The sequence below is a fragment of the Schistocerca nitens genome, chromosome 4, assembly GCF_023898315.1.
Source record: "Schistocerca nitens isolate TAMUIC-IGC-003100 chromosome 4, iqSchNite1.1, whole genome shotgun sequence".
Lineage (NCBI taxonomy): Eukaryota > Metazoa > Arthropoda > Insecta > Orthoptera > Acrididae > Schistocerca > Schistocerca nitens.
The window spans coordinates 512023254-512095342 of record NC_064617.1 but is presented as its reverse complement, the minus strand read 5'-3'; positions in this window follow the sequence as shown (position 1 = coordinate 512095342).

Below are 72089 nucleotides of genomic sequence, written 5' to 3'. Positions count from 1 at the left end.
CATGCACGCGCACCCCGACCTGCGTCAAATGTTACCTTGTGCTGCTGGTAGATCCCATAGTGCCGAGGAAAAACAAATTGCGCGTGTGGGTGGACATGATCCCCTTCTATATAGCCAAACATGAGTTGATCTGTTGTGCCTTCCAGAATGACGAGGTCACCCAGGAAATGCCCCGGAAACATACTCCAGACCATAACGCTCCCTCTTCAGCCTGGTCCTTTCTGACGTTTGTTGCAGTGTATTACTTTTACATGTTTCAAGCCGTACGGGCCAACGGCCGTCTGTCCGACGGAGCATAAAACGTAATTCATCTGAAAGGCCACCTATTGCCACTCAGTGGACGTCCAGCTGCGCTATTGGCGTACAAATTCCAGCCTTCGCCGGACAGCAGTGAGCATGGGTAACGAGCCAAGCTCCTGCTGTGGAGGCCCATATGTAACGACATTCGCTGAGCAGTCGTTGAGGAGACAGTGTTGGTAGATCCTTGGTTCATTTGGGTGGTTAGTTACTGACCATTTGCACATCTGTTCGCCCCGTAAACATCGCCACAGAAGTCCTTCCCCAGTGTCATCCATGGTCTGTGGTGCAATGCAGTTGCCTCGTTGCCGATTCTGGATAGTGCCAGTTTCCCATTGAGATGAACAGTTTACAAACTTAGCCATTTCGAAAATGCTTCCACCTTTGGCCCGAAAGCCTTCGATCACGTCCTTCTGCACGTCACACAGTTCGCGCTATTTCGGCTTTAGGACAACGACTGCACTTTTGTCTGCGTTCCTCAACACGCTTTATATACACTCCACTGCTAGTGTTGCCACCTGCATCAGCGAGTGGTTACTGCAAGTTGACGTCGAACATAGGTGGTGGTGGTCACATCAATGTGAATGGACCGTGCAGAATGTGGTCTGTTTAAGTAATTTCCTCATTGCAACCGGTGACTGACATTTCCGCGAGCTTTGCCTTGATACAATTGCAAATCAGCAAATTATCCAAATGTATAACTAATTAGTAACGTAAATACAGTAACTCTAGGGTACCATAAGCAGACAACTGCACACTGGCTCACGTTGACTGGTTTCGTCAGCTCGGCGTCAGTGGATGGAAGAAGCGAAAGACGCAAACTACTGTAGTTGTATGTTTACAGTTTTCCATCCGCAACAATAACAATAACATAACATCAGTGGATGGAAGGTTAATTATCCAAGTAATAGGTCAAACACTTCCTATTGTGTAGAAACTTTATGTCACACTTCCGGGCCGGCCGCTATGGACGAGTGGTTCTAGGCCCTTCAGTCCCGAATCGCACTGCTGCTACGGTCGCAGGTTCGACTCCTGCCTCGGACATGGATGCGTGCTATGTCAAATGGCTCCAAGGACTATGGGACTTAACATCGGAAGTCATCAGTCCCCTTGATTTACAATTACTTAAACCCAACTAACCTAAGGACATCACACACATCCATGCCCGAGGAAGGATTCGAACCTGCGACCGTAGCAGCAGCGCGCCGCGGCTGGCCGTGTGATGTCCTTAGGTTAGTCAGGTTTAAGTAGTTCTAAGTCTAGGGGACTGATGACCTCAGATGCGAAGTCCCATAGTGCTTAGTGCCATTTGAACCATTTTCACACTTCCAGCTATAGGTAACTTGTCTAGCCACAGTTTAGCCCGAAATCACTGCGACGTGATACTTTTCCTTTGCTCTCGAAGGTCCCTTCATTTATAGACGTAAGCTGATGTCAGCATTTGGCATTATAACTGATGCAATGGGTAGCTCCTGGGATCCTCACTGAACGTTGTGACTACTGTTTCAGTTGTGACTACGCTGTGGTCTGCGTGTTTACAGATAAGCGCTCTGGGGCAAACGCGCTGTACTGCGGACGGGGGACAGGTGTGGGCGACCGCCTGCACAAACGAACCTGCGAGGCACCGCCCACGGGCCAGCGATCACACACAACGTGCTGGCCGCCGCTATAGCTGTCAGCAGAATGGCGGCAGCGCTTACAAAGCCCGCTATGCGAACAGACTCATTCCTTTTGCTTTGTGGGAGATTCCACGTGCGACACATAAACTGGCACTGTTTGAACAATTTGAAAGTGTTTTCCAGGAAGGATGTTCGTATACAACAGTGGTATATTTGTGATTCACTGATTGCATACACTCTGCGTGGTTACAGGAACGTAACCGAATACGAATTTTTGCGGAAAGCTAGAAGATTTTTTTTTTCAGAGCATTCCCGGTGTAAAACGTAGTTAATGGTGCTGAAGCTTGTGTAGGAACATTAAATATATAGCTACAGGCTCCATTACAAGCATCAGAGTTTTTATATCTAATTTTGTTGTCATTCGACAACTTTTAAATCATCATGTCATTCCATAAGTGCTGATACGCTTAATAAAGTATACACGAGGCTGTACACGCCCCCTGCCTGATTAAATTTAGGATGTTATGTATTAAATTAGTATAGGAACAGCAACCAGTGTCAAAATCAAGCCGTTTAAGTTAGTTTTAAATCAATCAGGAATACATTCTTTCAGGTAATCCTTTGGTTCATGAGTTTGCTGTCGTATGTGTAAGCACAGGCGAAGACTACCGGCAAAGTGAAACGGATTTTGTGTGCTTTGACGAGGATTACATTGTGCTGGTGTTTATTCTGCCACTCGATTGTATTTTACAGCTCGTGATCATATTCTATCTTTCTGTGGAAGAGTGTGAAAGTAATTTATTTGCATTCCATCACAGATAAAACTTTAAAAAATTGCTTCTGTTACGACTTACTTCTCTAGAAATGTAGATGTGCATGATAAGTTTAGCGTTCTATCAATATTTCGTAGGTAATTTATGTAAGAAGATTTACGGAAAGATTGGTATTCATCTACTAAAGAGTTGTGTTCTATTAAGTAGAACCAAATTTAATATCATCATTAATCGTTACTATCAAACATAAAAAACTGGAAATGAATGATTTTCCAATTTTTCGATTCTGGAATATTGAATATCTGCACAAATTCGGAGAATGTCATACAACTTCCACTCGTTGTTGCATACTTAGTTCAAGATTCAAGTGTTTGTTCATTTCAAAAATATCCTCTGTTCGCAGACTGGATATTATAATAATTATGTGTGGCCAAGAAGTATGAGGGAATATGTGTGAGAGTAAAAAGGACCAAAACAAGACTGTTTCCTTAGCTAAAGACTCTTTGGTCTGTGTATTGGTATTTCAGATCGGATCTTCGGCGATCAGTGCTGTAGGCCTTTGGCGAACAGTGTTGTTAACATTTGATACTGGACGAAAGACAACACTAACTGCCTTCAAAGAAACTATCTATTGTTTTCTCATTATAGGACGCTGATTTCTTACGAAAACGACTAAAGAACAGCTATTATTACTTTAAATGTGCGCTATTCGGATTTCCTCTTCATACTTATTGACACAGATACTTTATCGAATCGCTAAACATAAAATGATTGTCGAGGGTGGTCTTAAAGCGAAAATCGGTTCCGTACGGTTTTCTGAGATTTTAGGTCAGAGTATGTTGTCATACCAGAAGTTACCCAGTGAATTTTCCTGCAAGTTATTGGTGGGAGTGATATGCCGATACATTCCGTCGACACGCCAGTGAAGTTCGAAAAGTATCACACGTATGTCGTGCGGAGAATTGTGATGAGTGCATATATAGCATAGTGTTGAGTTTGTACTGTTATGGGAGGCTATGATCTGAAGAAACTGACAACAGTTTCATGTGCACTCACTCCCTGAAAGCACTCGGAGACGTTCATTGCCCTACCAAGTGCGGACGGTCAAATCCCGTTAATCGAAAACTACACGTCAAATCTACTCGTTTACATATTGACCAAACTCTCCAACTGATTGTCCCTTCCATCGTCGACCATTAATGGATCGAGCTTAGCGAAGAGATGTTTGCTATGTATACTAAGACCTGTTGATTTTTCTCTTCATTGCCTGGTGCTTGAGACCCACCTACGTTTATTTATGGCAGGTAATTGAACCCCTCATGAATTTCCGTTAGTAGATGCCTAAATCCACGAATCTTGTTGATTCCAACTCGAGTGACACTCAGCAAGAGTCACCCACTGCCGTAGCTATCAGACGAATGACTCCCGGCCTTCAGCTGAGGAAGTCCCTGCTCCACATATAAGAATTACGACATGTTTATTAGCTCAAAAAATTCTGTTTATAATTTTAAATTGAGCTGAAACCCAGTTTTGTGGAATGTTCGGTGTATCTTAAGGAAAATGGGAGTCCTTCACAGATTCTACATTTTGTTTGGATATAAACCACGTTTATAATATATCGACTGAACCAGACTGACGTGCAGCTTGAAAAGCTGTAAACATAAAAAGCAAGTATCACTATAAAATTGAACTGAATGTTGTTAAGTATAGCAAAGAACGGTATTTGATTTGTGGAGTACGAATCTGTAATGGATTTTGTCAGTTAATTAATTGATATTAATACGGAAAACAGGATCACATTACGATTGGTGATAGAATAAGTACAAGTAAAATGAACGATATTAAAAAATATCGATAATTTCAAGAAAGTGTATTACGTATCGAAAGAATCTTCTCTATTACCTCGTTACGAATTTTTGTTTCGTGAAGTTTTTTGTTTCGATGTACAAAGAACTTTCCGTCTGAAGAGGATAACATGTAGATCGACTGCTTTCAAACAATCTTCGATAGGTAAGAACAATGCAGAAGTCAATATAATAATATCAGAAGTTCGGCGTTCAATAACGTACTAGTTTACATTCCTGTATTATCGAAAAAACGTGAAGTTTTCTGCATTTCGACTTAAGTTGCTACTGGTTAGGTAATAGCGTGTTACATTTTGTATTTAATTTTCCTTTACCATCCTTCGTAATCGTGGTGCATAGTGTTAGGTACTTGAGCTTGAGCTGTCCATCTGTAAATGATGAAAGAAGTTTTTGGCCGATAAGACAAACGTTGAACAAAATTCTGGGTTAAGACACACCACTCTTCTCAGTCCCTCGTGCGGAGAAGGCGTGCAACACTTGTTGGTGATCCGTCTGTTGGAACGAGGAAATATATCCGGACGGTCCCTCCACTGCAATTTAACAGTGAGTATCCTGTATGCCAGCGCAAAGCCTCAACCTCAACGTTCCTTTCATGATAGTGACTATAAGCTAAATTAAGCATTTAACAAAAACTCGTAAGAAACTTCTAGACGCTCTGTAGTACAATGGTGTGAACAAACTAAAGGACGAAAGTAACTTTAGCATGATGTAACATCGCCAAGTAACATAGTTCGATGAAATTTGGACAAACATAGAAAGAACTACTGAAGTAAAGTACAAAAGGTAGCAGAAATAAATACGGAATAAGGCGAATAGAGATGATACTTTTATTCAAAGATTCCTGCACATTACAGAAACCTGGACTTGGTTCTTAAAACCGTGTTTGATCACCAGGGACAGCAAATAATGTTCTGCAACGTGCCTCCATGCTGACCACAAGGTTGGTAAGGGATTCTTTTGGTAGGGCGTTCCAATTTTCCACCAGCAACATTGGCAGCTGATGGATGGTCGTTTGTGCAAATGGTGAGAGGCAGAGACACGTAATGCACCCAGGAAGTTGAACATGATCGGTTTCGTGGTCCAGGTGTTACTGGGGGAGACAGCGCAGTGGATTCGCATTCGGGAGGACGACGGTTCAAACCCGCGTCCGGCCATCCTGATAAGTTTTCTGTGATTTCCCTAAATCACTTAAGGCAAATGCCGGAATGGTTGCTTCGAAAGGGCACGGCCGATTTTCTTCCCTCTCCTTCCCCAATCCGAGGTTGTGCGCCTTCTCTACTGACCTCGTTGTCGATGGGAGGTTAAAAACTAATCTCCTACTCCACCTCCTGGTCCAGGAGTTGAGAGAGGCATAATGCTGCATGGACGAAGTGACCTCCAACAGTTTGAACAAGGTACACTCACCGGTCAATCATATTGTGACTCTATAATACTTCCCCATCTTCGTCTTTTCAGGGCTGGTTTCATTTTTGTGGATGACAATGTGCGACCGCAAAGAATAGCCCAAGTGGAGGAGCTCCTAGAACGAGGGGTTATACAGCTAATGGACTGGCCTAACTTTTCCCCCGGCTTACATCCTATCGAGCAAGTCTACGATGTGTTGGGAAGCGGCACTGCAGCACGCCCATGTGCGCCATCGACCACCCAGCAGCTGTCAACATCGCTGGTGGAGGATTGGAACGCCCTGCCACAAGAACTCCTCACCACCCCTGGGGACAGCGTGGGAGCACGTAACAGAGCGTGTACTGCTGTCCGCGGTGATCACACAGCCTATTACGAACCGTCACGCAACAGTAGCCGGCCGAGACACAAGCAGCAACAGGGAACTAACCGGTTTTGTGTCTTTCACGAGTTACTGACCAGGAGCGAATTTTATAATATCATCCATGTGCTTTAATAGTTTTGTTTCTTGAGTTCCTGCATGTTTATTTAATATCTAATAGCCACAGTTTCTGCGTTTTCGTTTGCGTCGAAAAGCAAACCGATTTTGTGACATATTACTACACTACTGGCCATTAAAATTTCTACACCAACAACAAATGCAGATGATAAACGGGTATTCATTGGACAAATATATTATACTAGAACTGAACATGTGATTACATTTTCACGCAATTTGGGTGCATAGATCCTGAGAAATCAGTACCCAGAACAACCACCTCTGGCCGTAATAACGGCCTTGATACGCCTGGGCATTGAGTCGAACAGAGCTTGGATAGCATGTACAGGTACAGCTGCCCATTAAGCTTCAACACGATACCACAGTTCATCAAGAGTAGTGACTGGCGTATTGTGACGAGCCAGTTGCCCGGCCACCATTGACCAGAAGTTTTCAGTTGGTGAGATATCTGGAGAATGTGCTGGCCAGGGCAGCAGTCGAACATTTTCTTTATCCAGAAAGGCCCGTACAGGACCTGCAACATGCGGTCGTGCATTATCCTGCTGAAATGTAGGGTTTCGCAGGGATCGAATGAAGGGTAGAGCCACGGGTCGTAACACATCTGAAATGTAACGTCCACTGTTCATAGTGCCGTCAATGCGAACTAGAGGTGACGGAGACGTGTAACCAATGGCACCCCATACCATCACGCCGGGTGATAGGCCAGTATGGCAATGACGAATACACGCTTCCAATGTGCGTTCACCGCGATGTCGCCAAACACGGATGCGACCATCGTGGTGCTGTAAACAGAACCTGGATTCATCCGAAAAAATGACGTTTTGCCATTCGTGCACCCAGGTTCGTGGTTGAGTACACCATCGCAGGCGCTCCTGTCTGTGATCCAGCAACCGCAGCCATGGTCTCCGAGCTGATAGTCCATGCTGCTGCAAACGTCGTCGACTGTTTGTGCAGATGGTTGTTGTCTTGCAAACGTCCCCACCTGTTGACTCAGGGATCGAGACGTGGCTGCACGATCCGTTACAACCACGCGGATAAGATGCCTGTCATCTCGACTGCTAGTGATTCAGGGCCGTTGAGATCCAGTACGGCGTTCCGTATTACCGTCCTGAAGCCACAGATTCCATATTATGGTAACAGTCATTGGATCTCGACCAACGCGAGCAGCAATGCCGCGATACGATAAACCGCAATCGCGATGGGCTACAATCCGACCTTTATCAAAGTCGGAAAGGTGATGGTACGCATTTCTCCTCATTACACGAGGTATCACAACAACGTTTCGCCAGGGAACGCCGGTCAACTGCTGTTTGTGTATGAGAAATCGGTTGGAAACTTTCCTCATGTCAGCACGTTGTAGGTGTCGCCACCGGCCCCAACCCTGTGTGAATGCTCTGAAAAGCTAATCGTTTGCATATCACAGCATCTTCTTCCTGTTGGTTAAATTTCGTGTCTGTAGCACGTTATCTTCGTCGTGTAGGAATTTTAATGGCCAGTAGTGTAGTTCCTAATAAGGGGCGAATTTTTTAGTTTCACCTGTGTGCTTTTGAATCTCTGCGTATTAATCTAATTTATTAGACACAGCTACTGCGTTTTTGTCAGGGCTTACAGTAGAATAGTGCAAAACGTGCCGATCGTCAGTTTATCTGCGTAGTTTAGTTTTTCACAGTCTTTAGTATGGACGCGGACTGCAATTGTTGTGTACAGATGCGAGCCGAGTTGGGGACTGCTCTCAACTTCAGGCTGTGATGCCTTCAGTTTCACAGCTTGCGGCTGCAGTGGATGGGCAGCACTGTTGTGGGCCGGCCGTGGGGATCCAACGGACGTCCAGCGCTTCAGAGTCCTCCGATCGGTCCTCACCGCTGGCCAGCCCAGTTACTGCTTGCACTGAGATTGACCTCTCACCTGAGGTCGAGTGGTCGGGGCGTAGCAGGCGGCGAAAGACTTCCCAGGCGGCCGCACGTAAGGCCTCCCCTGTTTGTCTGACAAACAGGTTCCAGGTGCTGTCTGTGGCTGCCACTGTCGCTGAGCCAGATGCCTGCCCTGTTTCAGAGGAAACCCCTCAGGCTGCAAGATCCGGACAATCACAGAGGGTTGGATTATTGATATTTGGGAGCTCCAACGTTAGGCCCGTTATGGGGCCCCTTAGGGACATGGCTGCCAAAAAGGGAAAGAAAACCAATGTGGACTCCTTGTGCATACCGGGTGGAGTCATTCCAGATGTGGAACGGGTCCTCCCAGGTGCCATGAAGAACACAGGGTGCAGCCAACTGCAGGTGGTTGCTCACGTCGGTACCAATAATGTGTATCACTTTGGATCAGAAGAGATTTTTTCTGATTTCGAGAGGCTAACAGAAGAGGTAAAGACTGCCAGTCTCGCATGCAAGATGAAAGCAGAGCAGACTATTTGCAACATAGTCGACAAGACCGATTGCGGACCTCTGGTACAGAGCCGAGTGGAGGGTCTGAATCAGAGGCTCAGACTGTTCTGCGACCGTGTAGGCTGCAGATTCATCGACTTGCGCCAAAGGGTGGTTGGTTTCAGGTTCCGCTGAATAAGTCAGGTGTCCACTATATGCAGGAGGCGGCTACACGGGTAGCAGGGGCTGTGTGGCGTGGACTGGGCGGCTTTTAAGGTTAGAGGGTCTCTGGGAAACACAACAAGGGCTTCAGTCACAAAGGGAGCAGCCTGAACACAGGAAGAACGTAGATAAAGGAACCATTGGTATAACTGTTGTAAATTGTCGTAGCTGTGTTGGAAAGTACCAGAGCTTCAAGCGCTTATAGAAAGCGCTGATGCTCAAATCGTTATAGGAAGTGAAAGCTTGCTAAAGCCGGATATAGCTGAGCCGAAATTTTTGCGAAGAACCTAACGGTGTACCGAAAGGATAGGCTAAACACGGTTGCCGGTGGCGTGTTTGTTGCTATTAGAAGTAGTTTATCTTGTTGCGAAATTGAAGTGATAGTTCCAGTGAGTTAGTATGGGCAGAGGTCATTGTTGGCAACCGGAATAAAATAATAATTGGATCCTTTTACCGACCTCCCAATTCAGATGATACAGTTGCTGAAAGGCTCAAAGAAAGCTTCAGTTTGATTTCAAGCAGGAAGCCGACTCATACGATTACAGTTGGTGGTGACTTTGATTTATCCTCGATATGTTGGCGAAAATACGTGTTTAATTCCGGAGGTACGCATAAAACATCATCCGAACTTGTCCTAACCCATTCTCTGAAACTTATTTCGCGCAGTTAGTTCATGAGACCATGCGAATAGTAAACGGTTGTGAAAACACACTTAACCTCTTATCAACAAATAATACTGAGTTAATAACGAGCATCAAAACGGATACAAGGATTAGTGAACACAGGGTTGTCTTAGCGAGCTTGAATATTGTAACCCCCAAATCCTCCAAAAATAAACGAAAAATACACCCATTCTAAAAAGCAGATAAAAATTCGTTTGACGCCTTCCTGAGTGACAATCTCCACTCCTTCCAAATTAATAATATAAGTGTAGACCAGATGTGGCTTGAAATCAAAGAAATAGTATCGGTAGCAATTGAGAGATTTGTACCAAATAAATTAGCAAACGACGGAGCTAATCCTCGTTGGTACAAAAAACATGTCAGAATACTGTTGCAGGAACAATAAAACAAACATGCCAAATGTAAACAAGCGCAAAATCCCGAAGGTGCGGATCTTTTACAGAAGCTCGAAATTTAGCGCGGACTTCAATGCGAGATATAACAGTTTTCTCGAAATGTGGCAGAAAATCCAAAGAGATTCTGGTCGTATGTGAAGTATGTTAGCCGCAAGAAACAATCAATGCCTTCTCTGCGCAATAGCAATGGAGATACTATCGAAGACAGTGCATCCAAAGCAGAGTTACTAAGCACAGCCTTCCGAAATGCCTTCACGAAAGAAGACGAAATAAATATTCCAGAATTGTAATCAAGAACAGCTGCCACCATGAGTAACGTAGAAGTAAATATACTTGGAGTATGGAAGCAACATAAATCACTTAATAAAAGCAAGTTTTCTGGTCCAGCCTGTATACTAATTAGGTTCGTTTCAGAGTATGCTGATGCTTTAGCTCCTTACTAAACAATCACATACAAGCCTTCGCTCGACGAAAGATCCGTACCCAAACACAGGGAAGTGACACAGGTCACACCAGTATTCAAGATAGGTAGTAGGAGTAATCCACTTAATTACAGGCCCACATCATTAATGTAGATATGCAGCAGGATTTTGGAACATATATTGTATTCGATCATTATGAATTACCTCGAAGAAAACGGTCTATTGACACAGTCAACATGGGTTTATATAAAACATCGTTGTTGTGAAACACAACTAGCTCTTCATTTGCATGAAGTGTTGAGTGCTATTGACAAGGGATTTCAGATCGATTCCGTATTTCCGGAAAGCTTTCGACAGTGTACCACACAAGCGGCTTACAGTGAAATTGAGTGCCTTTAGAATATCGACTCAGTTATGTGACTACAGTCATGATTTCCTGTTAGAGAGGTTACAGTTCGTAGTAACTGACGGAAAGTGATCGAGTAAAACAAGAGCGATTTCTGGCGTTCCCAAAGGTAGTGTTATAGACCTTTGTTGTTCCTTATCTATATAAACGATTTGAAAGACAATCTGAGCAGCGTTTGCAGATGACGCTGTCGTTTATCGACTAATAAAGTCACCAGAAGATGAAAACAAATTGCAAAACGATTTAGAAAAAGATATCTGAATGGTACGAAAATTGGCAGTTGACCCTTAATAACGAAAAGCGTGAGGTCATCCACATGAGTGCCTAAAGGAATTTGTTAAACTTCGGTTACAAAATAAATCAGTCAAATCTAAAGGCTGTAAATTCAATTAAATACCTTGGAATTACAATTACGAACAACTTAAATTGGAAGGAACACATAGAAAATGTTGTGGGGAGACTATCCAAAGACTGCGTTTTATTAGCAGAACACTTAGAAAATGTAACAGATCTACTAAGGAGACCGCCTACACTACGCTTGTCCGTCCTCTTTTAGAATACTGCTGCGCGGTGTGGGATCCGTACCAGATAGGACTGACGGAGTACATCGAAAAAGTTCTAAGAAGGGCAGCACGTTTTATATTATTGCGAAATATGTCGGAGAGTGTCACTGAAATGATACAGGATTTGGGCTGAACATCATTAAAAGAAGGGCGTTCTTCGTTGCGACGGAATCTTCTAACGAAATTCTAATCACCAACTTTCTCCTCCGAATGCGAAAATATTTTGTTGACACCGAGATACATAGGGAGAAACGACCACCACGATAAAAATAAGGGATATCAGAGCTCGTACGGAAAGATATAGGTGTTCGTTCTTTCCGCGCGCTATACGAGATTGGAATAATAGAGAATTGTGAAGGTGGTTCGATGAACTCTCTGCTAGACACTTAAATGTGATTTGCAGAGTATTCATGTAGATGTAGATGTAGATGTAGCCTACCTTTTGTAATGCCCAGGGGGCCATCATAAATCACAATAACTGCAGTGTAATTATTTTCTTTGATTATAAGTGGCATTTCTGTTCATCTCATTACTTATTTATTTCTGTTACCTTCTGCATTGTACTGTACAATAGTGTAGCATTTCTTTCTGTGTATGCTCCAAGTTTTATCGAACTAGGTTTCTTGGTAGTGACATATCATGCTAAAGTTGCATACAAACTTACACAGTTGCACTTGCATATGTACTTAATTTTGCAGAACCGTTTATTTTATTAAGTGAGGCCTTGCGTTGTCATGGAGAAGCAGAGGTTGGTTTGCATTTTTATGTCGACGAACACGTTGAAGTCGTTTCTTCAGTTTGCTGAGGATTCAAATGGTTCAAATGGCTCTGAGCACTATGGGATTTAACAGCTATGGTCATCAGTCCCCTAGAACTTAGAACTAAGTAAACCTAACTAACCTAAGGCCATCACACAACACCCAGTCATCACGAGAGAGAAAAAATCCCTGACCCCGCCGGGAATCGAACCCGGGAACTTTGTTGAGGGAAGCACGATACATATCAGAATTGATCGTTGCACCAATAAGGAAGACATCAAACAGAATAACTCCATTGGATTCCCAGAAGACTGTCGCCACGACATTTTGAGAGCGCGGCTTTGAACTTTTACTCTGGAGGAGAGTTGATGAGGCGTCACTACGAGGATTGCCATTTTGTTTCCAGTTTGCCGTGTTGAGCCTATGCTTCATCACCTGGGACGATTCTCTACAAAAATTGTCACGATCAGCCTCGTAGCTCCGCACAGATGGTCTTCTGTCAGGCGGATAGGAACCCAGCGACCACACACCTTTGACTGCCGCAAATGGTGGACGAATGTGTCAGCGCTACCAACAGTGATGTGCGGTTGTGCAACGAGGTGTTCGATTGTGATCCGTCGATCACCTCGAATGAGAGTGTCCGCACGTTCCAACATTGCAGGTGGTACAGCTGCGTGCGGTGCGCGGGAGACAGGGTACGTTTACTTGTGGCGATGGTGGCAGACGCCTCGCCCATCACCTCGCCATGCTGTTGTTCACTTCCAGGTCTCCGTAGACATTGTACAAGTACCTATGAATGTTTGTGAAGTCACGGTTTTCCGCCAAAAGAAACTGAGTGACAATTCTCTGTGTGGAAAGCACCAACGTTACAGACGCTATTTTGAAGGCTACGTATAGCGCCGCCACCTGTCGAAGCTTCATGTCACTGTAGGGACTGAAGCAGGAGTAGTCCATGACATCCCACAGAAAAATTCCGTTTCTCTCAGCAGAAAGTGGCCGAGGAAAAATGCGTTGCTTTACTGAGTGAACGCCCCTTGTATTTAGACGCAACAGAGACAAAAGGGTAATGATTGCAGCGACAACGCAGATTACAAACAGGAACTACACCGGTGTAAGCAGCTTTCACAAAATATAGGCCTTTATTGCCCTGCATCTGGGAACGAGTATTTCGGAAACAGCGAATGTGATTGACTTTTCGGGTGATACTAAAAGGTGGTAAGATCCTATGGGACCAAGCTGCTGAGGTCATCGGTCCCTAAGCTTACACACTATTTAATCGAATTTACGCTAAGGACAACACACACACCCATGCCCGAGGGAGGACTCGAACCTTCGACGGGGTGAGCCGCGCTGACCGTGACAAGACGCCCGAGACCGCGCGGCTACCCCGCGCGGCTCGGGTAATACTGTCGTCACCAGTTACGGAAATAGGCTGACAGACAGTGAGACAACGACTAGGCGACAAGATGCTGGAAGTCGACGCCTCATTACAGAAGTTAGAGGTCGGAAGCTTGCCCGTCAGCTTTCAGCGCACAATATTGAACTTGGGACTCCGCTGCAGACAACCCCTACGTGTTTCCATCGTCAGTTGCGACTGTAGTGGGGTGAGATTATCGAGACTGGACCGTGGATCAATTTGAACGGCCATCGTGGTCCTGGGAAGCAGAGTTGTTGTTACACGAGGTCGGTAATCATTTCCAGGCGGACAGCTGCTCGAAACATGCACCGCGGCACAGACGCAGGTCGGTGGTGGCAGTGGGAGACATTCATTTGGTGTTTCACGGGATCTGTAGTCGTAATAAAAGACTTCACGACGGATGTTGGCTAAGTGAATATTACGAGGGGGAGTTGGAAAATAAGTTTCCCCTGTCGACTGTGGGCAGAGTTGTGTGATATGGGCAAAAGACGACACGGCAGGTGAACGCGCACGTGCAAGACACCGATAGACCATTGGGTAGAGGTCGACCGCGATCAACGAGATGGCGCTGTCGCAGTGCCTGCGCAAAGAGGCCGGCCCGGAGCTGTGGAGAGAAGTTGCGTTTTGGAGTCGTGGTCACTGGCGGAAGTGAGAGCCGTTATCCGCTATGAATGGGCACGTGGAGTATCAGGCACAGAAATTCATGACCGCCTTGTTGAGGTGTATGGGTCATGTGTGATGTCGAGACAAATGGTGCGTAGATGGTGCCAGCAATTTAGTGATGGACGTCAGCAAGTAAAGGACATACCGAGACCTGGACTGACGCGCACGGCCACTACAGATGCAAATGTCAGGAAGGTAGATGACACGATTAAAGCGAACCGGTGTATCACCATCAATGGAGTAGCAGCACAACTTGGAATCGGACATGAGCGAGCTCACAAGATCATCCACGACATTCTTCGATACATGAAGGTGTCAGCACGGTGGGTGCCCCGCCAAATGATCCCGACACACATGGAACAACGCATGGCGTTCAGCCTGGAACAGCTCCTGCGTTACCATGAATCTGGCAATGGCCTTCTGTTCTGGATTGTGACGGGAGATGAAACGTGGGTCCACCATTACACGCCCGAATCGAAGGCCGCATCCATGGAGTCGAAACATCCGCCGTCACCTGTCCGAAAGAGGTTCCAAAGCACTCCGTCTGCAGGTAAAGTGCTAGTCACCGTTTTCTGGGACGCCAAATGAGTTTTGCTGCTGGACTTTCTGGAGGATGCAACCATCAATGCCGCGCGGTACTGTGCCACTGTGTCTAAACTGAAAGAGGTGATTCGGAAAAAGCGGCCTGGCCTTCTCAGATCTGGCGTTCTGCTGCTGGATGACAATGCGAGACCACACACGGCGACGGCAACGCAAAACCATACTGCAACTCTTAGTTGGGAGCGACTATACCATCCGCCTTACAGTCCGGATCTCGCACCATGTGACTTCCATCTGTTTCCTGCTTTGAAGAAAACTCGGCGGAAGGCGCTTTGGCAGCAATGCTGACGTCAAACAAGCCGTTCAGCGCTTCTTCCGTATGCAACGCCCTCATTTTTTCTGGAACGCTTTTTGAAGCCTATAAAGCGGTATGACAAATGTTTTAATGTACTTGGAAATTATGTAGAAAAATAAATACATGCCTTATTTTTAATGTCTCATTCTCTTTTTCTTCCTTTCACACACAGCTCTGACCACAGTTGACAGGAGAAACTTATATTGCAACTCCCCCTCGTATTTCGGGTACTTGCTTCCCTTCGTGCTTGACGTCTTCCCCGAGGATGAGCCGCGCGGGATAGTCGGGCGGTCTGGGGCGCCTTGTCACGGTCCGCGCAGCTCTCCCCGTCGGAGGTTCGAGTCCTCCCTCGGTCATGGGTGTACGTGTTGTCCTTAGCTTAAGTTAGTTTAAATTAGATTATATAGTGCTTAAGCTTAGGGCCTATGACCTCAGCCGTTTGGTCCCATTAGACTTTAGCACAAATTTCCAGATTTCCTGACAGTGATGGCATCTTCCGCCACATGGCCAGAACCGGGCTACGATAGTATGAGGGGCATGATGGTGAACTCGTAGTGATGTCTTGATCATCAAATTCGCCTCATTTGAATCCAACGGAACACATTAGGAATAATGTCGGGTCAGAACTCCACGTCCACGTACCAGCAGTCTGTAATTTACGGTAATTACATGAAACGTGCGCAGAAATTTGGTTCGACATATCTCTGGGAACCGGATAAGGACTTCTCGAACCCATACCACACACAAGAACTATTGTATTACATTCCAAATCTGGACCAGCATCTTATTAAGTAATGGTTACAATTCCTTGGATCAACGGCGTGTGTTTGTGTTTAGTTCTCCCTTATCGAATGACGTCGTGGCCTCCTCAGAGAACTAGATTCCCTAGCTACTACTAAGTTCGACTGTTAATCTTGTCTGAGATGCAGGGCGCTTTAGGACTCAAGCTGGCGTTGAAGGGGTCCGGTACAACGTGGCCCTAATCACTGTGACTGTTCGGCCACTGCCAGCTGACGTATCGGTTTTAACGGCGTAAACTAGGCGAGTTAAATGCAGCCTTGGGAAGTCGTTACGCCGTTTCGCACTTCAGAGTTGTTTGTCGGTGGCACCTGCTTCCTGTGCTTGTGGTGGCTCCCTACCTGAAAATTAAGTTTGCTTTTATTTGCCTGTGTCACTTAATATTATCTCCAGTCCTGAGCGTTAAAGTTCGTTAATAACGTAGTCCTTTACTCGCACGTCTGAAAGAACAGACATTATTGGCGAGCCACAGCTGTACGAGATAATTCGAAATTTGTCTCTAAAAAAAAAAAAAAATGTCTCTGAGCACTATGGCACTTCTGAGGTCATCAGTCCCCTAGAACTTAGACTACTTAAACCTAACTAACCAAAGGACATCACACACACCCATGCCCGAGGCAGGATTCGAACCTGCGACCGTAGCGGTCGCGCGGTTCCAGACTGTAGCGCCTAGAACCGCTCGGCCACTCATGCCGGCAAATTTGTCTCTGGCTGCGAATGCTTTCACGCAAGCTGTATTAGGTATAGATGTATTTCCTATTAGTGACAACTTAGGCTATCCGTGCACACACCCCGGACCGATATAAACCTCCATATGTCACAATGATCGAGTCCTGGTCCGACACAAATTTCCATATATCACTAACATGTTCGTAACACAGCTGATGCCAAAGAATTCGCTGTCAGTAAATAAACTTCGACTAATTTCGTACAGCTGTGGTGCGTCAATAACGTTCCATTCTTTCAGATATGCATATGAAGTATTTACAAGCCTAGACAAGCATATAAAGATAAATCCCTCATAGTCTTAGTAAGTAAGTGCGGGAATCCAGTTAATAGTGTTCGCGAGTATTTAGGTGATGAATATAGTAGAATATGGCATAAGGATGTAGACAATGTAACATAAGGAGACCTGGATCGGTTGGGGAAACGTGCACGGATAGCCGAAGTCTTTAAGTCTTTAAGTCGACCGCTCGCGATATGTGGGATATCCGGGCTCGAGTACTGTGTCACTAATAGGCAGTACATCTACACCTAATACAGATGAGGTCAAAGAATTCGCGGTCAATGAATAAATTTCGAGCAGTGTAGCACTTATAATTTGTCTCGGATGAACCACCACAATAAGACGTCGAAATAAAAATCCCCTGGAAAATTTAAGTTGCCAGTATAAGAATAGCAAGTGGAACCCTAGATTTAGCATCTGACTGCATTAAAAATATACCGCCACTAGAGGCACAGATAATAAACAAAGTTAATACAAGATGTTAAAACAAAGAATTAATGTTTGTCTTCATTTTACGCAACGGTTTAAAAACTGCACAGTGCGCAAAACAACTGAAAATAAGTAACTACTTCTACGTCAGTTAATTTGCAAACTAGCTATCGCTCACTATAACACAAGAGAGTCATCAATGGATTTACAGGCACTACACCTCGCAGATATAACTTCCCAGAATCCATTAATTAAAGTTAATGGAAGTGGAATACCCATCGCGCAATTGTAAAGAATCAGTTCAATGCAACGACTGACTATTGCGTTACGGAAAGCTGAGGGCGAGCAGCTGGGAGTGGAAGTTGACAGACGAAGAAAATATTTAGCCTAAGAAACAAATTATTTTCGAACATAATACTGCGCCAAAAACCATAAAAACTGCGCACGTTTATGGCCATCAGGCTCAAAAATAAAGATAAAGAATTAATAATGTGCGAAAGCGACAATTAGGGAAGTTATAACAACGGGTGCAAACGCAAACTTGCAGTTCACGTAGTAAACTGGCCGCATATGGTAACTGCAACAATTAAAGAGCAGTTCTCACTAAACATCTCAAGGAACAATAGATGCATAATAACAAAAATATGAAAAAAGACAACTTCAGATTACATGTAGAGCATGTAAACACCAAAATTTTCAGTTCTCTAAATAAATATTTATAAAAATTGATCATCTATACTTACTATAAACATGTATGTATGTATGTATGTTTGTATGTTGCACATCTTTTTCAACACCGGTCGGAAAATTTAAACCAAAATTGATATACGTATCACTTACTGTCTGCAAAGAATAGCTGTGCGGGGTAAGAACCAACTACCTATCAAAGGGATGGGGGTGGTCTGGCGTGAAAATGATGTGTAGCCCACGACGTGTGGATACGCAAACTTGTTTAATCTAGTATTTGAGAATGAGAGCACTTAGTGACTTGAAAACAAGCTTTACACATAAAATTTGAACATAGCTGCTAAGGTTCAGTGACCGTGTCAGAATTATATTGGAACAAATAAGCCCCCGGTCACAAATATTAAGTCAAAATTGACCTGGTTTCGACGCTACTATGAGCGTCGTCTTCAGAATTAGATTAACTGTTCTAAGACATATTAGGTATATAGTACATTAATAAAATTAAAGTTTGTACTGACTCGAAAAGATGCAGTACTTACAAGTCACATATTAAAAAAGATCTAAGCCGGAAAGGAGACGTCATGAACAGTTGTGAGATGGCGAGCCGCTAAGGGCTGCTCGTACTGTGAACAAGGGTTCCAACAAGACTGAGGTGCCCACTTTCGAAAGTGTGGTCAAGTAAACATGGTTTTGCAACGAGCGCCATCTAGTAGCCGCAGAAACAACTAGGCTACTGTACATTCAAAATTAGACACATGAAATTGTGATGCAGCTTATTCAGGCATAGCTTAAGCATTAATAATAACAGGATGAAGTTACATATTTATCTGCTTTAAATAGAGATACATTTTGTAACGTAAAAAACGTTAGTTTTGACATACAAGAAAACAGCAAAGATGTGACAGGAAAACTACATTTCGTTAAACTGCATGAGGAAATCTGAATCGCCCGCATCTCGTGGTCGTGCGGTAGTGTTCTCGCTTCCCACGCTCGGGTTCCCGGGTTCGATTCCCGGCGGGGTCAGGGATTTTCTCTGCCTCGTGATGGCTGGGTGTTGTGTGATGTCCTTAGGTTAGTTAGGTTTAAGTAGTTCTAAGTTCTAGGGGACTGATGACCATTGATGTTAAGTCCCATAGTGCTCAGAGCCATTTCTTTTTAAATCTGAATCAAAGATCAAGCAATGGCTTTATACAGTCAAAAAAGTTTTTATTTCGCAGCTGCAGCTGTTCGTTGAGAATGAGGCCATCATGACGAATGAGACGCTTGAAAATCTCCAATTCCTCTAAGACATCTAACCTACGCCCCTTCTTTTCGGTATGCAGAATATTGTTATCGCCTATGGCTTTAGGCATGTATCCAGTAATTAAGAGATGATCGGCAAAGGATGAATTTAGGGGATACCTAGTGAAGCGGCTGAGACACGGTTAAACAGCTTTTTTTCCAAGGAATTGATAAAGATGTCGGCAAGGGTTGCCCATAGCGAGCCCATCATACTGCTGGTACAGTTGTCCGTGGAATTCAAAGTAGTTGTACTTGACAACGACATTCATGAGATTCATAAAATCGGTAATCTGTTCATCTGATAGATCTTTTTTAAATTGACGTAAGTTTTCTTCCACAATGATGAGCGTCTCATGTACCGGGATATTGGTATAAAGATTTTTAATATCTTTTCTTACACAAGATACGTTGATGATATTCTAGTCATCTATAACGGACCCGCCGATAGAACTGATCATATATTTAAACTCTTTAACGACCTCCATGAAAAAATTTCTTTCACTATTGAACTCGAAAACGATAACCGCCTATTAAATTATTTAGACTTGACGCTTACAAAAGAAGACAATAACATCACTTTCAATATTTTTCGAAAAGAAACGTATACTGACCAAATCGTGCCTGCTTCCTCTTTTCATCCACAGTCTCAAAAAATGGCCTTTTTTCACTCTGCCGTCCACCGAGCCACCTCCATACCACTTTCAACAGAAAAGTTTAATGAGGAGATTAATTTACTTAAAACCATCGCAGTCAATAATGAATATACGCCTAACATAGTGGACGATACCCTAAAAAAGAAAACTGCAAGAACTACCACGCTCAACACATCATGCACTGAAATTAACCCAAAAAAAGTTTTTTTATTCCTTTCATAGGACCCATTTCCTATCAGATTCAGCGCATGCTACGCAACAAATACAACTGCAATGTTGCCTTCTCTACTAATAATAATCTAAAGAGAAACTTCATTCATAATTTCAAATCCATTCGCTCCCCTACAGAAAGTTCTGGCGTTTATAAGATCACCTGCGATACCTGCTCCTCCTATTATATAGGGCAAACTGGACGTGCTTTCACCATCAGGTATAAGGAACATCTTTTGAGAAAGAACGGCACCAGTCCTCTAAATTCATCCTTTGCCGATCATCTCTTAATTACTGGACACGTGCCTAAAGCCATAGGCGATAACAATATTCTGCATACCGAAAAGAAGGGGCGTAGGTTAGATGTCTTAGAGGAATTGGAGATTTTCAAGCGTCTCACTCGTCATGATGGCCTCATTCTCAACGAACAGCTGCAGCTGCGAAATAAAAACTTTTTTGACTGTATAAAGCCATTGCTTGATCTTTGATTCAGATTTCCTCATGCAGTTTACCGAAATGTAGTTTTCCTGTCACATCTTTGCTGTTTTCTTGTACGTCATAACTAACGTTTTTTAAGTTATAAAATGTATCTCTATTTAAAGCAGATAAATATGTAACTTCATCCTGTTATTATTAATGCTTAAGTTATGCCTGAATAAGCTGTATCACAATTTCATGTGTCTAATTTTGAATGTACAGTAGCCTAGTTGTTTCTGCGGCTACTAGATGGCGCTCGTAGCAACACCATGTTTACGTGCCCACACTTTCTAAAGTGGGCACCTCAGTCTTGTTGGAACCCTTGTTCACAGTACGAGCAGCCCTTAGCGGCTCGCCATCTCACAACTGTTCATGACGTCGCCTTTCCGGCTTAGATCTTTTTTAATATGTGACTTGTAAGTACTGCATCTTTTCGAGTCAGTACAAACTTTAATTTTATTAATGTACTATATACCTAATATGTTTTAGAACAGTTAGTCTAATTCTGAAGACGACGCTCATAGTAGCGTCGAAACCAGGTCAATTTTGACTTGATATTTGTGACCGAGGGCTTATTTGTTCCAATATAACTTTACACATAATTTGCGAAGCTTTTCCTCGTTGACAACACCCATAAAATGATTAAATGAAAAAAAAAACATCTTAACACATTTTTGCTGTTCACACAGTAATACTGCTGCATCAGGCATGACATTTTAATTTATTGCTTCTTTAGTACTAGTATTCACGACACATTCTACAGACATTAGATACATATATTACTGAATGAGGCTATAAAGCTGCAAAATTATATTAGTGTACCACATATAGTTCAGGAGATATGACGTCAACAACAGGGAAATAGGTGGAAAACTACCGCATGATGCATGATGTTCAAATTAACAACTTCTTTGCTGCGAACCCAATACGCAGAAGATTTCGTAAGCAGTATCCACATATACCGATGAATGTACGTACAAAATACACTGAAGAGCCAAAGAAACTGGTGTACCTACCTAATATCGTGTAGGGCCCCAGCGAGTACGCAGAAATGCCGCAACACGACGTGGCATGGACACAACCAATGTCTGAATTAGTGCTGGAGGGAATCCTGTACGACTGTTCATAAATCCGCAAGACTAGGAGGGGGTGGAGATCTCTTCTGAACAGCACGTTGCAAGGCATCCCAGATATGCTCAATAATGCTCATGTCTTGGGAGTTTGGTCGACATCGGAAGTGTTTAAACTCAGAAGAGTGATCCTGGAGCTATTCTGGAGCAATTCTGGACGTGTTGAATGTCGCATTGTCCTGCTGAAATTGTCCAAGTCCGTCGAAATGCACAATGGACACGAATGGATGCAGGTGATCTGATAGGATGCTTACCACACGCCCCACACCATTACAGAGCCTCCACCAGCTTGAACAGTCCCCTGATGACGTGCAAGGTCCATGGATTCATGAGGTTTTCTCCATACCCGTACACGTCCATCCGCTCGATACAATTAGAAACGAGACTCTTCCGACCACGCAACATGTTTCCAGTCATTAAGAGTCCAATGTTGGTGTTGGTGAGGCGTAAATATTTGTGTCGTGCAGTCATCAAGGGTACACAAGTGGGTCTTCGGCTCCGCAAGCGCATATCTATGATGTTTCGTTGAATGGTTCTCACGCTGACACTTGTTGATGGCCCAGCACTGAAATCTGCGGAAGGGTTGCACTTCTGTCACGTTGGACGATTCTCTTCAGTCGTCGTTGGTTCCGTTCTTGCAGGATCTTTTTCTGGCCGCAGCGATGTCAGAGATTTGACGTTTTACCGGATTCCTGATATTCACGGTACACTTGTGAAATGGCCGTACGGGAATATCCCCACTTCATCGCTACCTCGGAGATGCTGTGTCCCAACGCTAGTGGGCCGACTATAACACCACGTTCAAACTCACTTAAATCTTGGTAATCTGCCATTGTAGCAGCAGTAACCGATTTAACAACTGCACTAGACACTTGTTGTCTTGTACTGCCTTGCCGACCGCAGCGCCGTATTCTGCCTGTTTACATATCTCTGTATTTGAATACGCATCCCTATACCAATTTTTTAGCGCTTCAGTGTAATATCATTGTACGACACATATTTCAGAACATATGACGTCATAAACACTGAAATACGTGAAAACTGCGCATCATGCAACGTTTCACGTTTTAATATATTACGTCCTTACTACTAACTCTATTTGCAACACATTTCACATACAATGTACCTGAAAAATGATATCATTTTACTACACATTGCTCAGTAGATACGACGTCAGAGATATTGAGCTGCATGGAAGCGAAACTGCAATCAGGAATTAGCAACAGGTAGAGGTGAAAAATGTGTGAAATATGATAAATAAATTGCCGGAAATAGTACACCCCGTTAGAGGTTTCCAACTCGCTCAGGATTTATTGTTACGATAGTGCATGTGGATTGCAGGAAATAATTACATTTACAGATCAATAGCAGAGGCGTTTCCGAGGTACCAGGTATCGATCCATGTTGTAACACCCATATTATTAAGTGGTGTAGCTTCGATAGGCGCAACCGCAGGCGCTGTCTCTGACACCCGGTCGATCGCACAGACAGAAAATGCTGTCCTCGGATCCGTTATGCTACGCCTGTTCAACCTGTTCACATAGTTCTGTAAGGGTTGTTCGTTGACAAATCGCACGAGTCACGTGCCGTCCCATCATATCCCACACGTGCTCGATTGAAGGCACGTGCAGAGATTAGCGTCCCTTCCAGAAACACCAGAGGTGTACGAGAGTTATAGCTTACCGCACCTCAGACCTTATGGACTGAGGTGAGGCCAGTGTGTCTTGGACGAATGCTCTCTACGAGACAGTGCTCACCAGATCCACGTCGTGCACGCAAACGACCATCACTTCGACGCGGGCAGAATATGCTTTCATAGCTGAAGATCACTGCACACAGTACCATCTTCTAAATGTTCGTCTGATGGAGCCAGCCGAACCGTGGAAGTCGATGCTGTGGCATGAGTGGAAAACGGGCTAAAGGCCTTGCCTGTACTCCCACTGTTAATAACCCGTTCGCAACAGTTGGAGTTGGCATGTCTGTGCTCACAAGCCCTCTTCTCTGTGCTGTGGTAGCTGTACGATCCCCCACTACTGCTTTTGCAATACGACGGTTCTGGTGGGCGTCTGTGCTGCGCACCAGCATCGTTGCGCAACTGACACAGCACATCTAACGTGTGTGGCAATTCTCCGAAAGGAGCATCCCGCCACTCGGAAGCCCGAAATTTGGCTCGCTCTGTTTCTCCGTGACACGGTTGCCTGCTTGCTTCACACATTTGCACCACACAGAGCCTTCTGCCTGTGAGCATTCTCTATGAAAGAGTAGACACGGACGGTGCTCTGTTAGTTATGCCACTACTCTATCTGTTGGCGGACGTGCTTTGAAACCATTATCAGTACATCCTCCAGCTGGCATGTGCCGTCATCGAATAAAAATCGACGTCTTCTTTCCAGGTGAACTAATTTTTTTCTGGCGATGCATATGGGTAACATAAGTGATATGTGCATACTCTGACGAAAGTTCGGGTAAAAAGCTCCTCCCAAACCCCTAGATCGATTTGAACCGAACTTTGTATACAGGGTGTTACAAAAAGGTACGGCCAAACTTTCAGGAAACATTCCTCACACACAAAGAAAGAAAATATGCTATGTGGACATGTCTCCAGAAACGCTTACTTTCCATGTTAGAGCTCATTTTAGTACTTCTCTTGAAATCATTTTAATCATGGAATGGAAACAAACAGCAACAGAACGTACCAGCGTGACTTCAAACACTTTGTTACAGGAAATGTTCAAAATGTCCTCCATTAGTGAGGATACATGCATCCACCCTCCGTCGCATGGAATCCCTGATGCACTGATGCAGCCCTGGAGAATGGCGTATTGTATCACAGCCGTCCACAATACGAGCACGAAGAGTCTCTACATTTGGTACCGGGGTTGCGTAGACAAGAGCTTTCAAATGCCCCCATAAATGAAAATCAGGAGGGCTGAGGTCAGGAGAGCGTGGAGGCCATGGAATTGGTCCGCCTCTACCAATCCATCGGTCACCGAATCTGTTGTTGAGAAGCGTACGAACACTTCGACTGAAATGTGCAGGAGCTCCATCGTGCATGAACCACATGTTGTGTCGTACTTGTAAAGGCACATGTTCTAGCAGCACAGGTAGAGTATCCCGTATGAAATCATTATAACGTGCTCCATTGAGCGTAGGTGGATGAACATTGGGGCCCAATCAAGACATCACCAACAATGCCTGCCCAAAAGTTCACAGAAAATCTGTGTTGATGACGTGATTGCACAATTGCGTGCGGATTCTCGTCAGCCCATACATGTTGATTGTGAAAATTTACAATTTGATCACGTTGGAATGAAGCCTCATCCGTAAAGAGAACATTTGCACTGAAATGAGGATTGACACATTGTTGGATGAACCATTCGCAGAAGTGTACCCGTGGAGGCCAATCAAGTGCTGATAGTGCCTGCACACGCTGTACATGGTACGGAAACAACTGGTTCTCCCGTAGCACTCTCCATACAGTGACGTGGTCAACGTTACCTTGTACAGCAGCAACTTCTCTGACGCTGCCATTAGGGTTATCATCAACTGTACGAAGAATTGCCTCGTCCATTGCAGGTGTCCTCGTCGTTCTAGGTCTTCCCCAGTCGCGAGTAATAGGCTGGAATGTTCCGTGCTCCCTAAGACGCCGATCAATTGCTTCGAACGTCTTCCTGTCGGGACACCTTCGTACTGGAAATCTGTCTCGATACAAACGTACCGCGCCACGGCTATTGCCCCGTGCTAATCCATACATCAAGTGGGCATCTGCCAACTCCGCATTTGTAAACATTGCACTGACTGCAAAACCACATTCGTGATGAACACTAACCTGTTGATGCTACGTACTGATGTGCTTGATGCTAGTACTGTAGAGCAATGAGTCGCATGTCAACACAAGCACCGAAGTCAGCATTACCTTCCTTCAATTGGGCCAACTGGCGGTGAATCGAGGAAGTACAGTACATACTGACGAAACTAAAATGAGCTCTAACATGGAAATGAAGCGTTTCCGGACACATGACCACATAACATCTTTTCTTTATTTGTGTGTGAGGAATGTTTCCTGAAAGTTTGGCCGTACCTTTTTGTAACACCCTATATACATTGCTGGGAGGAGGAGAGGGAGATTAGTGTCTAACGTCCCGCCGACAACGAAGTCATTAGAACGAAGCATGAGCTCGGATTAGGGAAGGGTGCAGAAGGTAAACGTCCGTGTTCTTTCGAAGGAACCATCCTGGCATTTGCCTTAAGTGATTTAGGGAAATCACGGAGAACCTAAGTCAGGGTGGCAGGACGTAAGTTTGAACCGCCGTCCTCCTCAATGCGAGTCTAGAGTGCTAACTACTGCGCTATTCCGCTCCCTGATCCGTACACACATATTACTAACCATCGGGAAAAGAACACTGTGGGTGTACGAACCACCAAGCTGCTGTTGCGGTGGGCGTCATAATTAGAGATGGAGACAGAAAATGGGGAGGGGGAGAAGGAGAGAGAGAGGGGAGGGGGAAATAGGGAGAGGAAAAGGTACACAGAGAGGGAGGAAATGGACAACGAAATGGAAGACGAAATAGGTGAAGAGAGAAGGGAGGAGGGGATGGGCAGAGTGAGGGGGAGGAGGAGGCGACTGAAAGGCGGAGGGGGAGGAGGGACTGTCAGAGAGAGGCGGAGTTGGCCAGAGGGAGGTGGAGATTGACTTAGAGATGGTGAGGAGATGAAAGAGGTGGAAGATGGGCTGGACTTAGAGGGGGGTGGGGAGAATATGGACAAAGACGCGGGGGTGGGAGGAGCAGAGGAACAGAAAGAGCAGAGGAGGAGATACAGAGGCAGTGATGTTTTTAAATGGTGAGGCCTGCACCGAAGAGGTGACCATCACAATAGGTATACTGTCACCTCCGTATTTGTTACTTTCTTCTATTTATTCTCAGTTCATATTCTCTACTATTATACTGTTCATTCCATGCAGCAGATCATGTAATTCTTCTTCGCTTTCACTCAAGATAACAACGTCATCAGTGAAACGTGTTTCACCGTGAATTTTAGTCCCATATCTGAACCGTTCTTTTATTTCCATCGCTGCTTCTTCGATGTACAGATTCAACGGTAGGGAGGAAAGACTACATCACTGTCTTACACCCTCTGTAATCCCAGCGCTTCGCTCTTGGTCGTCGACTCTTACTGTTCCCTCTTGGCTCTTGTACATGTTGTCTTTCCCCATAGGTTATCTCCATTTTTCTCAGAAATTCGTACATCTTGCTCAGTTTTACATTGTCGATCGCTTTTTCCAGGTCGACAAATCCTATGAAAATGTCTTGATTTTTCTTTAGCCTTGCTTACATTATCAACTGCAACATCAGAATTGCCTCTCTCGTTCCTTTACCTTTTCTAAAGCCGAACTAATCGTCATGTAACACATCCTCAATTTTCTTTTTAATTCTTTTGCATATTATTCTTGCATGAGCTGCTAAGATGATTGTGCGATAATTCTCGCGATTGTCAGCTCTTGCGGTCTTCGGCATTGTGTGGATGATACGAGGGTTGGAACTTAATTAGTGGCAACTATTTATTCACAACCGATACAAAAGAGTTAGAAGTTTGCACCTGTTACTTTCCTTCAAAGTAGTCACCAGCGTTGTGTAGAACCCGTTGCCACCGATGTGGAAGGCGTAGTATACTATTAGCAGATCCTGTTCTGCTGATGGTGCGAATGGAGCGGTCTACTGCCTGTCGCATCTCTGGAACAGCTCTGAAGCGAATGCCACGAAGTGGTTCCTTCATCTTCGGAATCACATCAAAGTCACAAGGACTTATGTCCGGGGAGTATGGTGGATGGTATAGTACTTCCCAGACCCATCGACCGAACAGAGCAGCCACAGCTTGCACTGTATGCTTCAGCGCATTGTCGTGCAAAATGATGAGTGGGTTGCGCAGAAAGTGTCGCTCATCTTTCGCAAAAACCGTCAATGCGCAGTATTACTTTTCGTTTTTGGGGCCTCACCTGCGGCCCATTGGGGCCACGGATGACTTCATGATGCCCTGTTCTTGCGGCGCTGCTGGGGCTGTTGCACGGCACGGGTAGGCACCCTTACAATTTTCTGCTTATCGGCGACGCTCTTCTGCGTGGGTGTAAGCGCTTCTCCCGAGATTTTCAACCCTGCTGCTGATCGTAGGTCTTGGCTGAGGACCGCACGCAGTTGACTCAAGACCTGCTCCTTCTCCGCAGACAGGGTGGCTGTGTAGGCAGCTCTCTCTGCCGCCATGACGGTTTTAAAGGCAGCTGTCGCTTTCCCCACGACAGCTCGAAAGTCGCACTCACTGCTCTTCTCGGGGACGGGAGCTACTTTCCGACCGTCCGCCTTTGGGCTGTCGTCCCGGCTGTTGGCGGCGGGAGCTGCCTCCGTGCTATGTCCCTTTGCTGTTCCGGTCTGCTCTTACCCCATCGTCGTCATCATCGTTTTCTCCCCCGATGCGTCCGTGCGGCTGCGGCCATCACGCCGCCTTCGGCCCGGCTTTGGCTTGAAAAAGCCGGACAGCTAGGACGGTTGGCGACATGTGGCCCGCCACACCGAGCACAGGTCGGCAGAACATCTCTGCCGCTGCCGCAGGTGGGGCTGTCTTGCTTGCCCGAGCACTTTACGCAGCGTTGCGGCTGTACTTCGCTACGTGTCCCTCGTCCTGGCACTTGAAGCACTAGAGCTGAGGGTCCACGCCAGACGGAAGAGCTTCTGCCGTCACAGAGAAGCCCAGCAACTTGGGCAGCGAGGAGACGTTGCTAGCACCGTCGTTCGTTTGCACTGCGGCGGTCTCCTATTGTTGGTTCGGTTATGCAGCTGTACAGCCGCATTACCAAATCCCGCGCGCAACAGCCCTTCTCGGATTGCTGCCCCATCATAACACCGACAGTCCTCTCAGAAGCGCCTTGGTCGTCTTAACATTTCTTGCTGCAGTGGTCTTCACTCGCGCCGGTGGCGCGTCGGCGATATTGGCGGCCACAGCGCTCTTGATCGCCCTATGGTTGGCCTTGTTCGCTGCCTGCACACATATCACCGAGTCCGAATCCACAGACTCGTAGACCACCTCGTGCTTTTTGCAGTTCGTCATCATGTCGAATAGCGCTGCCAACCTGCCTCTGCACTTGACATACAAAGGGGGAACAGCCCGCGATTCCTCTCATTGGAACTTCCTGGCCTGCTCGGCAGACTCAGTGAGCTGCGCGACGGGGAGCCCCTTCATGGCGGCAGGTTTCTTCTACGCAGCTTCCTTCCCGAAGACAAACATTTTCTTTCGCTGTTAAAACAACGTCCGACGATTTCCTTTTCACCGCGGCCACAACACATAACTCTTTCAAGAGCTCTTTTCGACCCAGTAACCGTAGCGCACGGCGGCAGCGATCTGCACACCTCGCATAGGCCGAACTATGACAGTGATAGGTTACCTTACAAATTTATCGAGGAAGCACAACTGCAGCTGCAGCGCAGTGCTATGATACTGAACAGGACGACGTAGCTTGGCATCATGAATAAATTTAGATAATGCTCGTCTTATGTAGACACCCTGTTCATCGGCTATGGTATACAGAGTAGCCGAAAGGAAGCGTTTTGAGAGGCTTTGCACCCTATTTATTGTCTTTTCGTTGAGCCACTGGTAGTGCAGTGCAAGAAGTCACCAGCAGCTAGCTCTATAGGTGCAACTGGGTTTGGTCTGTCATTGGACTCATTCTTCGGACAACAACATGCGTCCTCAGTTGTGGTACACCGGGTGCGCCTTTTCCAACAGTCTGGTGGGAACCGCGTGGCTCGGCTGAAGCCGTCTACCCTTACGAGTTGCAGCATCAAGACTCCAAGACGTCAACGAGGAACGCACACTGCGAGCGAGGCTCGCCGGCCACGCTCCTAAAACGGGCAGGCGAAGGCACGCGCTCTCTAATAGGACCCTGTAATATTCATTACTAAGAAACAAAGTCAAAGATAAGACCGCTATCGACACGAGCCAGTACACTGCTCAACACTGTCGCATTTGTCTTGCTTCTTCAGAAAACAAAGGTTAGCTGTGTACGCCGCGCCTCCACCGCATTGACATAAGTTTCCCGAGCACTATCTGCCCCAGAACACGATGCAGTGTGGCGACCCCGACGTTCTTTGCAACTTTGTTTCAGAATTATTAACAAGACTTCTTCATGCCCTTGTCGCATCACTCAGTAACGGACTGAGATTCATATCGGTGGCTCGGTGGTAAAGTGTCAGACTACAAATCCAAAGCTTTCATGATCGAGCCCAGTCTCTTTTACGAGTTTTACCGGTCATTAAATGGTATATTAAGGGGTATGCACGTATTCAGACTAACAAAGGAAGCACTGCTACGTGCTGTGGTTGAAAGTATCCTGACATACACTATCTGATCAAAAGTATCCGGACACCTGGCTGAAAATAACTTACAAGTTCGTAGCGCCCTCCATGGGTAATGCTGCAATTCAATATGGTGTTGACCCACCCTTGACAGCTTCCACTCTCGCAGGCATACGTTCAATCAGGTGCTGGAAGCTTTCATGGGGGAATGGCAGCCCATGCTTCACGGGGTGCTGCACTGAGCAGAGGTATAGATGTCGGTCGGTGAGGCCTGGCACGCAGTCGGCGTTCCAAAACATCCCAAAGGTGTTCTGTAGGATTCAGGTCAGAACTCTGTGCAGGCCAGTCCATTGCAGGGATGTTATTGCCGTGTAACCACTCCGCCACAGGCCGTGCATTATGAATAGGTGCTCGATCGTGTTGAAAGATGCAATCCTCATCCCCGAATTGCTCTTCAACAGTGGGAAGCAAGAGGGTGCTTAAAACATCAATGTTGGCCTCTGCTGTGGTAGTGCCACGCAAAACAAGAACGGGTGCAAACCCCCTCCATGGAAAACACTACCACACCATAACACCACCGCCTCCGAATTTTGCTGTTGGCACTACACACGCTGGCAGATGACATTCACCGGGCATTCGCAATACCCACACCCCGCCATCGAATCGCTACATTGTGTAACGTGAATTGTCACTACACAACGTTTTTCCACCGTTCAATCGTCCAATGTTTACGCTTCTTACACCAAGCGAGGCGTCGCTTGGCATTTACCGACGTGATGTGTGGCTTATGAGCAGCCGCTCGACGACGAAATCGAAGTTTTCTCACCTCCCGCCTAACTGTCATAGTACTTGGAGTGGATCCTGATGCAGAACGGATGTGTGTGATGTCTTTAGCGTAAGTTAGATTAAGTAGTGTGTAAGCCTAGGGACTGATATCTCCCGCAGTTTGGTCCCACAGACCTTACCGCAAATTTCCAATTTTTTTCTAAATTTATAAATGGTTTCAGAGTTAGATTTTCATTGTAGCAAGATGTGTTATTATCAGTCTTTCTTTGTAATCCACAACGTGTTCTGCGCTGAACATTTACCACGGCAAAGTTGAGGAAGAGCGCCGTTAGAACGAGGTCATGCTTCAGAGCTGTACCGTAAGAACGCCAGAGGAAAATTTCTTGGTCTGCATACAGCGTCGTGTTGTTATGAAACATGAGCTCGACATCGATATACGTATTCCAGAGGATGTACCGTGAAAAGCAGAAATAATTCTAAGATTAAAATTAGATGCAACCGCAAATACTTAGCTAGTCGCGGTCCATTACAGAAGAAGTGATCGAATATAATGCTATTGCTTATTTCACTGCACCTTTAAGTGCATTTTAAATGCAAACTACGGGTTTAAAGTCAATTTAATTCTCATTGTGAGAAAATTCAATCATTGATGGAAGGTACTAAATGAATATTTATTAGTTAATAGTGATCCATTTAGTGGATTAAGCAGCACTAAATGAAGTTTACATATTGTTTGCACATGTACGACTACTCTTTACCCAATCAGTTCTTGACTAGTACCTGTTTAGGTACCGAGCTTTTGTTTTACGTACGGAAATTTGTGTTAAGTTCCCATGGGACCAAATTGCGCAGGTCATCGGTCCCTAGGCTTGCACACTACTTAATCTAACTTACGCTAAAGACAACACACACACCCGTGCTCGAGGGTGGACTCGAACCTCCGATCGGGGGGGAGGGGGGGAGGGGGCAGGGGGCATGCGGCTTTACATACGAGACGATATCTGTGATGTGATGATGAGATGATTGTTGTGGTGGCGAAAAGGCGATAGAATTCTTATTATATGTGTTGTGATGCTCTACAAAAATTTTAAATTTTTTTGAACTGCTATAGGTCACCAAATGTTTATAGTAAATGTCGAGTCCAATAGTGACAGTGTTGACAAATGTGCAAATGTGATCGATAAACAAAAAATATTTTTAGCAACTGAAAATTGCTGAGCTTCTGGCGATTAGACAGTTAACGTAACTGAGAGACAGAAGATGGAATTTAGCAGATGAACACCTTTGCTTAGTCCTACATAGAAATACATTTGTAGCTGGGCAACAACTAAATTCCAATAGAGAGATTAGGACGGCTGTCGATGAGTAGAGTATATTGTAGTGCTTCCGGAATTGCACTTAAGGACGGAATACATCCACTGGACAAACTGTTGGACAGTATATTGATCTAAATCTGGATTTCGTCCAAAAATTAATATACATTCCACCCAAAAATATTCATTTAATAACAGTAGAGAAACTTTCCCTGGCCTCGTTTTTCTGAAGACCGTGTTTCATAAGTTAGTTAAGTTACCTGTTCCGTATATCATTTGCATGATTTTTATCGAAATGATGGGGAACCAGTCAGTTTCAGACTACATATAAGTGACTTTGTTTGTTTGTATTGCTACATGCTGACCGTTTACAAGTGTGTAAGTAGCACCATGTCTTAAATATACTCGTAATAAGAATCAACACGTTTGTCAACTCTTCTAACAAGTGACAAATTTAAGTTTAGTTTTTCTAGTTACATCTGCCAACAGTTTTTAAATAAAAATTCATATGTGGAAAAGAAGGAGTTGTCCAAAGGGAGCGATTTTAGACATGTTTTGGTACCTGCCGAAAATGCTATTTTATTGGGTTCAAGTACAAAGATTTTTGCTGATACATATTCATTTCCACTCTAGCCACTGAAAGCTTCAGTAATGAATAATTAAACTCCTTTTTACTTCTACTGTTGTAGCTGAGGATATAACTATTGTTCTGAAATCGTAATGGATAATTTATGACGAATTTCTTCAGTGAATACACATATTGTAAAACGACTAATTCCTTCAAGTGACGTTTACACGATGATTGAGTATGAACACAGTACTGTTACCTTTTTTATTTCCTCAATAATGATCTCTCACTAATAATCTTCACTTCACAACACGCACATGAAATTCTTGGTGATTACAATGTCCGTGTTTATACTGTTCCGACAGTTACAGCTGTGGTAAATGTTATTTATTTTATTTAATTTTATTTATTTATTTACTTAATCTGATCTCGTTAGGGTAACCAGATCCTCTCTGCATCGGACCAAGGTTTCACACATACAGTATCTTTTTTACATCATCTGATAAACAGTATTAAAATGATTTGAGTGTTTATAGAGTCAACGTGTGTGAAAAAATGTTGGCTATGAACTAATAAATACTGGCAGTACTTCTACTATTGCTACTGCTGTTGCTGCCACTCATAATGTTAATAATAGTAATAATAATAACATAATGGGGAAGGCTACTCCAGAGATGGATACTTGCTACGGAGAAGGACTTGGAGAAAGTGGCTCAACGATGGAGTGAGATGGAAAGGACCTTGCTCTGATGGGAATGGGTATTTCTGCCATGTTTTCCAGATAAGAACGTAAGGTGGAGGATAAAGGTAAGGGACAGTGTGCGTTTATAAGGCCCCGAGAAAGAGCTAGCACGATAGCATCGCTGTGATCAATAACTAGAAGTATAGGTGTCTGTACAAGTGCCTTTTTCAGGTCAAGAGTTAAGAGCTTTTTATGTTTCTGTACGGCATGGAGAGATGCTGATGCCTTATTGCAAACACTTATACACATTACCGCTTCACTTGCAGATCACGTCACCATACGGCATTCAATAATGCGAGAAACAGGGGCGCTAACGTTTTGGCTCCTCGGTGTGTGGCGGCTGGCACAGCAAATTCTGTCTTTTTTTGTCATTCTGCTAAGATGGTTGCATCTAACGGTTTTACGCTACCTTTATGAATCTCTTTCACTAACTGTTCTTTCTTGTGCCATTCAAATGCTTAATTTCGGAAAATCTAGGTATGGAAAACTTGCTTAATCCTCTTTTTCTTTCTTTCCCTCTTCTACATTTCAACTGTCCGTTCATCTGAATTTACACAGATATTAATCTCTCTGGGCGTAGCGTCCATACAACGGAAAACATTCATATACAACATTTACATTCGTGGGACTTTACGTATTTGAGTCCACAGAGATGTATACACCGACAGAAAAAAAACGCCAAAAGCCGAGCGAGGTCGCGCAGTTGTTAGCACACTGGACTAGCATTCGGGAGGACGACGGTTCAATACCGCGTCCGACCATTCTCATTTAGGTTTTCCGTGATTTCCCTAAATCGCTCAAGCAAAATGCCGGGATGGTTCCTTTGAAAGGGCACGGCCGACTTCCTTCCCTAATCCGATGAGACCGATGACCTCGCTGTTTGGTCTCCTCCCCCAAACAACCCAACCCCAACCCACCACCAAAAAAATGATTAATTTAGAGTAATGAAATTTCGGGAATGCTTTTGTTAGGTAACATATTTAAGAGATTGACGTTGCAAGATCGCAGATTAATGTACGCACGAGATAAGCCATTGCAAGTATGAAATGGTGGTACATTAATAAGCGGTGCAACCTCTAGAATGTTGAATGCAAGGATGCAAACGAGCATTCATAGTGTTGTACAGGTGCCGGATGTCAGTGTGTGTGCTGCCATTCCTTGTGTTACACTTGGTCCGTCAATACAGAGACGGTTAAAGCTGTTTGTGGCCGACGCTGAAGTTATCACACGATGTCCTACATGTTCTCGATTGGTGACAGATCTGGTGATCGAGCAAGCCAAGGCAACATGTTGATACCCTGCAGAGCATCCCAGGTTGCAACAGTAGTATGTGGGCGAGTGTTATCAAATGGTTCAAATGGCTCTGAGCACTATGGGACTTAACAAAATGGTTCAAATGGCTCTGAGCACTATGGGACTTAACTTCTGAGGTCATCAGTCCCCTAGAACTTAGAACTACTTAAACCTAACTAACCTAAGGGCATCACACACATCCATACCCGAGGTAGGATTCGGACCTGCGATCGTAGCAGCAGCGCGGTTCCGGACTGAAGTGCCTAGAACCGCTCGGCCACAACTGCCAGCCGAGTGTTATCCTTTTGTAAAACATCCCCTGGAACGCTGTTCATCAATGGCAGCGCAACAGGTCGAATTACGACATCGACGTGCACATTTGCAGTTGGGGTATGTGGGGTAATCGCGACAGTGCTCCTGCTGCCATACGAAACATCACCCCAGACCATAGCTCCAGGTCCAGTGTGTCTAGCACCCAGACAGGTTGGCTGCAGGTCCTCAACTGGCCTCTTTCTAACGACACACCGCCATCATAAAACACCACATACCTCCAAAATGGCCTCCAGTGAGCTTTCACTTGACACCACTGAAGTCGCAAATGGCGGTGGTCTGGAGTCAGTGGAATGCACTATATTGAGCATCTGGCTTGGAGCTGCGCTTGTAGTATCCGATTTGTAACACTTCATTATGTGACTGTGGTGCCAACTGCTGCTCGCTCAAATTGCTGCTGCAGATGCAGTTATGATGCCGAACACGAAGGCCTTCGCTCTCGATAGCGCCACGTGGTCGTCTTGGGTCTGATCTTGCTACCGTGCATTCTCGTGACCACCGCTGCCAACAGCCATGTACAGTTGTTAGACTCGTGCCAAGCCTTTCTGCACTATCGCAGAAGGAACATCCAGCTTCTCGTAGCCGTAATACACGATCTCGTTCAAACTCAATGATGTGCTGATAATGGCGCCTTTGTCGCCTTAAAGACATTGTTAACTAACATCAACTCACTACGTCCACTCTCAAAGATAAGTAACTCTCACGATCGTTCAGCCTGTATTTAAAGCAAATCTGATTTGCATCGTCAGAGTGACCCTACTAGAGCGAAATTAGAATAAAGTAGAAACGTCTACCACTCTTCGTTTATCTCGCACATTTCGTTCTTGATGTTGCGATTTTTTTCTCGTTAGTGCATTTTTTGTTGTCTGTTCTGTCTATTCTGTCTCCCACTCTGTAACTGGAATAGTTGTAACACTGCTAACGTCTCTAAAAAGTACTGCCTGTTTGACGTCAATTGGAAAGTTATTTACATATATATGACGAGTAGTAGTTGAACCAAAATTAATTTCTTTGGAACTCTCTACGTACCTAGCCATTAACATTTTCTCGCCGTATTTCATTTTCATTTCGACACAGAGGTGTGGCGTGTAGCAATACTGTAACGAAAGGCGGCAGGGGGGGGGGGGAGGGGAGGGGGCGGAAGCAGGCGGAGCGACGGTGTCCTAGCAACGCGGAGCACCTGCAGCGGCCACGCCCTCCGCCTTTGTCTGGCGCGCTCCCGCTGTTGCCCGGGCAACGGCGCTCCCAGCTTTCCTGTAATTATGCCGCGCTGCCCGAGGTACGGAGAAGCGCCATCCAACTTCTCATCGCCGTCTGGCTTCGCATCGGGAGCAGTTAATTACCAGATCCCTAATGGATTCCTTATTAATTTGCCAGTGCTGCAGAAACACTGAATGTATCGGAAAACCCGGTCAGTATGCCTGAGTAAACGTAGGAATTTAGTTATTGATTTGTCTTATGTAGGATGTCTGCGGAGGAGAGGACAAACATCGGGAGGTGATAGAAGCGGTCAGATGAGACAAGCGGCGAGTGTTCTGTTTCGGATTGTCTGCAAGATGAACTTCAGTAAACGAAATGGTATTAATTTTACGTGTGAGATTACAAGTTAATTTAGAAAAGGCTGTAGTCAGGCTAAAGTTATTCACAATAAATTCAGTACACATTAATGCACTTCAGCATTCCAGTAAAATACATTGTGTTGTTTGTATTCGTGAATCTCTATGTTCTTGTACGATGCTGACAGTGCCTTTACTACTTGACCTAGGAGTTCATCTCTCATATCCACCTTTCTACTGCACATTTATGTTTACAGTTATCTGCACAATTAGTCTGCCTCACTCGCTTGAGCGCTACATTCATTTTGGAAGTACAATGCACCTGATATTGTCATAGAAACGTTCTGCAGTTGTGAATCTTCAGGCCTTCTTATCATACTGCTTGTTAAACGAAATTTCGGGACGCAACCGCATTCCATAAGTGATCTCTGCTGATATCTTGTCTGAGAACACTTCAGCGACGGAGGTTTTAAACTGGATAAATGTGGTATCCGTCACTTGACGTAGTCAGCTGTAAAAGACACCAGCATGGAAACTCTGTCGTCATTTGGCTAATGTTTGTTAACTAGACTACCTGACAAGATGTTATAGACGGCAAAGCAGTAGCGCATTATCTTTGCCCGGAGTGACTGCTGTGATGGCCTGTGTGCGAAAGACGTGTTTATTAGCTGTGTAGGAGGGCAGTAGACTCTGTCTTACAACTCAGAAGATGGCAGAACGCTTTCAGACGAAATATCAGCAGAGGAGATTTAGAGGAAACGGCACTGCTGCATTCTACTAATTTTATAGGACGTCCTAGAGTTGTTCAACAGTTAAAAAATTAATGCAAGTTATATTTATCTATACACAGCATATCTGTGTATTCTGATTAATTTGCCATCTTTGTCATTTTAAGCATCCACTTGTATAATGAAATTTACGGTATCTGAGGCTTCTATTTGACGAATTCACAATAACTCGCACTGATACAACAATAAACTGTGATTTCGAACATGCGATTTTAAGGGAACAGATACATTGTGGGCACAGACATTAAGAGAGAAAAGGCGAGGTTGATCAGAAAAAAACTAAGTGCTATTACGTAAAAAAATAGAAATTGTTATGTGCATCCAATTCAGAATCAATTGGGATTAGAGACCTACATTATACACTACTGGCCATTAAAATTTGCTACACCAAGAAGAAATGCGGATGATGAACGGGTATTCATTGGACAAGTGTATTATACTAGAACTGGCATGTGATTACATTTTCACGCAATTTGGGTGCATAGATCCTGAGAAATCAGTACCCAGAACAACCACCTCTGGCCGTAATAACGGCCTTGATACGCCTAGGCTTTGAGTCATACAGAGCTTGGATGGCGTGTACAGGTACAGCTGCCCATGCAGCTTCAACACGATACCACAGTTCATAAAGAGTAGTGTCTGGCGTATTGTAACGAGCCACTTGCCCGGCCACCGTTGACCAGACCTTTTCAATTGGTGAGAGATCTGTAGAATCTGCTGGCCTGGGCAGCAATCGAACATTTCCTGTATACAGAAAGGCCCGTACAGGACCTGCAACATGCGGTAATGCATTATCCTGCTGAAATGTAGGGTTTCAAAGGGATCGAATGAAGGGTAGAGCCACGGGTCGTAACACAGTTGAAATGTAACGTCCGCTGTTCAAAGTGCCGTCAGTGCGAACAAGAGGTGACCGAGACGTATAACCAATGGCACCCCATACCATCATGCCAGGTGATACACCTCTATGACGATGACGAATACACGCTCCCAATGTGCGTTCACCGGGATGTCGCCAAACACGAATGTGACCATCATGATGCTGTAAACAGAACCTGGATTCATCCGAAAAAATGACGTTTTGCCATTCGTGCACTCAGGTTCGTCGTTGAGCACACCATTGCAGGCGCTCCTGTCTGTGATGCAGCGTCAACGGTAACCGCAGCCATTGTCTCTGAGCTGATACTCCATGTTGCTGCAAACGTCGTCGAACTGTTCGTGCAGATGGTTATTGGCTTGCAAACGTCCCCATCTGTTGACTCAGGGATCGAGACGTGGCTGCACGATTCGTTACAGCCATGCAGATAAGATGCCTGTCATCTCGACTGCTAGCGATACGAGGCCGTTGGGATCCAGCACGGCGTTCAGTATTACCCTCCTGAACCGCACCGATTCCAAATTCTGCTAAGTCATTGGATCTCGACCAACGCGAGCAGCAAATGTCGCGATACGATAAACCGCAATCGTGATAGACTACAATCCGACCTCTGTCAAAGCCGGAAACGTGATGGTACGCATTTCTCCTCCTTACACGAGGCATCACAACAACGTTTCAACAGGCAACGGTGGTCAACTGCTGTTTGTGTATGAGAAATCGGTTGGAAACTTTCCTCTTGTCAGCATGTTGCAGGTGTCGCCACCGGCGCCAACCTTGTGTGAATGCTCTGAAAAGCTAATCATTTGCATATCACAGCATCTGCTTCGTGTCGGTTAAATGTCACGTCTGTAGCACATCATCTTCGTGGTGTAGCAATTTTAATGGCCAGTAGTGTATTTTGCTGTTGGTGCTGCAGCTGGTTGTGGATTATATCGAGCAGGGCACAACAGCAGAGAGCATTATAATCTTGACAATTTTTGTTTAGGGATTGTGTTAGAGTACAGGTCTCTTGACGGGTCTAGTACGCAAAAAATTATAGTAATTCTTTGATGAATTAAAGTTTTAAACACTGTCACTTAAAACTTCTGTTAAATACAAGCAAACAAATCTTAAGAATAAGCTGGAGATGAAAAGACATTAAAAATTTATGTGACTTGTTATTTACTTGCTAACAATAAACACTTCACAACAGATTATAGCTGAGGTTCTATTTCACATAAAGTTTTATACACCCAGAACGGCAGTGACGAACCAAAACATCTTGGCAGCTGTACCCCGGGATATTGAAGGCCACTTTCGACGTCGTGGGTTCATGACACTGTACATAAGCGGAGCAGAGACAAATGAGGAATAAGTCTACGGGCCGCAATTGGGATAAGTCACTGACAGTAGCAACTCTGTCAAATGGCAGATCGTTATGGTCTAGCCAGTGATCTCTATACTATCTGGATGTCGAACTGCAGCTGTCTGAACGTCCCGGAAAAAGATGCTTATATGTCGTTACTTGCCTAATTACAACGTGACGGCCACGAAATGACACGAGAACACAAAATGAAAATACGTTTCTTTTCTGCTCCCACATCAGCCTATTACATCGCATATTGATATAAAATTCAAGCCAGAAATAAGGAACAAATTCATTATCACGTACACACCGAAGGATATATTTATTTTTTGTTTCCTAACTACTTCATGGCGGACTATGCAGATTGCAAAGAATATGCAGGCACGCCCAAGTTCCATGCATTATGCCCGCATCTCGTGGTCGTGCGGTAGCGTTCTCGCTTCCCACGCCCGGGTTCCCGGGTTCGATTCCCGGCGGGGTCAGGGATTTTCTCTGCCTCGTGATGGCTGGGTGTTGTGTGATGTCCTTAGGTTAGTTAGGTTTAAGTAGTTCTAAGTTCTAGGGGACTGATGACCATAGATGTTAAGTCCCATAGTGCTCAGAGCCATGCATTATGATAAGAGATTTACATCCAGGTAGTACTGAGTTCCTGAGTTCATTGGAGCCGGTGCGAGTATCTTTAAAACGTCATAAATGTAAATGTCGTGTGACTAGGACCTACCTTCGGCTAGACCGTTCGCCGTGTGCAGGTCTTTCGATTTGACGCCACTTCGGCGACTTGCGCGTCGATGGGGATGAAATGATACTGATCCCGAAGATGGTCGACTGTTCGCGTGCTACTTCATGAGCATGATGGAAAGTGGATGAAGGACGGTGAAATCATGGAGAGAGCAACAAGGTGTTGGAGTTCCATGCTCCATCACAGACTGTGGGTGTAAGTGTCTTGCCAGCTCTGTAAAGTGGGTTGTTGGAGATGTCACCCACTGAGTACACTGATTCCTACATAAACTACTGCTGCACCGAGCACGGGATGATCGCGGATGGACCGTGGATCAATGGGAAGGTGTCATGTGATCAAACGAGTTACGTTTTCTCTCACACCACGTCAACGGTCGAGGCCAGATATGCTGTGGCTCGTGGGGCCGGAACTACAATCTTCTGGACGTTCCTCTGGGCTTCCATGGAACCTTTGGTGGTGATCGAAGGCACTGTGGACTACGTGAACATTACCGGACACCTCCTGTATCCTGTCAGGACTAATGCTACCCGTCCTATACTATTGCTCACGTGTGTGGGACCCGTGCCAAACAGGACTAACAGTGGATGGGCAGCACTAAACGACATAGGCTGTTTGACCCATGGGAGAGAGTCACAGATATGCTGAAATAGCTGAACTGGCAAACACTTGAGTACAGACGCAAACTATTCTAAGTAATGAAAGCCCCAATATGTCATCATCTTCACATCGCTCCAGGTAGAGTGTGTAGGTAGTTGAGCTGATTAAGGCCATCACTCGCAATAAGCGGTTCGAGTTATTTATTTATTTATTAAAATTACGTAATACCTCACGGCCTTGGTAACTATGGTGAGTCGTTAGCTACTAAAATCTATTAACAACGTCCGGAGAAAGACTCTTCGTCTTTTCTACAGCTTCTCTCAGTGCTATTACTTTCCTCCTCCTTTACATAAGTACGCTGCTAACTTGAAAGATGTGATGCATAAAGTATACTTTGGGAAAGAGAACGGGAGAAGAGCCTAGGAAGGGTGACCTCGAGCGTCGTCTTCCTTAACGGCACTTATTATCTATGTTGCACGTTTGTGTTTGTCTAGTTGAGTCTTATTATACCGCGTATGTATCTTTATGTACAATCTTACAGAAGTTCGCATGTTTTACAGTTTTCATCTTGTACAGTTTACATGTTAAACAATTACATGTTCCAAAATAACGATCCAAAGTACAAACAATTACTTGTTTTACTTCGTAAAAACAGGAGAAATAATTGTTTTATTTGTTATTACTAACTTATTTTTAAAATTCCATGTATATATTAATTGCAGTATTGTTGCAGTCGTGTGATACGCTGCTATGCAGTATATGTATCTGTCTCTCTCGATATTGGTGTGTTCACGTCATCATACGTATCCATGTGCTCGTCTGTTTCCATGTCAGTGTGTGAACCACTGTTGTCCCATGTATCATCTGGGTCTCTTAAAGCTAGCCCTGTGCCTTAGATTTCTGTCGTCGGTCTTATGTGTGTGTGTGTGTGTGTGTGTGTGTGTGTGTGTGTGTGTGTGTGTGTGTGTGCCGCATTTTAGTGTTCTGTGTTCCGGGGATCCATTCACATGTATCACTTTGGCTAAGGCCATATCGATGCACGTAAGGGCCGTGCTCCCACCAAAAAGTGTACCATACCACAACTTGGCTCAACGTGTCAGAGTCTCAACCGCTCTCTGATATTGGTGAAGAAGAGGAAGACCCGACGGCTCTTGTCAGATATAACCCATTGTTTTTGCCTTGTCTCGACCTTCCTAGGATTTAATAGGCGCTTCTCTGTAATACGCTTCTCTGTTATCTCATGTACCTTGTCCAGTCGTTCCCTTTTGAGCTAGTATGCTGCACTGTGTCTAATGGTTATGTCAGTAAGGTGAGCTGCAAGTACAGCGCATAGTGCTTCCACGGACGTGATGCCAAATGTCCCTGACATTCTTAGCAATATATCTCTTTGTCCATGACCAACAATCGCATTGTGGATCGTGTGTGACGGTCGACGTACTCAGGCACTTTCTGCGAAGCACATAATAAACTCCAAGGGGACTGTATAATACATTCTCAGTGCCTGCAACGATAGTCTGTAGTGAGTTGAGTTTAGCGTGGTGAATTTGTGCATTAGTCTCATTGATTTTTCAGTTTTAAGTTTCAAAGGCACATTTGCATGCTGAGCTTTTATCAGCAGAAAAATAATTGTAAGTAATAGAAAATAATAATTTAAGCTGTAGCCATAGTACACAGCTGTATAAATATTGTATGTAGCTGCTGGAATCATTTGAAGATTTTTGATTGTCAGATGATTAAGAGGCACCTTTTGTTTTCTAGGTCTCGTCCAGATCGGACGTATGTGGCACACTGCTATTAATACTACATGATTTCATCATTTTATTCACGAGTTGCAACCAAACGGCACTCGTAATATTATAATGTAAGTGTCGAGCTTTTCATTGTGTTTTTATTTCAGAACATATTGTTATTATTAACGTATGTATGTTTTATTTTGTGTCTTTAGTCATTGTAAGATTGTTGGGTGACTTGGCATGGCAAAAGATTCCTGACTTTTAAGCAAAAAGTCGTCCAGCTTGATATAGCGTCGTCTCTGGGTGCTGTTTGATAACGAAGTCCGATTTTAGTGAAAACACAGAGAGAAGAAACACGGTTAAAATATATGAACGGACCTTTAACGAAAATGCCCTGACCAAGCACCGAGAGTTTGTATATTTTTTTAAAAAAATTCATTACTATAATTCATTGTATGGTCTCGATAAAAAAAAATGATAATTAAATTGGCGACCGTGAGAGGACGCATTGTTATATGTACTATATTGCCTTCCTTTTGTTACATGTTTAGTGCAAACGACAAATGGAATACGAGACTGGAATACAATGAAGTAAGGCTAATTAGTGGAATGTATGTCGACACCTGAAATCACGCTGCAATCGTGGATACAAGGTGAGGCACTGCATCTTTACATCGAAAACTTGCCCAAGCGCTTTGTACTATCGTAGCTTTCTTGGTAGATCTATCCCAACTTTCCGTTTCCGTAGCAATGATTATAAGATACATCGCGGTTTCCAAAATTATTTTAATTACTCATACAGTGCAACAATAGATTTTTATTAGTTCACAATATGGCCGACTTTAGCTTTGTGCGACGTAATATGGCGTGCAGCCATTAGTGTTCAAAATTCTACCATTACTTTCGACAGTTAATTTTCTTGTCCATACATTGTCGCACAGCTAGATTAATTTTTACATTTATTCTGATTACATATTCGAATTGAAATTTTTATTGTGTCATAAATTACGTGTGGCATGGTACCGACTAGAAAACAATTAGCAAAGATGGAGAACCAGAGACTGCAAACATAGACGAAATCCGACTCTGACATGCCATTAAACATTGAAAGTGACGTTACGGTTGACTCGAATACTAACAGGTGACGTATTATTGGCTAGTCTGGTGACGTAGGCCGGCCGGTGTGGCCGTGCGGTCTAGGCGCTTCAGTCTGTAACCGCGTGACCGCTCCGGTCGCAGGTTCGAATCCTGCCTCGGGCATGGATGTGTGTGATGTCCTTAGGTTAGTTAGGTTTAATTAGTTCTAAGTTCTAGGCGACTGATGACCTCAGAAGTTGAGTCGCATAGTGCTCAGAGCCATTTGAACCATTTTGGTGACGTAAATTTAGAAAATAGACCGTCCACTAGTAATATTCCTAAGTCTAGTTCAGAATCAATTTTGGTGTCTGACGCCAAGTCTAACGACGTGGCGGGGGCGGAACAGTTGCACATCACAAGTATTGCCAGTATGTTCTATACTATAATGAAACAAATGACACAACATAAACAGGACGTTGACGCCACTTTGAAAACAGCTTATGACGAGATGAAAACGCGACATTATACAATTAAATCAGATTTAACTGCACTTAAAACGTCAAACGACACTTTGTGTAGCCGTGTTGAGGAGACAAATAACAGACTGACCGGACAGGTGTCCGACCTCAACGCGAAATTTTCACAGCTTTCATTACAACAAGAAAACACAAATGAAGATATGGCAGATATCCAAGCACTAGTGAATTATCTCAGTAAAACATGCAAGTCTGTAGTTACTCAGATTGAATCTTATCCGGCATTTCGTGATGATATAAAAACGCGTATTGCCGATGTCGTAAACAAATTTGACACAATTGACAAACAGTTTTCTGATAAAGTAAGACTACGAACTGACAACCATTTCTCATGCAACAATAGAGACAAATATTTTGACGAGTGCTTACAATAAAAATTGCCTGCTTTTGTCCACGACAGCGTCGCGGGATTTATAAATAAGAAAAAACCCGTAATCAGTCAAGCAGCACAATCTGCCGCTGCGCAATGGAAACAGTTTCACAGTTACGTACAACCAGTGTGCAATCACTGTAATAGCAACCAAAACACACAGTTTGGCAATGAACACAAGTACATTTATGACACATAGACACCGCACACTACGTACTCACAACAACAACAGTACGCACCTCGACATGACGCACTGCATTGCAGTCGTGATAATTATCAACATTATTTTCCTTGCCATTCGCCAGTTGAACCTTAAAGCAATAATTCTGAAACTAAACATCATTATAATGCCAAGGAAGAGGAGAGCCTCACAAAACACAGACAATTCCAGCCATTTATACCTGAAAAAAGAACCGTACATCCTGTCATCTCTTTCTTAGAGCCTTCAGAAATGCATTTCCTCGCACTTGGAGTGACCGTAAGAGGATATCTAATGTTGTCGGTTATAATCAAGGCCACGCAACTGTTTTGGTGTTTAACAAAGCCGACAGATGCATCACGTACGAACAATTTGAGAGAGCCTTTTCATCTAAATTTTAGTCACAATCTGAACAGGAACGAATTCGTAGGCAGATTGTAGATCCTCAACCATTCAGTCCTGTGCACGGCAATTTGCGCCTGTCTTTCGAGAAATATTTAAATATAGGACATTTTCTTGACGAGTGGGTTGCAACGGGCGACATCCACTGCGCATTGGAGGCAAGACTGCTGTCTAATATCAAAGAAAAACTTCTGCACATCCCAGACAACGACGCAGAGTATTTCTCACAGTGCTCGATTCTGTTGATACGCTTTACGAGGACCAGCGCTCTGCACGGCAAAACAATTGCTACAATGTTTACACCAGCGCCAAGCAAAATATTCAGGGTAGCCAACCCAGTTCCGGCGCACCGACTGCTGTCGGACACTCAAGGCAACAGAATTAACTGCTTCAAATGGCAAATGTATGTACACAACAGAACCAACAGATATTATAACACTTCTTGCTCTACTGGCGGCAGTCCAAATAAGAGTCCGCGCAGCAGCAGCACCACCACCACCACCACAACCACCACCACCACCAACAACAACAACCAAAACAGTATAAATAATTATCAGAATGGTAACAAAAATTTTAAGACCAACAAAAATAACTATCATTACTCACTAAACCAGCAACAGAGCTGGAGTAACAACTACGCTGCCCAATGTCAAAACACTGCGACGCCACCGCAGCAAAACAATGATACTGGCCAGTGGCAATTGCCGCCGCTGCAAATGCAAACTTAGGACTAGAATGCATCTACGAACCCGTAAGTAAGTCAAAACATGAAAACGCAACGATCACCACAGTTCGGAGACTGGAATAAACAATACTCAAATATAAATATTATCGATGTAACTAGTGATACTCCACCGCCGTCTGTGCCTGCACCCACTACGAATGTGACAACGTAAAACTAAAAACAGTCACTACTGTGCCCCAGGTCGTGACAGTGGAGGAATTGGGGAGCGACCTCAATTTAAATTAATTATTTGACACACCCACTTTGCAACAGCATAATGATCACGTACCTGACAGTTGTATACAGCAACCATTGTTATTCATAAAATACAATCATGACCAAAACTTGTGTGATGAACTGTACAAGAGAACACACAATGTTGTTCATCGTCCAGTGAAATTGTTTTGGCCTCAGCTACAGGTTCAAAATGGTTCAAATGGCTCTGAGCACTATGGGACTCAACTGCTGTGGTCATTAGTCCCCTAGAACTTAGAACTACTTAAACCTAACTAACCTAAGGACATCACATACATCCATGCCCGAGGCAGGATTCGAACCTGCGACCGTAGCAGTCGCACGGTTCCGGACTGCGCGCCTAGAACCGCGAGACCACCGCGGCCGGCTCAGCTACAGGTGTTGTGGGTGGTATTCCCACTGCTACTACCCTGTACACAGGAGGGGCTGTTAGTGTCTTGTCCTATGATTTTTACAAGAAAATGTGTGAGTTTGAACCCATACCAGAGTATCCTGTCCGGAACTGTAAAATTTTAACTGCCGTAGGGAATAAGTCTTCTAGGGTTAAGAAACAGGTATTTGTGACAGTCAAGGTGGGTAATGGAATCGTAAAATGGCCATCCCTCGTCGTCCAAAACCTGGTCACTAATTGCATCTTAGGTTTAAATATATTGCACGAGAAGGACAGCGCTATTGACTTCTCCCAACATAAATGAATACTTAGAACAAGGCCAGTGAAATTTCAATTCACCTGGATACCAGGACTCTGAAGCACCGTAAACATTATAAAGGGTACAAGTTTCAGTTAATGCAGGACACGATGATGTTAACACACAGACACACGCACCTGATGCCGAGTTTGAGGACTTGAAAACTTTAATTAGTAAGTGGTTCGAAACAGCATATTCAGACACTTTGGGATGATGATGGCATTGAAACAGAGGATGACACGCGTAAAGCTGAAATACCTTTTCCCAAAGCTGTTTCACAGAGGAAGACCACACTGCAGTTCCTTCTCTAAAGCCTCGCACAAACGAAAAAATGTCCAAGGAATAGAAAAGCAACTGAAATCACTCAACTGAGGAAAGTCCATTGGACCTGACGGGATACCAATTCGATTCTACACAGAGCACGCGAAAGAACTTGCTCCCTTCTAACAGCCGTGTACCGCAAGTCTCTAGAGGAACGGAAGGTTCCAAATGATTGGAGAAGAGCACAGGTAGTCCCAGTCTTCAAGAAGGGTCGACGAGCAGATGCGCAAAACTATAGACCTATATCTCTGAGACCGATCTGTTGTAGAATTTTAGAACATGTTTTTTGCTCGCGTATCATGTCATTTCTGGAAACCCAGAATCTACTCTGTAGGAATCAACATGGATTCCGGAAACAGCGATCGTGTGAGACCCAACTCGCTTTATTTGTTCATGAGACCCAGACAATATTAGATACAGGCTCCCAGGTAGATGCCATTTTCCTTGACTTCCGGAAGGCGTTCGATACAGTTCCTCACTGTCGCCTGATAAACAAAGTAAGAGCCTAAGAAATATCAGACGAGCTGTGTGACTGGATTGAAGAGTTTTTAGCAAACAGAACACAGCATGTTGTTATCAGTGGAGAGACGTCTACAGACGTTAAAGTAACCTCTGGCGTGCCACAGGGGAGTGTTATGGGACCATTGCTTTTCACAATATATATAAATGACCTAGTAGATAGTGTCGGAAGTTCCATGCGGCTTTTCGCGGATGATGCTGTAGTAAACAGAGACGTTGCAGCATTAGAAAATTGCAGCGAAATGCAGGAAGATCTGCAGCGGATAGGCACTTGGTGCAGGGAATGGCAACTGACCCTTAACATAGAAAAATGTAATGTATTACGAATACATAGAAAGAAGGATCCTTTATTGTATGATTATATGATAGCGGAACAAACACTGGTAGCAGTTACTTCTGTAAAATATCTGGTAGTATGCGTGCGAAACGATTTGAAGTGGAATGATCATATAAAATTAATTGTTGGTAAGGCGGGTGCCAGGTTGAGATTCATTGGGAGAGTCCTTAGAAAATGTAGTCCATCAAAAAAGGAGGTGGCTTACAAAACACTCGTTCGACCTATACTTGAGTATTGCTGATCAGTGTGGGATCTGTACCAGGTCGGATTGACAGAGGAGATAGAGAAGATCCAAAGAAGAGCGGCGCGTTTCATCAAAGGGTTATTTGGTAAGCGTGATAGCGTTACGGAGATGTTTAGCAAACTCAAGTGGTAGACTCTGCAAGAGAGGCGCTCTGCATCGCGGTGTAGCTTCTTGTCCAGGTTTCGAGAGGGTGCGTTTCTGGATGAGGTATCGAATATATTGCTTCCCCCTACTTATACCTCCCGAGGAGATCACGAATGTAAAATTAGAGAGATTCGAGCGTGCACAGAGGCTTTCTGGCAGTCGTTCTTCCCGCGAACCATACGCGACTGGAACAGGAAAGGGAGGTAATGACAGTGGCACGTTTAGTGCCCTCCGCAACACACCGTTGGGTGGCTTGCGGAGTATAAATGTAGATGTAGATGTAGAATCCACAGCTGTCACACATGATGAACGTAATGAACTTAATGATGTTTTGTCCAGGTATATACTAGTATTTAGCAAACGACTAGGTGTGAACCACACATATGTGTATAAAATAGAAGTTAAGCCTCACGAGATTATCTTCTACAAAACCTATAATGTGCCACTATCCCAACCACCTGCTGTGTGCCACGAGTTGAAACAAATGTTAGAGTGGAAAATTATCGAACCTTCCGCGTCACCTTAATTGTTGTAATTGTTGTAAAGAACCCCAACTTGAGTATCAGATTTTCTTTGGATGCTAGTGCAATTAGTGAGATTATTTTACCTGTTCGCACGAAACCTTACAATTTAGAGTAGCTGCTTCAGAAATTTTTAGATTCTAAGTATTTTTCTACGATAGATCTGACCATTTCGGTCTGGAAAGTCCTAATCACGTCAGATTCTAGAAAGTATACTGCATTTATCTTCGAGGGGCGAACCTATTAATTTTGTGTCCTTCCCTACGGTCCGAACGTCAGTTCAGGCATGTTTATCAGCGCATTGGATACTGTACTTGTTGCTGAATTAGTTGAGTCAGTTATACACTGATGACCTGCTCGTAGCTAGTAAGACATGGTCTGAACACATTGATACTTTGCAAAAGATTCTACATAAATTCACACAAGCTGCAGTGACAGCTAATCTCAAAAAGTCGGAATTTACTTGCAGTGAAATTAAGTATCTTGGACGCATTATTAATGCTCAAGGTATACGACCTGATCCAAGTAAGTTAGACGCAATCAGGAATTTTACTAGTCCACGGACTAGAAAGCAATTGAAATCTTTCCTTGGACTATGTTCTTTCTTTCAACGATTTTTACCACACCAACTATTAAACAGCAAACATCGACGGAACCTACTCAAAAAGAATCAGACATGGATATGGTCTGACCAGTGTCAGAAAGACTTTGATAGTATTAAGCATGCTTTGGTTAACGCAAATATTTTGTATCACCCTGATTTTAATTTAGATTTTTGTATGACATGTGACGCCTCATCCTATGGCTTAGACTGTTGTTTGTTTCAAGTTGTAAAGAATGGAGAACAAGTAGATGTGAAAATTATTAGTTTTGCGAGCCGCACACTTAGTGAATGTGGACGCACATACTCCACCACATAACTTGAAACACTCTCTGTAGTGTGGGCCTTTAAGAAATTCAATTATTATTTATATGGTAAGCGCACTAAAATTTATACTGACCACTAAGGTTTCACATTTACGTTAACTTGTAAGCTGGTACATCCCAGATCGTCACGTTGGGCTTTATCTTTGCAAAACTATTCCTTTGAAATTGTATATATTACGAGTAAAGACAACATCATTGCCGACGCTTTATCTCGTCTTTCTCAAGGCTTGAATGAGTGTAACTCTGACCTGGAGAATGTGAATGATTACCGAATACTTCTTATGCAGGATAAGCTATATCGCTAGTATTATATCGACTTACGTAGAAATATGTCAACGTTGCAAAAATCTGATCCTCACTGGAATAAGGTAAGAGTTTTTCCCACAAATTAACCTGACTATCCTCTGTCCAACAGATATTTGATACATAATGATGTGTCATTTTATCGCCGTCATCCTGAAGCCACTACCTGGAGTGTTTGTTTTCCTAAGGATTCTCAACGCAACCTAATTTGCACACACATTTTGTTTGAGGTCATTATGGTACCAAGAAGTGCCTAGCAAAGCTTAGTACCTATTGTTACTTTAGCAATATGAGACGTAAGATCCACAGTATACTCAAAATATGTGCGATGTGTCAAAAATCTAAACGGCTGAACTTGTCTACGAAGACTGATTTGCACTCTATTCTACCCAGTAAACCTCTAGAAAATTTAAGCTCTGACATAAGTGGTCCACATCCCACAAGCAGTGGTGGTGTGAAATATGTTCTTGCATTTTACGATTTGTTCTCCAAGAATGTTAAACTGTATGCTATAAGGTCTGCTACTGTCACCGCCATAATTAAAAAAAAAAAAAGGTTCAAATGGTTCTGAGCACTATGGGACTTAACATCTGTAGTCATCAGTCCCCTAGAACTTAGAACTACTTAAACCTAACTAACCTAAGGACATCACACACATCCATGCCCGAGGCAGGATTCCAACCTGCGACCGTAGCAGTCGCGCGGTTCCGGACTGCGCGCCTAGAACCGCTAGACCACCGCGGCCGGCACTGCCATAATTCCTCGTTTCTCGTGTGACTACATTCCTCACGTGGGAAAACCAAAAGCTATTTTAGCCCTCTATGCTGCATAGTATATTGGTTACAAATGGCGTAAATTTCTCAAACACAATAGCATTAAGGGTATTTTTATCTCAAGATATAGTCCCCAGTGTAATCCCACTACACGTGTTTTCCGTGAGGTTAACAGATTTAGGAGAACCTAAATTTCTACCAAACATACCATTTGGGTAACATATTTGTCTTTATTGGAAGAGGTACATACACTACTGGCCATTAAAATTGCTACATCACGAAGATAACGTGCTACAGAAGCGAAATTTAACCGACAGGAAGAAGATGCTGCAATATGCAAATGATTAGCTTTTCAGAGCATTCACACAAGGCTGGCGCCGGTGGTGACACCTACAACGTGCTGACATCAGGAAAGTTTACAACCGATTTCTCATACAGCAGTTGACCGACGTTGCCTGGTGAAACGTTGTGATGCCCCGTGTAAGGATGAGAAATGCGTACCATCACGTTTCCGACTTTGATAAAGGTCGGATTGTAGCCTATCACGATTGCGGTTTATCGTATCGCGACATTGCTGCTTGCGTTGGTCGAGATCCAATGACTGTTAGCAGAATTTGGAATCGGTGCGGTTCAGGAGGGTAATACGGAACGCCGTTCTGGATCCCAACGACCTCGTATCACTAGCAGTCGTGATGACAGGCATCTTATCCACATGGCTGTAACGCATCGTGCAGCCACGTCTCGATACCTGAGTCAACAGATGGGGACGTTTGCAAGACAATAACCATCTGCACGAACAGTTCGACGACGTTGGCAGCAACATGGACTATCAGCTCAGAGACCGTGGCTGCGGTTACCCTTCACGCTGCATCACAGACAGGAGCGCCTGCGATGGTGTACTCAACGACGAACCTAGGTGCACGAATGGCAAAACGTCATTTTTTCGGATGAATCCAGGTTCTGTTTACAGCATCATGATGGTCACATCCGTGTTTGGCTATATCGCGGTGAACGCACATTGGAAGCGTGTACTCATCATCGCCATACTGGCGTATCACCCGGCGTGTGGTATGGGGTGCCATTGGTTACACGTCTTGGTCACCTCTTGTTCGCATTGACGGCACTTTGAACAGTGGACGCTTCATTTCAGATGTGTTTCGACCCGTGGCTCTACCCTTCATTCGATCCCTACGAAACCCTACATTTCAGCAGGAAAATGCACGACCGCACGTTGCGGGTCCTGTACGGGCCTTTCTGAATACAGAAAATGTTCGGGTGCTGCCCTGCCCAGCACATTTTCCAGATCTCTCACCAATTAAAAACGTCTGGTCAATGGTGATCGAGCAACTGGCTCGTCACAATACGCCAGTCACTACTCTTGATGAACTCTGGTATCGTATTGAAGCTGCATGGGCAGCTGTACCTGTACACGCCATCCAAGCTCTGTTTGACTCAATGCCCAGGCGTATCAAGGCCGTTATCACAGCCAGAGGTGGTTGTTCTGGGTACTGATTTCTCAGGATCTATGCACCCAAATTGCGTGAGAATGTAATCACATGTCAGTTCTAATATAATATATTTGTCCAATGAATACCCGTTTATCATCTGCATTTCTTCTTGGTGTAGAAATTTTAATGACCAGTAGTGTAATAACATCAATGTTTATTAAACTCAGTACACTCGTAATGAGCTCATGTTCGATTGCAAAGAAGGCAACGATTGGACAGTGCCGTTGGCAAAACTTTCTTTTTAGCAAACAACACACGACGAAACAGTAAGGGAAGTCTGTACGACGCTGACTGGCATTCTGGTCTCCTGTTCCAACTCCAGATTTATGCATTCCATCGACTATGTCCACCTTATTGTATTCTTCCTCTCCAGTCGCCCATCCTGTGTCACTGTTAACACCAGTTTCCGTGCCTTCTCCCCACCTGCCTACATTGGGTAAGGGAGAATAAAATAACCCTTCACCTGCATACCTTCCATATCCTCTCTGAAAGAAATTTCAACCGTCTCCCACATCCAGACCATGGACTTTGTCCAGATATATACCCGTCCTTCCAACTCTATAAGTCAATGGAGACAAAGACGGGTGACAAAAAGGGGTGATTTACGGTTGTTGGGCAGTGGGAATGGAGGTGAGTGAGTTTCAGGAGTTGATTATCAGCAGAGTAAGAGGGACAGAAGCCTCACTGAGTAATAGGAAGGAGATGATGTTGGTGCAGGTGGCAGGGAATGGAACAGGAGAGGTTGGATTCAAAGAGCTCGCTAAACACTGAGGTGAGGCATGGGGCGGTAAAAGGAGGTATCAGTGTTTTTTTTTTTTTTTTTTTTTTTTTTTTTTGATACGAGGAAAAGCAGGGTTCTGAAAGATTTCCGCAGGTCAGGATAGTAGTCAGTCGAGAGGATAGTGCTATACAGGGTTGCAAGTGTAATGAGAAGGGAGACAGGGTTTTCGTTGAGATGGCTTTTCGTAATATGTAGGTACCTGGGGATGTGTTGCGTTTTCTGTGCAGAATGCGTTTTATGTCATATGCTGTGATTTGGGTGTATAGTTCTGTTTCTGGTAAGTTGTTCAATTACTGGAAGCTGGGAGTCAGGGGTGGGACTGTGATAACTTTGCATTTATGGCCAGTAGGGATTTGGGAGTAGTCAAAGTGAAGGTCGTCATGGAGAGAAAAGATCGGAAAGAGATAATGCAAAGTGAATGGCCCAAAAAACCAATCATCATCATCATCAAAGTGAATGGCTTTGCCCAGGTCGTCAGTTAAGGAGAGGTTGTTGTGAACCATCAGGTAGTGAGGGAGGGAATGAGTGCCAGTAAGTCGGTGGAATGCTTCCCAGCACTTGTGAGGGTTACCTGGGAGTGTAGCATTGAGTCTGGTGCATGTCTGGCACCAATACAGGCGTTTTTTGGCATTGAGTAGATTTCTGATGCGTCGCACTAGTTGCCAATGGCACGTGAGTGAATCCCAGTCATCAGTCCAGAGGAAGGAGCTATGCAAATGACAGGATTCATGGAAAAGGAGGACAGCATTTGCTGGTAGAGCAGGGCAATGAGGATACATGGTCTTAGTAGGGATGTGTGTGGAGATAACAGCCGGCAAGGTCTGCTGAAGGAGGACTGTGACATGTGCGATGATATCAGTTTACTGGAAGGGTAGGGGTTAGCTTCCAATCTGCGTATCTATGGATTCCTGGTAGGCATTCCAGCTGGCACAGGAGTAGTCGTTGACCACTTTTGGACAGAAATTGGGATGGGGTGCATGGAGATGGTGTAGTATGTAAGATATGGTAAGGAGGACAGGTAGGTGGTCACTTCCAATTGCATCAAGAACTTCGGCAGTGAGACGTCCAAGGAGGTTGGTAGATGCTACGACGACATTTGGGAAGTTGTTGGTGTCAGGACTGGTGTGCTGTGGATGGGGACAATGTCATGTTGGAGGGAGTCTGTAAACTGACGCCACCCCAGGAGTTCTGCAGGGGATCTACTATGGATATTGACTTCAATGGCAACGTAAATTTGAAAAAGGTACAGTCGATGTGGATGAGGAAATCATAGTGGAGAGAATTATTAGGTCATATGTAGCTGGTAGCTCACATAACAATCAGGGTTTTGAAGAAGAGACTAAGGATAAGGTGTTTAGTGGGATTAGTGAGTAAGGGTTGTAGCTGAACGGGAATGTTCCTGTGATGGCCAGCTGCTACTCCACGTGCGACAAAAGACAAATTAGAAAAGCTGAAATGTAATTATTACAAGGCCAGTGTAAGGCATCAGGAAAGGAAGTATATACTATGTAAAAATACTTATAATGTACTTAGAAAAATTCTTACAAGTGAGCAATACAAGAAAAACATAGTCTCATGTGCTATTGCCGTCAGCCATAACAGAAGTCAGCAGATTCGAAGACTATTATTTCAGCTTGGCCCCAGATGGCGTTGATGTCAGTAATCGAGACAAACCAAGACATAGGTTTTATAATACACGAAACAACGCAAATATTCCAACCACAACACATTCGTTTTTTTTCTTTTGCAGTAAGCATGATATCGTCAATGAACGAAGAAAAGAATAAAGACGTTATGAGTCAAAACCTTTTATGGGACATAAACAAAGATCGTCCAGCACACTAGGCAACTAGGCACAATGTCCAAATATTCCATCGACAGAGAGTGCAATGTAAATGCCCCCTTTACGAAGGGGACATAAACAAAGATCGTCCAGCACACTAGGCAACTAGGCACAATGTCCAAATATTCCATCGACAGAGAGTGCAATGTAAATGGCCCCTTTACGAAGGAACACATTACAACATTTTAATTACAAATTTCCAAAGAAAACAAGGAAGCTTCAACCTATTGTGACCACAGAAAGATCACGTCAAAAACAAAAGACATCACAAAATACTGATTTTTCCAACTGCATCTTGCTGGAATGGGGATGTATAGGAACAAGTGGGGTGGGCGGGTACTGAGGGCAGGGTAAGGGACCTGAGACAGATGTTGATTTACTTTGTGGGGGAGGTGTGTAGGAAAATAGGCAAGCATTGGGCGGGTTAGGTAACAAAGGAAGTGGAAAGAACGGTAGCATAAAGGTATTGAGAAGAACAAAGATGCAAGGGGGAGAGGAAATGTCACTCGATGGTACATTTTCACTAACTTTTTATATCAAATATAATGACATTAAAATTACATTATAACAGAAATGTGCGAGTGCAGGCTTTCTCGGCTTTTTCATCTTCAGGCCTGAAGATGATGGAGCCGCATCCTATCGAAACGTTGCTACGAGACGACGATGCTACTCGGCTGACAACCCGTGAAGACTTCATATATAACATAAATGACCTTTTTGCGTGCATTATACTCTCTCAAAGTAGAACATTACTCTGGAACCACTTGAATATATTTGCAAGTATTACACGGTGATTAAAGCATATTACTATGGTGGAAGTCGGGGGGGGGGGGGGGGGGAGAGGAGGAATGGGGAATAAAAAGTGAAATATGCAAACACATAACATTATTCAAACGAAAAGTGCAATATGCAGATACATAACATGATTCAAATACAATCTGCCACTACATAACATTACTCAAATACATGTTGTTTGAAGAGGAAACATTGTGTGCATAGCCTCAGTTCACCCTGGGACGGTTACAAAAATTAGTATTTTTTGACAAGATTTGTTTTTGACGTGACCCATCTGTGGTCTCAATATGCTGGAGCTTGCTTGCTTTGTTTGGATAGTTGTAATTTCAAAATTGTAACATCTTCCTTTATAATGCTGGTCTCTACATTGCTCTCTCTCTCTCTCTCTCTCTCTCTCTCTCTCTCTCTCTCTCTCTCTCGACGAGATGTTTTGGCATTGTTCCTAGTTGCCTAGTGTGCTGTACAAGCTTTGTACATGTCCCATGACAGGTTTTGACTCCTAACGTATTCAAGGCTTTATTTTTCATTGACGATATGACGCTTATTGTAAAAATAAAAGCAAAAGAACAGATGTATTGGGGTTGGTACATTTACGTTGTTTTGTGTAAAAGCTATATCTTGGTCTGTGTCGCGCCATTTGGCGCCAAGTTGTAATAGTGCAGTCATTAACTCTGCTGTCTTCAGTCTTCGATAAGATATCTCCAAATAACATCGTTTCCATAGATGTGTAACGGCAGATACACACGTGAGTGTACGTTTCCGTGTATTGCTCACTTGTGTGGGTTTTTCTAAGCATATTATAAGAACTTGTAATTAGTATGTACTTCTGTTCCTGATGCTGCATCGGCTTTGTAGTAATTACGTATTAGCTTTTCTAATTTGTTTTCTGCATCTAGAGGGTTGGAAACGAAGCTTTCAGTGGCCCTCCTCTTCGCCGTCTGGCTGCCCGCCGCCGCCTGTCTGCCGCTCGCCGCCACTGCCGCCACCGCCGCGGCTGTCGTGTCGCCGTCGCCGTCGCCGTCGCCGTCGCCATCGCCATCGCCATCGCCATCGCCGTGCTGTTTCTTCGTCTTCGTCTTCGTCTAGTGAGTCGCCTCCCTGCTCCTCGTTTTCGTTTTCTACCGCGGCGACACTCGTTCCTCCCAGTAGGCTCATCTCCATTTAAACACCGACACGCCAACTACCACCATTATCTACACCTCCCTTTCCCCTGTCCCCTGTTCCTCCTCCAGCCCCTCTCCTTACCTCCAGCCTCCCCTCACTACTGTTTCCTTCCCTTCCATATCACATATACTGGCCCGGTCCTGCTCCCACTCCCATTCCGACTCCTGCTCCCACTGCCACTACTATTCCAACTCCTGTCACCCTTCCTCAAGAGTTCGACCCCCTTCCCCAGTCGCCCAACAACCCAAACATCTCCTTCACCCATCTGGGTCACAGCCTGTTGGTCCACAGTAGCCAACTCAGATGATTCACTGACACCACCTCATTTTGCCACCTCTGCATCCTAAGAAGTGCCTGGCTGCCATCACCTCCCACTTCAGCCCATCCCTCAACGTTCTTCCTAGGCAACCCTCACCAAAAAAAAGACCCTAAACGACCTAGTGTTGACCCCACTCCTGCCCCCCCCCCCCACCAGGAAACTGCCACGTGCACTATCCCTTCTGACCTCCCCCCCTCCTCATGGATACCATCTCTCTTCCCACATCCAAACCCCCTACCACACACACCTTCCTCCTCTCTCACCCTAACCCCCAGATTCCTGACACCCACGCCCTCACCGTCTTTTTTGAGTCACCAGGCTTATGACTGGTTTTTGCGACCCACCATGAATTCCCCTCCCGTATCAACCTCTTCATCTCAGAGTACCACTTGCAACCTATGTACTCACTCATTTTCTTGATGTTTTCCAATCTCTGTCTTCCTCTATAGTTCTTGCCCTCTACAGTTCCATCTAGTATCATGGCAGTCATTTCCTGATGTCCTGACAGATGTACAATCATCCTGTCCCTTCTCCTTGTCAGTATTTCCACATACTCCTGTCCTCTCCGATTCTGTGCAGATTCTCCTCATTCCTTACCTTACAGTCCACCTAATTTTCAACATTCGTCTGCAGCACCACATCTCAAATGCTTCGATTCTCTTCTGTTCCAGTCTTCCTATAGTTCATGTTTCATTACCATACAACTATGTGCTTCAAAAGTACATTCTCAGAAATTTCTTCCTCAAATTAAGGCCTATTTTTGATAATAGTAAGCTTCGCTTGGCTAGGAATGCCCTTTTTGCCACCGCCACTGTGCTTCTGATGTCCTCCTTGCTCCATCCGTCATTGGTTATTTTGCTGCCTAGTGACATTGTGACCATTAATCCCGATGTTATGTTTCTCGTTGATTTCATTTCTCCTACTTCTCATTACTTTCGTCTTTCTTCAGTTTACTCTCAATCCGTATTTTGTACACATTAGACTGTTCATTTCATTCAGCTGATCATGTTATTCCTCTTCGGCTTTCACTCAGGACAGCAATGTCATTAGCAAATCGTATCATTGATGTTCTTTCGCCATGAATTTTAATTCCACTGCTGAACCTTTCTTTTAGTTCCATCATTGCTTCTTCGATGTACATACTTAACGGGTGAAACACTACATGCTTGTCTTATACCCTTTTTAATCCGAGCACTTCGTTCTTCGTCGTCAACTCTTATTATTCCCTCTTGGGTCTTGTACAAATTGTACATTATCCATCCCTTCCTGTAACTTACATCTGTTTTTCTCAGAATTTCTAACAACTTGCACCATTTCACATTGTTGACGCTTTTTTCATGTAGACAAATCCTATGATGTGTCTTGATTTTTCTTTAGTCTTGCTTCCATTATCAACCGCAACGTTATAATTGCCTCTCTGGTGCTTTCCTAAAGCCAAACTGATCATCATGTAACACATCCTCATATTTCTTTCCATTCTTCTGTATATTATTCTTTTCAGCAACTCGGATGCATGAGCTCCTATGTTGAATGTGCGACAATTCTCGCAGTTGTACAGTCATTTCCGATGCACTCTGTTTCCCTTTCGTGCAACTGCCTGTAGGCAGGGAAATCAGTTTTCCGTGCCTTATCACACATGCTACTTCTAAATTTGCGTGGCATGCATTGAACTGTGACTTCCTCTCGGCATTCCTTCTGACCTGGCCTCGACTATTTTCCCAAACTGGTTTTGGGCCTCTTTTTGAACAGTATTTTAAATCACACATAAACTTCCTTAGAGATGTGTCCGCTAAAGTTCATCTCATATAGTTCCTCCTGGAAGTCCTCATCAATAACAGTAATCGCGACAAGATACACTCCAAGGAGAGGTCTGAATGTCCTCGGCTCTTCACATCTAATACATTTTAGTTGGGCTGTGCTACTTCTAAATTTGCGTGGCATGCATTGAATTGTGACTTCCTCTCGGCATTCCTTCTGACCTGGCCTCGACTATTTTCCCAAACTGGTTTTGGGCCTCTTTTTGAACAGTATTTTAAATCACACGTAAACTTCCTTAGAGATGTGTCCGCTAAAGCTCATCTCATATAGTTCCTTCTGGAAGTCCTCATCAATAACAGTAATCGCGACAAGATACACTCCAAGGAGAGGTCTGAATGTCCTCGGCTCTTCACATCTAATACATTTTAGTTGGGCTGTCTTTTCTGTGATTTCACTTTTATATGCTTGTGTTGCGTTTCTAACATGAGTGTGGTTTCTGTGGATTTGACTGCTTTTTTTCCGATTCCCGGTCCGGCACAAATTTTCATTTTTCACTAATAGCCTGTACACTGAGATGACAAAAGTTGTGGGATAATGATAACCACAAATATAGATGGCGTTAGTATCGTGTACAATAGGTATAAAAGGACAGTTCATTGGCGGAGCTTTCATTTGTACTCAGGTGGTTCATGTGAAAAGTTTCCGACGTGATTGTGGTCGCACGACTCGAACTAACAGACTTTGAACGCGGAGTGGTGGTCGGAGCGAGACACATGGGACATTCCTTTTCGAAAATCTTTAAAGAATGCAATATTCCGACGTTCACAGTATAAAGAGTGTGCCGAAAGTATCAAATTTGAAGCATTACCTCTCACCAACAGCAACGCAGTGGCCGACGGTCCTCATTTAACGATCGAGAGCAGCGAAGTTTGCATGGAGTTGCCAGTGCTAACGGACAAGCAACATTGCATGAAATAACAGCAGAAATCGATATGGAACGTACAGCGAACGTGTCCGTTAAGACATTGTCGCAAAATCTGGCGTTAGTGAGCTATGGAGCGGACGCCCGACGCGAATGCCTTTGCCAAAAGCGCGAGATCGCCTGCAGCGCTTCTCCTGCGCTCGTGACCATATCGCTAGAACCCTAGACGACAACTAGGAAAACTTGGTTTGACCACATGAGACACGGTTTCAGTTGGTAAGAGCTGATGGTAAGGTTCGAGTGTGGCGCAGACTCCACAAATCCACGGGCCCAAGTTGTCAACAAGGCATTGTGCAAGCTGGTGTTGGTGCTATTTGACTGGAAATGACCTAAATAACGGTGGAATTTTTAAGGTTAGAAGATCATTTTGGACAATTCAAGCGAATGATTTGGCCACCCCGATCACCCAAAAATTTTCCCATCGAACATTTATAAGACGTAATCGAAAAGTAAGTTCGTGCACAAAACCTGGCAGCGGCAACACTTTCGCAGTTATGTACGGCTATAGAGGCAGCATGGATAAGTACTTCTGCATAGGACTTACAACGACTTGTTGAGTCCATGCCACGTCGAGCTGTTACACTACGTGGGGTAAAAGGAGATTCCACACGATATCAGGACGTATCCCAGGACTTTTATCACCTTAGTGTATACCTACACTTTGTACAGCTGACGTCAAAGGTATTCGCAATTTGCGAATAAGTTTCCAAATAAATAAAACATAATTCACTTCTGTATAACTAGTGAAAGTCACTACACGTAGTAAGCAATTTGAACAAAATCTTAATATGCTCTGAACTGTTTCTCAAATCATTTTAGAACACAGTTAATGTGCTAGAGTGACACCTGAATTTCAGCTCAATGTCATTGGTTCTAGATCCAGGAATTAGTTAAATTTAAGTTTTAAGGGGACATTGTACATGAAATTGGTTGAAATTTATCATTTTCTGTTTTCTACTCCAGAATGTACTTTGGACTTTCCTGATCATTTTGGTATATAATGCATTAACATCAGACAATTGTGAGACCTTCAAATAATGTTTTGAATCTTGACGTGTGACTGTCAAATTTCGCGGCTACGCATATACTGCCACAGTTGAGCAGTCATATCTTGGGAACTACACAGTCTAGAAGGCTGTGAATTGCTTTGTTTTGTGCCTACTGCTAACTCTCAGAAGTTGCTATTCCTTACCGCAACATCTACAGCCCCAGGGAACTTCAAGCGCACGACTACATTCCTTAGTACTTCCGTATCCGACTTCTTTGCTCATTGACTCTTCCTGACTACTGTCTTAAGCCTCAGCATGCTCTTAATCACCACAAAATTGTGATCTGAGTTTGTATCCGTTCCTGGATTCGCCTTGCAATCCAATAGCTAATTTAAGAATCTCTGCCTTACCATGATGAAATCTGACTGAAATCTTCCAGTATCTCCTGGCCTTTTCCAAGTATACCTCCTCCTCTTGTAATTCTTGAACAGAGTATTCGCTATAACTAGCCGAACTTTATTTCAGAGCCGGTTCGGTGGTCTAGCGGTTCTAGGCGCTCAGTCCGGAACCGCGCGACTGCTACAGTCGCAGGTTCGAATCCTGCCTCGGGCATGGATGTGTGTGATGTCCTTAGGTTAGTTAGGTTTAAGTAGTTCTAAGTTCTAGGGGACTGATGACCACAGATGTTTAGTCCCATAGTGCTCAGAGCCATTTTTTTTTTTTAATTTCAGACGTCAATTAATCTTTCTCCTCTCTCGTTCCTAGTACCAAGCACGTATTCTACTGTAACCCTTTGTCTGCTCATTCCCATACAACAGCTTTCCAATTCCCCATGACTATTAGATTTTCATCTACCTTTGCGTACTGAATTACGCGTTCGTTCTCCTCACATACTTTCTCTATCTCTTCATCTCCGGCTTACGACGTCGGCATGTATACCTGAACTATAGTTCAAAATGGCTCTGAGCACTATGGGACTTAACTTCTGAGGTCATCAGTCCCCTAGAACGTAGAACTACTTAAACCTAACTAACCTAAGGACATCACACACATCCATGCCCGAGGCAGGATTGGAACTTTATACCATATCATGTCGCTGCTGATGTTAACCTGTACTCATCTGAGCAGAAATGCTTGTCTTCTTTCCATTTAACTTGATTGAATGATACTATATCTAGACTGAGACTTAGCATTTCCATTTTAAAATTTTGTACCTTCCCTACCACGTTCAAACATCTGACTTTCCATGCCCCGACTTGTAGAACGTAATCATTTCGTTGGTTATTCAGTCTTTTTCTCACGGTTGTGGAATACAATTTTTGAGATACACCGACATCAGAATTGCTCTGAGCCGTAGGATGTTGATACGATGTGTACATTTTCTGTATAAGGAATACAGCGACAATCATAGTAGAGAAGAAATTGTGAGGAGAAACCCTGTTTATTGTGTTTTATTTATTGTTTCGTCATCCCTTTGACCCCAAATTACAGGGGTGGCCTCTGAGAGCACATTGCTCTTGAGCAAATTGTGTTTGAAGTACACGCAATCGGAACACTGCAATTAAGAAGATGTAGAGAGAGAGGGATCATGAATGATAGGACAGAGAAATGGGTTAGAGACTAGGGTTTGACCCGGCCATGCGTGATGAGGATAGGGAGGTAAGAGCTAAAACTGATAGTCAGGATAAATGGCGGGGGTGGATTTCATTGTCTGGGACAGAATCGGTAAATTTCGATGAGGAGGGCACTGAGTGTATGTAGGTTGGTGGGATGTGTAGGGACAGGTACGACAGTATTCCACAACTGGAAACTAGAGCTCAAATAAGAGTTGTTGGACTTGAGTTTGCAGATAGTGTAAGATATACGGACGTTTTTGAAGTAAGTGGAGAGTGGTAGTGCTTTGTTGAGGTGGGTGATAAAGGATTCCTGTAAGGTAAGATGAAATAATGGGGACGGTAAGGTGGAGTGCACGACGCGCAAGCATTAGCTGTGAGTGATAGAACTATGATTTGGCGTATATCCTGCCTACATTAACTTAGGAGATGATAAGAAGGATCAAGGATTTAAAGGTTTAGGGGTAGTTCAAAGATGTAGTTCTCATGCCCAAATAGTTATTAGTTTTAGTTGTTACAGTCTATTATGCACGCATTGTTGGAGGGTTAGTAAGTGGGGGTTCCACGATAGTTGACTTGAGATATTTCGTGTTCTAGTTACCAGGATAGGTAAAAGTCACGGGACGAAATCTGCGGGTGATTTGTCCTGTAATTATTACCTGGACTTTGGAAGGGTTTCTCATGAGGAGCTTTGGCCATATTAGTTGGTGAATGGGTTACTGTAGACGGAGGGGTCACTGAGTCCTCTGGAGTGTAGTGTACAGCAACAGGAAAACAGCCTCATTTGGGAGAGTGCTACCTCAGACCCTGCTTCTTTTAGTCACTACGACTATAGAGTGTTACAGCACTTTTATAAATAACAACTGGAAACATAAGCTTCTGTTTCGAAACAGATATGTTCCTATAGCATTAAACAAATAGTGGGATTTGATATATAGATTAACTAGAGCATTCGGCAGTCAAGTATATTCCAAATTACATTGATGGTTCCAAAGAGAATAATGCCATCTGTAATAGAGTCTCGAGTTAACAGAATCTTTTCGATGCAGCAAGTGTTCTATGGATCAGGATTAGATTCTGGATATAGGTTCGGTTCCTTAATACCTCTTGCCCCTTTTATCAATTCCACTAGGATATCTTTTAACCGGAATAGCAGTCGAGACTTAATTTCAGGCTTTCATCAGCTCGTGTTATACTCGTCACAAACGCAGTATTAAAAACAGTGACGGGAAATGACGGTGATGTGTCCTTGTTTATCAGCGATAGCCCGTTTTTATAATGTTAGGAAAGTTAAACAGCGATGGTCTTTCATCAAAAAACTGTGCTATTTACTTGTTTATTTACTCCTAAAATGTGTTCACAGTCGCACGGTCATGGGCTTTAATGTGGTTGTTTGCTTCATATGAGTACTATTACGCAACTGCTGTTGTTTACAGGATGCCACGCGGAAGCTGGAGTTAATTAATTCCTCTCTTTCATGTCGGGTACTTATATAACGATTGTTTATTTCAGGGAATTATGGCAGTTGTTGCACGAGAATGCAATGTGGTCGAAACATGGAACAGTGCACATAGAAACTGAAATTGTCATTCTTCGGTTAATTTATTGAGTTATGAAAGGTCCAGATGATAAATAACTCAGCGGTTAGAGTTGTCCAGTTTTACACATAGAGTCTGATGTATGTTACTGATCTTTACAAGTCGCTGATATAAGAGAGGTGCATTTGTCAACATTTGGTTGCTACTTTCTACAATTTAAACAATGATCTAGAAAGTTGCTAACGGTATCATTTCGTTTTAAAAATTCTGTTACATTGGAGGGGACGTCATCACCGAACCCTTAAAACAAAAATGTAACAGCTAGGATGTACGGCACAGCCGCAAATCCACGCAGAATATCAGTCTTTCGCTCTAAGTTGGAGACAGACAGAAGGAGAAATGACAGCTGAAAAAGAAAATAAGTCTGGAATACTAACAGACTCATCTTATTGTTAGAGGAACAACAGTTCTCATTGATTATAATACACTGAAACACCAAAGAAACTGGTATGGGCGTGTGTATTCAGATACAGAGATACGTAAACGGGCAGAATACGGCGCTGCGGTCCGCAACGCCTTTATAAGACAACAACTGTCTGGAGCAGTTGTTAGATCGGTTACTGCTGCTACAATGGCAGGTTAACAAGATTTAAGTGAGTTTGAACGTGATGTTACAGTCGGCGCACGAGCAATGGGACACGGCATCTCCGAGAGAGTGATTAAGTGGGGATTTTCCCGTGCGACCATTTCACGATCGTACCGTGAATATCAGTAATCCGGTAAAACATTAAATCTCCGACGTCGCTGCGGCCGGAAAAAGCTCTTGAAAGAATCGGCCGAAGACGACGGAAGAGAATCGTTCAACGTGACAGAAGTGCAACCCTTCCTCAAATTGCTGCAGATTTCAATGCTGGGCCATCAACAAGTGTCAGCGTGCGAACCTTTCAACGAAACATCATCGATACGGGCTTTTGGAGTCGAAGGCCAGTCTACCCCTGATTGCACGACACAAAGCTCCACGCCTCGCCTGGGCCCGTCAACGCCGACATTGGACTGTTGATGACTGGAAACATGTTGCCTGGTCGGACGAGTCTCGTTTCAAATTGTCGAGCGGATGGACGTAAGCGGGCATGGCAACAACCTCACCAAAACGTGGACCCTGCATGTCAGCAGGGGACTGTTGAAGCTGGTGGAGGCTCTGTAACGGTCTGGAGTGTATGCAGGTGGATTGATATGGGACACCTGATACGTGTACATAAGACTCTGACAGGTGATAAGCACGTAAGCATCCATGCTGACCACCTGCATCCATTCATGTCCATTGTGCATTCCGATGGGCAATTCTAGTGGGACACTGCGACACCCCACACTTCCATAATTCCTACAGAGTGGCTCCAGCAAAACTCCTCTGAGTTTAAACATTTCCGCTGGCCACCAAACTCCCCAGACATGAACAAATGGCTCTGAGCACTATGGGACTTCTGAGGTCATCAGTCCCCTAGGACATACAACTACTTAAACCTAACTAACCTAAGGACATCACACACATCCATGCCTGAGGCAGGATTCGAACCTGCGACCGTAGCGGTCGCGCGGTTCCAGACTGTAGCGCCTAGAACCGCTCGGCCACTTCGGTCGGCTAGACATGAACACTATGGAGCATATCTGGGATGCCTTGCAATGTGCTGTTCATAAGAGATCTCCATCCCCTCGTACTCTTACGGATTTATGGACAGCCCTGCAGGATTCATGGTGTTAATTCCCTCCAGTGCTACTTCAGACATTAGTCGGGTCCATGCCACGTCGTGTTGCCGCGCTTCTGCAAGCTCGCGGGGGCGCTACACGATATTAGGCAAGTGTACCACTTTCTTTGGCTCTTCAGTGTATATTCTAATACAAAAAAAGGGACGCACCACAAAGGAATTTCCAGGATGGGATGGAAATTGTTGGATTCTGCCTGTAATCTTTCTCACTCGAGTAGAATAGTCTTGAGTGATGAGTCCCGCTTGTTATTAAGCTCCGATGGACCGCGAAGACGTATGTGGAGAGGTCCCGGACGGCGGTGGCACACCAATCTGACTGTTGCCCGATCGCCCTCCGTACGGTACGACAACCGTGAGTAATGGTCTACGGTAATCCGTGGCACTCTGACTGCACAGCGGCGCGTCGACGTCATTCAACGCCACATTTTGTTGCTCTTCATGGCACGCCAACCTGTGCTTACATTTCAGCAAGATAATGCCCGCTCGCACACGGATAGGGTTCCTACTGCTTGTCTTCTTGCTTGCCGGAACCTACCTTGGCCAGCAAGATGGTCGGATCTCTCCCCAACTGAGAACGTTTTGAACATTATCTGCAGGGCGCCACAAACATCACGGAGTTTTGGCGGTCTAAAGCACCATTTGGACAGAATTTGCCACGATATCCCTCAGGAGGACATATAACAACTCTATCAATGGATACCAAGCCGAATAAGAGCCAGAGGTGGACCATCCCGTTACTGACTTGCTCCATGCGTGAGTTCATTCACTTGAACAAATATTCCAGTTTTTCTGAAATGGTAATCATTTGTTTCAGTGCGCATGTAAATCACATCTACTGATTTAGTCCCATTCGGATGATTCCTTTGAGGTGCGTCGTCTTCTGTTCTTTTTTCTCCTGTATTAGAATGTACTATAAATGTTAAGAACTATTATTCCTCTACCAATAAGATGAGTTGTCAGTACTCTAGAGATATACCGAACAGAGATAAAAACTTTCACGCAAATGGAATACGCTGTCATGACCATAAAATACGCTACCTTGTAAGTGGATAGGGAAATCTTTGTTGGTGGTGTCCATAACTCAAATGGTCCAAATGGCTCTAAGCACTGTGGGACTTAACATCTGAGGTCATCAGTCCCGTAGACTTAGAACTACTCAAACATAACTAACCTAAGGACATCACACACATCCATGCCCGAGGCAGGATTCGAACCTGCGACCGTAGCGGTCGCGCAGTTCCAGACTGAAGCGCCTAGAACCGCTCGGCCACAACGGCCGACTTGTCCATAACTGAAATGAACTTTCTGTGTCGATGCGGACAGAGTCGACTCGGGGCCCGAATGCTTTTCTGCTCGTTTTGTACCGTAAGTAGTAATACATCACTGTTGCTCGACTACTGAGCGTCTGTGATGCCTTCCACCGTACAAAGTACACTGGACAAAAAGTTAGTCAGAAGCAGGAGACATCACGTCGAGACAGTCGAACACTGCCTCTAGGCTTGATAAGGGCCAGTACACGCAGAGAGGGTCCACTAATTTCATCATGTGTGTCATATCCAGCTGAAACCACTCATCGATGATCAGATTCAGTAGAACTACCAAACTACCGTGATCGTGATTTCTACATCTCACTCGGTGTTTCAAATAGTCCTAGACATTTTCCGTAGGTTGAAGACCGATTGGTTTAGCGGGCCAGTCGAGGTGCCATAGCGTGTGTGTGCATTCGTAAAATTAGGAACGTGAATACCGCTGTTGTTATTTAGGAAGAAACGAATATCCACTTCGAAGTCATGATGAAGATGTAGAAGAAAGGACAACACTTGGTCACAGCGGATGCTGAAATAAACATCCTGATCGATTTTGATACTAAAATAAATAAATAAATAAGAAGATTCTCTCTCTCTCTCTCTCTCTCTCTCTCACACACACACACACACACACACACACACACACACACACACACCGACCCACCACCTACCGTTCCTCCATCTCCACCCAACACGGCTCTCCCATGATCCTTCAGTCAGTTCCCATAATCCCGCAGTCAGCTGTGAATGGGGTGACCAAGAGTAGTGCAAGCGTCTGCAGTTTTCTAGAGAGTAAGCTATGTTCATCGAAATATTTACTGGAAAAAACCTATGCGATGTGAATTTAGCAGATATACAACAACTAATGGCCGTATGAACAGGACACAAAAATGAATGTAAGTAAAAAACACAAACATAAAATTGCACATAAAAATAACTAGAATCACTACAAAACTCAGATCGAAATACGTATAATTAAATTATTTTATTTGTATTATAGACCACTGAAGATGCCTAACAGGAACAGGCGAAACTATGTGTTTCAAGCACCATTTAAGCATTTAACAACTGTACACTACATGTCATATGAAGAAAAGGTCTCACAGTTTTCTAAATGAACCGAGATTTATTTTAATGGTACTACGTGATCTCTCACAGTATTTTGTATGATCAGCAACTGTTATTCACATTGTTCCCTAATCACTTACTCTTCATGTAACTGATTCAATTACAAACATAACGTCTCCTTTCTCAGATCAAAAGTATGTAGCATTATTTGATCAATTTGAGTACAACACTGAATATCTCCGACGAAAGGAAAGAGAAAATATGAGTGCAAAATAACGATTTTCTCATACGGCAGTGCGAAACATTCGGGTATACTTAAGAAACAGATCGGCTGTGGATGCTTGTTAGTGTAGCTGAGAACTGAAAACAATCCGTGAAATGTTCAGCAATTCCATTCCCGTCCGTTGGTTACCTATGTACACTGAATTATCCCACAATATTCGCTTGATATCCTCTTGTGAACTTGATGAAATATGCTGTAACGCATGACACTGAACTACTGAAATTAATTTTCGGCACAATGAAAGTGGTTCAACAAAAACTTTACAGTTGTTCTTATCTCACGCCATGATCTGTCTGCTAAGACCGCCATTAGAATAAAGAGAGAGTAGTTCAAAGCATCAGTGTCGCTTTGTTCTTGTGGGGCAGCGCTCGTCATTTAATGTCCGGATTTTTAATGTAGTCGATTCAAATCATTGTTGTGACAATGATAGCTTTTGTCTTCTTTAAGCGGGTTTGTAAACGGCAAGAAAATATTCCGAATGGAAATCGCAGTAAAATATCGACAGTCATTGTGATATTGTTGTCTTCGTGATTTTCAGCTTTTTAGAATCGTCCAATTTCTGATAGACCATGTCGAACTTCATTCATTATTAGTGTATTGTCATTATTTCTTGAAGATGTCAGAGCCATACCCTCTCAGTCCTGTAACGGCTGACAGTGAATTTATAGATTTCCATCTGTTTTATCGTATTTTTTACTAGAAGTGCCCTTGTTTGCCGACTCAGCGTTGGTTCTAGTGAGAGAAACTGACAGCTGTGAAGAATGTGTTTCATGTAAGCTCTCCCGCTAAAAGATTAGTTTCCCTCTTAAACGAGCGTGCAGCTCGCTTTGGGACCGCTGTAGACGTTACAATGCTCGTGCAAACCGGGCATGTGATCTTCCACGGATAATATAGGTCCTGGTAGTTAAATGGAAGGCATGTGCAAGTCGGCTGTAAGGGGTCTGCGCAACAGTAAGGTAGGTGGACGTGCAGAAAAGACAGAATGTCGGAAAGAAGCTATCCTTTTCGGATGTGTATGTGATCACTGCAGGAACCAAGTTGCCATATTTGTTGGTGTATGAATACAGACTGTCCTACGTCTCCGCAGAGAATTATGTATCCCTCTCATCCATGTAGATTCAAAAATGGTTCAAATGGCTCTGAGCACTATGGGACTCAACTGCTGTGGTCATAAGTCCCATAGAACTTAGAACTACTTAAACGTAACTAACCTAAGGACAGCACACAACACCCAGCCATCACGAGGCAGAGAAAATCCCTAACCCCGCCGGGAATCGAACCCGGGAACCCGGGCGTGGGAAGCGAGAACGCTACCGCACGACCACGAGATGCGGGCATCATCCATGTAGAGATCACATACTATTATTAAAATGAATCTCAGCTTGTTTAGAAAACTACTTATCTTCATACAACATGTGATGCACAGTTCTTAAATGCTTAAATTGTGCTTGAAACACATATTAAGACCAGTGTACACTTCACGAATTTCTTTCTTTCAGGAGAGACGCACATCCATTCCCCTTAAACCAGATGAAAACACAAACAGTACCCCTTGCTCTATGTTTGCTACTAGCATGGAGAACCCAAGACCTTATACGAATAATAATAATAATAAGACCTGACAAAATCTTTATTAGTAACGTCACCAATATGGTAGGTGGGGTAAGCTATTACATTGCGGGAATCAAAACTCTCCAACCCAGCAGCAGCGGCGGCAGCAGCAACAGCAGCATTACAAATGCGGAGAGACGAAAGTGCTGAAGTGATTAGCTTTCCTTTCAGAGACGCCTCACCCAATCTTGAATTTCATTCTTGAGTGGTATTGTTGTAGAACAGTGGGCTATGTGAACTACACCTCATAAATACTTCCCATATTTTGACAGTTCATGATGTAAGACGTGCGTATTTCTATTGCCTATTGTCAAATCACAGTTTAGGAAAGATGTTTATATTTTATTCATAGGATTAAGTAGGAATAATTAATATTTGTCATTTTGGAAATAATTGAGGTAGCAGCGAATGTCTGCACCAAAGTATTGCTGACAAGAGAGACCGCAAATTAATATAATTTTAAAAAGGGCGGGAGAGACCGCGTATGGATACATTTTAAGAAAAGAGCGGGAAAGAACGCGCATTGATACATTTAGTAATGGTAGCAGGGATTGTCTTGACCAGAAAGCATTGTTGGCAGGCGATACCGCACTTTAGCGTTCGTAGGATGTCATTAGTAAGAGAGAAGTGAAGCGAGTCGGTAGCAGGTCTGAAGCGAGAGGTTGAGAGGAGCGGTGTGCCTGCCAGCCACTAGCTACGATTTACAAGAGATTATAAACGGATGTACAGAGACATCAGCTAACTATTATAATAAGACGAACTAATATTATTGAATTAATTTTTTGAGAAACTCAAGACTACTGAAGATATGTTTGCGCATTGCTAGTTGTAAGATTATTGTAAAAAGTAAGTCCCACTTGAACGTTTGTAAAATCATTTAATTCAGAATATAATTAACTTTTGCCAGCAATATTGCATTTCTAATTATAATCCATCCCAAAAACCATCAACGTAAAACTTTGCAAAATTTTATTGTTGTCAAGAAAATGTTTAATTATGAATTACGTAACTTCAGTCAAATTAATTACAGAATAACGTCAGCTTTGCTATTAAAGAATAACGTCAGCTTTGGTAATAAATACAGCCACTTATTATGAAAGCCCACCAGCAGCTAATAGAGTATAGTAAAACAGAGTAAGTATATTCATGTCGCAGTTCGATGCAGCAGTCACAAGGCGATCCAGTAACAGTAAAAAAGGTAAGGAACAGTTTTGGGTTATTGCAGATAACGACTGAGGGCCACACGACGAAATAATCCGAAATAATCCGGAAATCACTTTTAAAAATCAGCAATTAAATTTGTATGCGAAGATTGAGTAAGAGAATAAATTTGAAAGGGAAGATTTCATTTGTTATTATTAAGCAAGAGATAGAAATCCTAAGGAAAGGTTTTATAGTTTATTGTAAAAGGGAAGGTTATCAATAACAAAAGAGGTATAGGGGAGACGGGAAGGTTTAATGATGGTAATTTATGTATGTCAGCAAGAGTTCCTTCTACGGTAGTCAATGAC